Source organism: Narcine bancroftii, chromosome 11 (assembly GCF_036971445.1).
Source record: "Narcine bancroftii isolate sNarBan1 chromosome 11, sNarBan1.hap1, whole genome shotgun sequence".
Lineage (NCBI taxonomy): Eukaryota > Metazoa > Chordata > Chondrichthyes > Torpediniformes > Narcinidae > Narcine > Narcine bancroftii.
Genome location: NC_091479.1, coordinates 97,261,685 through 97,333,773, shown reverse-complemented (window position 1 = coordinate 97,333,773; position 72,089 = coordinate 97,261,685). Strand labels below are relative to the sequence as shown.

The following is a 72,089-nucleotide window of genomic DNA, read 5'->3' as shown; positions in this document are numbered from 1 at the left end:
TGTACCAAACTAGAATAATTTTTACTGAAATTGTAATTAGAATTCATGACAAAAGCCCGTTGGGGCAGAATTCTGATAAACCAATGAACAATTGGGACCAATGGACCAAATGACCACATTTTCTGCCTTGATGACTCTACCACTCCATAAAATGAATTAAAGTCCCTAATTGCTACCAAAACATTCAAGAGCAAGAATTAGGAAAGATAAGATCTCAAGGTTTCAAATGTTCCTTTTCTACCTTGAGCAGTCAGAGGCCAGAATCGGTGGTGAGGGGAGATATTACATTTCTTCACGAAATGAGCAAGTACATCCTTGATGTTTTTCCATGATCTTATTGGTAGTCTCTTCATATGACAGACTTTGGAATGGAGTGCTTATTTTCTGAGTCTGGTATTGGACCTGCGATCATTTAATCTATCCTTCGTAGCAAATGAGTGTAACTACTGTCCCAGTACTGGAGATGTTTATTTTGGGAATCTGGTATTGGACCCACGAACAATGTAACCCGTCCTTCATAACTAAACAAGTGTAAATGCTGTCACATACTGGAGGATTTGGCCTGGGAGTCAACACTTATTCGCCAGTAAATTTGAAGGACTTTGTAGAAAAAACAATATCATATTTTATTTTGTACCTTAAATTATGTGGTTCAGGTCGTCCAGATCTCAGGATATATACAAAGTCGGAGATTATTTTGATAAGTCTGATGCTTGATCTTCCTTAATCATCCAAAGACTGTGAATAGTGAATTTCATCTTGAACGTAGTTGTAAATGCCCTCCAAGATATGGAGAGTGATCTGGATTTACCAGAGCTTACTATGAGCATTGATTGACAGAGGGTAGTGTCATACAGCAAGGGCAGTTTGGCAGCAAACTTTTGCCTTAAGATGTTGAGTATAAGTCCCCTTATCTTCTGTCCTTCAGTGAATGCACTGGTAATAACTTGAAGTTGGGCCTCTGGGCATGTACAAATGCAGGGGTTTGTCTGCATACTGATTTGCGAGTCACCTTGCACGCAGTGAATTAATGCTTTTTGGAATCCAAAGAGCTGCCTGCCATTAGGATCAAACATTATTATTAAAAACTATTTGGATTTATATCTTTTTTAAATATGGAAACATCTTGGAAACTTTACTGCAGCGTAACTCAACAAGAATGCAAAAACAAAGATCTCATGAGTTTAAGAGAACCCTAGTAAAAGAAAGGGTACAGCACCATCAAAATTGCTGGGCTGAATAAATTACAGAAAAAGTGATCATTCAAGAAATTGATTGCAGATTATAGGTTGCTTCAAAGCTCACTTTTGTAGGCACAGTCCTTTGTGCTTGATAAGAACACTCAATAGGCACATAGTAATTGAAGACATTGCTTTAACTTCATTTGTAGTGTTCACTGTTGACTGAAATGTTTGCCAGTATTTTTATCAATCTCAAGTCATCCTGGTCAGTTCCTCCCTGAAGTATGACTTAGATTTTTCTCTCACATCTGGTGTCTTATTTGGGTTAAATTAAATGTTTTGTAGCATCAGTATTCTGTTGAAATCTGCCTTCAGTTTCAAATAGCAGATCTAGCCTGGTTCTAATGCTAATTATTTCCACATACCAACACTTCTAAATTCAAATTCACTTTAAATCTCATGATTTTCTTCATCAATCCCATACTTAAATTCTCAAACTATACTTCTGTACTTCCAAATTATGTGTAAACCTTGACTTTAATGCTACCAGAACTCTACTATGCACATCATAGTCTTCCCATTATTAATAAAATTGTTAACTCCATTTGTAAATCTGCCCTTGACCTCCAACAGTGTCCCTGATTGTGTTATATTCCAGTGATCACCATCTACTTTCTGATGTGCACACCTGTTCTTTCCACATTGTAGTACAATAATCAGCGATCATGCTCCTTCACTCCAAAATTCTCTTCCCAAGAGTACCCTAAACTATCTTGGCAAAATTGATATTTATGGGTTGTTGTGTGAAGAAGTGAAAATCACATCAACCTGATATTCTTTTCACAAATGTAACTAATTGATTGGCAAGGTAAAATGGATGTGGAAATCGTGAAATTCTAAAGCCATCTGATACGATACCTCATTAAAAATTGTTATGTAATAGTCCAAATAATATTAGCACAGAAAAAATGATTAGCTCAAACAATAAACAAAAAGTAGGAGAAAAATGCCTGCTTTTGGATGAACATTGTTACCCATTCAGATGTCACAGGGAGTAACATTGGCCCCCGGGTTTTCAGAATTAGTCGATAGTTTGCTCATTATACAAACTAAAGAAGAAAGTGAGATGTGGTACAGACATAAAGTGTCCACAAAGGAATATTGACATTAACCAAGAAGCACGTGGAATAAAATGTGGAGAAAATTAAAAGTTACACAATTTGATGCGTAAAATCGAAAAAAAAAAGAAATTGGAGTGATGGATGCCATTACTCTTTGATCTGAAATCACAGACATGCAGAATGGAAACAGGCTATTTGGCCCGCCAAATCGATGCCAATCAGTGGGGTCCCATCTGCTTTAAACTCATTTTCCAGCAATTCAAGTGCTCATCTGGATGCTTCTTAAATCAACTCTTCTCCCACCACTCTACAGCATCAGAATTTATTGTCATGAACAAGTCAGTGCAAACATTCATATTATGAACTATCTTACAACAATAATATAAAAATAGTAGTGCATGAAAAGTAATGCAGTGTCTTTTGTTCATTGATTATTCAGGAATCTGATAGCAACAGGGAAGAAGTTGACTTTGTGCCGCTGAGTGCTCGACTTCAGGCTCTTATACCTTTTTCTCGATGGTAGCAGAGTGAAGATGGTATGGCCTGGGTAGTGGGGTCTTTGAGGATAGAGACTGCTTTTTTATGACATCACCTCATGAGGATGTCCTCGATGGAATGGAGTTTGGTACCTACAATGTTGCAGGCTGAGTTAACAACCCTCTGGAGATTTTTCTTGTCCTGAGATTTGGCACCTTCATTCCAAACAGTGATGCAACCAGCCAGTATGCTCTCCACAGTACACCTGTCAAAGTTTTTGGGAGTCTTTGGTGGCCTACCGAATCTCCTCAAGCTCCTCACAAAGTCTAGCCACAAAGTACACTGATGCATTCCAGAGACTCATCTCTGAATGTTAAATATTCTCCTGTAGAACCCCTCTAAATCTCTTATCCCTTACCTAAATCTATGTCCATAGATTCTTCAACATTGAAATCTGGTAAGGGAAGCAAAAAGGATGGCGTTTCTAACCAAACATGGTGAACAAGTTAATTATTGCTGGGGCAGATGAAACAATTTAGCAGGAATCCTAACACTTGCGACTGTTATAAAAAAAATATTAACTGATTCAGTTTCTAAAAAAAAAGAAAATCAAGCACTTCATGTGTGATGTTCATGATTTTAATTCTTGGTTTCTCCATTATTCTAATGCAAGATATGCAGTCAACCTCACCTATGTTAATTCTGCCCCTAAACAACTTGTGCAGAAACAGACTTCCATCATATCAGGAACTACTTAAACATTTCTGTGTAGGTGCTAAGAATCCAGCCCAGGTACTGTAGATACCCTTGTGTTTTTTGCACAACACAAACTCTCTTGGCTAACTTTGACTTAAAACCGCCATCAATTTCCTTACAATCCCAGCTACCCTATCCCCCAACAACCAATCCCCCAACAACCAACCCACCAACCAGCTTCCAAACCTAGTTGTTGATTATAATTCCTTGTTGCACCAGAAACTTCATCTTATATGTTCTGACTTAAAGATAGAAGTTTCATCAAACAGAGCCAAAGGCAGCTCTGAAAAATAATAGCAGGAATGCAGTTAACACTTTGTTTTTAGTGAATTGATATAATTGCTAATCTACCATTAATCTCATAATCTTCACTGGTAACATAAACCGATGCAATATATTTCCAAGATTATTCCAGCACTGTTTTATTAGGTCATAACACAAGGTTTGTTAGAGTGAAACTGGGTGGTCTGAGTATGGAAAGTCATCAATAAACTTTTTTTAAAAACTCAGCCAGGTTCATGCACACAAATGGTAGACATCCAAATCTTTTGTTTGAATACTTTGCCACAAATCATGCAAGACAATGCCTGATGATGAGTGAAATCAGATCACAATAAATCTCATGAAAACTAAAATTGGTGTCAGGCCAATATCAAATTTCATTGCGTATGTACTTCTATCAGATCAATCCCTACAATTGGTTCAGTTTGTATTGACTGAGTTTGAAATGGTTTTGATGTTCTCAATCCAAGACAGAAAACCAATAGCAGGAGGGCATTTCTTTCATACCAAGCTCTTCCAGAATGGGTTAGGAAAAAGTGATGGAGGAAAGAGGTAATAATTAGTGTATAGAGAGAGAGAGAGAGAGAGAGAGAGAGAGAGAGAAGAGAGAGGTTGCTATTATCAAGTGGGAGGTTGAAGGAACCCTTATGGGGCCAAGCAATTGCTCCTTGACCCAAAAGGAATGTTGGAAAGGGTAAATAACATGGATATCTCTCTTCTCAGCCAGTTTTCCTGATCCCTGGAACATATAAGCAGCAGCTGCAAGTTTTAAATAGGATTCTAAATTACACCAGTGTTATTGATGGGCAACAGTTTTGTTTAAAAAAGCAAGTAATGTGATTTGAATGAGAACTTTTTTTTCATTCCATTAATCTAATATTGTTACTCTAATCATCCACACCACCTTCACTAAGCCAAAGGCAGATGTTTATCACATTTTTATTGACTACGTCCATTCAAGCAATACCTTTGCAATAAACACTCTCCATCACAGTCCATCATGGCTGTTGATTCTGTAATCATCTTCATCCTCAGATTACAAATGTTTTTTGGTGAAGACCAAAAGGGGAATACTGTAGTCTGAACATTTTTGTTTTAATTTCAAAATATATATTTTGAAATTTGGGTGAAATCAACAGAATTTAGCATTCTCTGTTCAAGGCAGGACATACAGTTAAAGTTCATGAATTTCTGCTGGTTCCAATTACAGGATTTAAATTAGGCCTAATTTAGACACCATGGTTTCAGTCTGGGATCACATAAAGCAAGCATAATTGTTACCAATGGGAGAACCATTACATGGTACCTTGGGACACACCAGTAAAGGATGAATTTAGTAGGAAATGTTTTAAGTAGTCTTTACTGTTTCCATCAAAGCCACATGGAAGCAGAATGAATGATAACAGAAAACTCTGAAAAGAGCATCATGTTTTAGGGATTTATTCAAAGTAAAACAATTTAATATACATTTTGATATGGTACATTTCAATAAAATGTCATATATCCCATGCAATTCTTCAGAGTGCAGGAATAAAATAAAGAATCTTGGATACTAGTTTCAGATAATATCTTCAGATATATTTTAAAAACAGACATTTAACCTGGGCTGTATTGACAAATCAATTTTTTGGTCTATTGAGGCTTTGCATGACTTTTTGCTCAATCAACGTGGAGAAACTAACTTGATGGATATGCTGTTCCAACCAATAATATAAACACAAAGATAATGAGTCCATATTCTGCCCAAACCAAGATAACTGACAAAAAAGAATCACTCCTTACTTTGAATGAAAAATCTGTGGAAATCATTCAACAATGATGAAGTATAGATGTTAAAGTGAATCAAAATCCAACAGAATTTATATTCCTTCCCCAACATTTTAATAGTATGTACCATTCATGGTTAAATATATGCTTTGAAAATTCCTTATCTCATTCAATTTCCAGCTTTTAAAGGGGTGGTTTTGGTATTGAATTTACCAGGTTCATTCAAGAATAACAGTATCACAGAATCTGACATAAATACAAGCCACCTTTGGATGAGGTCGATCATGAAAGCATTTGTTATTTTGCCGATGTAGGACCCACAAGCTGATAGCAAACAATTTTCCTGAAGTGCTGGTAATTAATTGCTTTACCATATCATCTTTCCAACAAAGAAAAATAAACTTGTAATAGCAGCACATTACAGTTACTCCCTGACTTCCAACCCATGTGACTTACATCCATCCACATATACAACCAAAAATGTAAATATATATATATAAAGAAAAAATATAAAATTTACATGGATTATGTTGTATTTGATAAACTATAACAGGGATATAGGTCTTGTAAGAGCCAAAATGTGCGTACTTACCTTGTTAGTCAGCATCCTGGGGATCGTAGGCTGGGCGCAGCCATCTTGATTCCTGTGGGGCATGTGTGGTGGGTTTGTATATTGGAGTTCGGTTGGCACATGCACGAGAGTTAAGGGCACGAGTTCAATATAATTAAGGTGCTTAACTCTTGTGCAAGCAGCAATGAAACTCCATTACACAAACCCACGCTCATGCGCCAACTGAAGACACGCATGTACACAGGAATCAAGATGACCACGCCCAGCCTATGGATCCTAGGATGCAGAATAACATGGTAAGCATAGACCATAATGTGAAAAGATTCGCTAAGGTTGATTGACAAATTCAGGAAGATTCAAAATAAAATATTCAAAACAAAAACAAATTCAGGAAGCTTTAAGTTGTCATTATCAATTCTACAATGATATAAAGTCTAGATTAAAAAGTTTGCATTAAGACTTCAGAACTCCACATGCAGAGAAAATTCCGACTTGCGTCCATTTTAAGATAAGACTGATCCTTCGGTCCCAATTACAGTCGAAAGTTGGGGAGTACTCGTAGTTTGGAAATAGTGTACCATTGTACATCTTTGGCCAAAGTGACACTGATTTGAGATTGGAGATGAAGAACAGGAAATGTTCAACACTTTGTCCACCTTCAGTCAGCAGAGCAGTTAGGAGGGATCGTGCATATGGTTATATTTTCTTAAAATCCAGGAGCTCTCACTCTTGACTGCAAAACAGTAATACCGGTACTATTCAAGGGCTGAGGGTTTAGTCAGTTTTAGCACTGATCCTTTCCTTTTTCAATGATCAGGAATGTATAATTAACATGAGAGCAAGACAGTGGTGACTACCCATAGTGTAAATGATGAAAGTCTTAACCAGCTGTATGAAAGAAAAAAGGAAGAAATTTGGAGAGGTACTTAAGAGGGTATTAAGAACATCAGTTCATTGAAAAGTTTCATTTCTGTATGGAAATTATCAAAACACCCTGTTTATCAAATTTTGTCCTTTAACTGGTATGTTATGAATCTAAACTTTGGCAGCTCAAAGTAATAATTTCCGTGTTTTCATGTGAATCCATGATCGAAATGAGTTTTGATGTCATCATATTCAATTATGATATCAACAAAGAGGTTAAGGGATGAAAGGCTAATTGAATAAAATCTAAATGCCAATATAGTAAAACTTCCATACTGTAATCACCTGTCAGTTTGCTCAGAATTTTGAATGTTTTTTGCATCTAGCCACCAGGCGATGTTTCCCACATTCTTTTTAAACTCACTGAACTTGTTCCCCTACTCCTTATAAACTCAGTAGGGTCGCATACTTGTACTGCTTGTAAACTCACTAGGACCTCATTCCGGTTTTCCTTACATACTCACTGGAACCCATATCCCTACTCTTTTTAAACTCACTGGGCCCCTGATATCATGTTCTTTTTAAATTCACTGAGTTTTATTTCCCATGTTCTTGTTAAACTCACCTGGTTCACTGAACAATTTAATGTACCACTGTGCTACATCTAAAAATAGTGTATTAAATGTGGGTTGTGCTATTGATGGGAGGAACATTAATAATGTGGCACCCTTGGGACTGTCAGGTTTTCTAAATTATTGAGAGTTTTACTGTTGTAGTTAACTAAAGTTATCACCTCAAAACATCTTCAAAATTCAATCAACAATAAACTAGTTTGTTAGCTCCTTCTCTTTGGGATTTATAAGATTCTTTCGAGTGCCAAAATGGTACTTTTGACATATGGGCATGTATGTGGGATAAAAGGTGTCATCATACTAGGAAGGACATACACAGTGAGTGTTTCCTGGAAGAATGCAGAGCATTGATCAAAATGCAAACTTGATTTTATACCATAACTGTCATTGAGTTCAGCTTTCCGTTATATCAGGAAATGTGCATTCAGCTATGAGAAAATAACCCCATTGGCACAGTTTAAAGGGATCATCTACTTCATATACGTTAGTTGCTGATTAATTTCTTTTGACTGGTGCTACGATTCAATGAGTCTTTCTATTGTTCTTTCAGGTTACAAAAGTCTACAGAGATGCAAGTGCTGTGTGACTTTTTCTGCCTTCAATGCAAACTCCATTTGCTCCTAAGCATGAGGAAACAGAGTGACTGGGAAAGTAAGCAGGGAGCTGGCAGATTGAGAAGAGCTGCTGTAAGAGGGAAAGAGAAATGGGGAAAAAAGCCGAGAGTAAATGAAGCGATTCTCCTCAGTGAACAACACACCAAAGGACATTGCGTAAAATGCCTGTGCTTCAATATTGGACATGAATGTTGTCAACTGCTTCAGATGCAACTCATCCTTACAGCAAGAACTATATTGACTGTAGCTGGAGATGCTCACATTGCAGATATCATCCATCACAGGGTTCTCTATTCAAAAATAAATAACTGGATTCAGGCCTAGGGGGAAGATAGAGAGTGTGCCTTTGCCAGGATCGCAAGCATCTACGAAAATGAGAGTACAGATGACCTTACTTATGGGCACTGCATATTAATTCTAAATTATAAAGTTACCAATCCCTCAAAGGCTTCCAAGTGTGAGTCCATAGGCAGTAAATTATCCATGAATCAGTTCACTATTCCTCATCACTTTTATGCATTCCCTTGTCTTCCATGTGTCATTGCCTGTCCGAATATTTCCAATGATTGCATGGGACCAGTGGAAGCTTGCTAACTCTCAAAGGGACTCCATTGCCCTTGAAGACAATCTCAAGCAATAGTGATAAGTGCAGTGTTTTAGAATGAACTAATGGGCTGGCAGGAAATTAAAAAAAAAAGAATACAAGCAGAATGACAGGCATAAACGGATAAATCCAATTAATCTTCAATAAAACAGTGGATCCCTGCTACATCAGTATCTGCCATTACACTAGGAAACACATTAGCAATCATCAGGAATTTTGAGCACAGATTGCTTATCTATACTGATATCCTCAAAGCCCCATTACACAATGATGAATCTGAGTTTTCACAGTAGCAAATTGACCCATGTATGACAGCAGTCTGAACTTCCATAAATGAGAATGTGGAGCATGTGCTGAATGAAATCCCCAACATCAGTCATCTGATGCTGCAGAATCCAAATGGAGTTGGCTAGCGCTTCCACTCTGAATGAAAAAACAACTCTGCAGTTTTGTGCTAACTAGATGCTTGACTGTGTTTTCTTTGACAACAAACAGTCTTCCAACTCACCGAGTAATTCAGAGTTAATGCTTATCCCATCACATGTGACAACTCGATCTCCAGTAAATTACATTCCGAATCCCTCCCATGTTGTGTACATCATAAATAGTGTCATTTCCTGAACTCCAGTATTGGTTCTTGCCATAATGTGCCTTCCCATTAGGAGAACCAGTTAGCTTTAACTGGAGCCAACCATAGTCATTCACTTTATTAGTGCATCCACCCATTAACCCCCATTATATTTTGCATAGCTAACCTATAAATGATTTTTAAAACATAATTCAATTTTTCCAGTTCTCTAATTTGGACTTCTTTGCCAGAAGCCACTATATTGTGCTTCTACGGACATTCCCAGGTCTTTTATTCATTTCATTTGTTTGAAATTGACTGTGGCCATAGAGTCATAAAGCATGGAGCAGTCCTTTGGCCCAATTGTTGGCATTATCCATTAATCCTATTTGCCAGCATTTCATCCTTATGCTACTAAATCTTTCCTGTCCACTTATCTGTCTTTTGAATATTGTAATTATACCTGTTTCTACAGTTTCCTCTGAGTACTCTTTCCAGATATGGACCACCCACCGAGTGAAAAAAGTTATCCCTCTTTAAATGTCTCACCTCTCACCTTAAACTCATGGCCTCTACTTCTTCCTAGGAAAAAGATTGAGTACTGCAGAACTTTTATTTTGTTGACTACCATTAGTTCCACGTAATGTACAATCTGATTCATGACTTATGTATATTCATCCACATGCATTTCTGGAAATTACTAGACTTGATTGTGAGCAGAAACTCATGTTGACGTTTCCCTCCCGAACCCCAGTGGCCAAAAATCACCTTGTACCTACGCTATTTATAATTAGTTGTATCAAACCAAGACTTAACCGCCATGATGTTTCAGCTACTTTGTGAATAAATTTATCAGGCATTTAAGGCAGCCTTAAAATGGTCTAATGAGATTTTATTTTACATACTTATTTTGTACTTTGACTTCATAGTTTCCATTGCATTGTTCTTGAGATTCAAAAGTACTAAATTGTAGAACAGCTTTCATTCCACAGGTGTAGGCAATAACCATGGAAAATATTTTCCATATTTCCACAGGCGATTGACACCAACAGCTGCACTGACAGAATCCACATTTTTATAAGCCCCTCAGTCCTACAAACTTCCTGTTCATATATTTAATTTTCCATAATTTCATTACAAATATTTTTGAATTTCAAATTCCTTGTCTGTTTAACCTTAAATCTTTTAAATAAGTAAAAATTCAGTGTCTTAACAATATAATTGGCATTTCATTAGCACAGAAAGAGTTAATTTATGCAGGATATAAATTGCTTATACACACAATGAACGATCACAGTGTGCAAAATTTAGATCAACAGCATTGGTATCAGAAGAAAACCTATCATTCTAAATTTGCATTTTTTTTGGAGAAGAATACAATGGAAAACAGAAATGGAATGAGAGTTTTTTTATAAATCATGTCGAAAACAAAGCATGCAATTTGCACTAAATTGCCTATGACAATCAATTGAATACTTTTGAAATCTTTTGTCATGAAACAGCCATTTTACACATTGCAAGGCTACAAATAGCAGAGATACATGATTAGTTCATTACATTTCGGTTGCGGATAAGAGTTGGCAGAATAGTGGGAAGAGTCCTCAGTTCTTCATTTGGATTATTGTACCAAGTTATAAAAGACGATTAAGTCCTCACTGTAATAACTCATTCAAAGAAGCAACCTCAATAGTGGATTATTTGCTCATACTGTCGTCAAGTAGTTAACCAGACCATACTGTTAAATTTGCCTAAAGAAATCTCTTGGCGCCTGCCACATTGACCACTGCCAGTGGGCTGATCTCGCCTCAAACCGTGCATCTTGGCGCCTCACAGTTCGGCGGGCAGCAACCTCCTTTGAAGAAGACCGCAGAGCCCACCTCACTGACAAAAGACAAAGGAGGAAAAACCCAACACCCAACCCCACCCACCAATTTTCCCCTGCAACCGTGTCTGCCTGTCCCGCATCGGACTTGTCAGCCACAAATGAGCCTGCAGCTGATGTGGACATTTACCCCTCCATAAATCTTCGTCCGCGAAGCCAAGCCAAAGAAACTGTTAAATTTCTAGAGCATGACTTTAACCAACAACCTACTGAGTATGATATCGTTGAGCCAAAATAGTGTTAACTGGAAGAAACTTGATAAAGGGTATTGACTGACCATTTCTAACCATGGTTACTGTTTGACCTGCTGAGTTCTTTCAGCAATTCTTTGTTTGCTCAAGATCTCAGCATTGCCAGCTTTTGTGTTCCTGACTCGCAACTAGATGTTCAGCCCTGAAATAATATAAATGGAATGAAGCCTGGAAGCTTCAATATTTTGGAAACTAATTTTGGCTAGCATACAAATTTTGATATATTTTGGCTTTAGATATTACAAGTCCACAAAGTTCTTCCCCAATATAGACTGATGGTTTAGAGTTTATCCAGCTGTGGAATAAAGTGCTGCCCAATATAAATGGAGGCGATTCTGCACACATGATGTTGTAAAATGAAGAAGTTTTCTGCAGAATTTTGCAACATTTCAACAAACCAAAGCTTATTTCCAATCTATCTGTACCGTAAGGTTCTAATGTTGTTATGTAAATTCATGTGAATCACAAAAAGCTATTCAAATTATCCTTCATGTTTTCACAGTTTAAAAAAAGTTGTTTCATGAAATCCACTCCTTTCAATCATCATCTGTAGTCATGTACAATTTTACTTTAAAAATGCCTGCTTCAATTATGCTTTCAGGCAGGAGATTTCAAATCATAATTTTAGCACACTCCAATACTTGGCATTTCAGTGGGAATACTTGAGCCAAAAGGATAGCACCGGGAGAGTGCCTAGGGCAATGCTGAGTTCCTGGGCTTCATTTGTGCTGATATATTTGATTAAATAGCACTCATCAAATCCATCTGCTTTTATTGAAAAACAATTTGTCTTCATTTCACCTTTGGTTTGGTCATCTATTTACATCTATGTCATCTGGTTACCATAAGAAACAAGAGTTGGACTAGGTCAAAATTGAACTCCCAACCCTGATCATATTTTGACCTTAACATCATTTTCCATTCTCCCAATATCCCTTTACTCCCTTGTACTTCAATTGTCTGACAATACTGCTTTGAATAGATGCATTGATTCCACCTATAGGGTAGAGAATACCAAAGATTCTCAAACTTCTGAGTGAAGAAATGTCTCCTCTCATCTGTCTGAAATGTGTGAGCCTCATTTTGAAACAATTTCACCTGGTTCTCAAAGCTTATTCTCACCATCCATCCTACCATTCTTGTTCAAAGTTCAGAATTATTGTCAGAGAACATACAGACATATAATATCACATAAAACTCTGAAAATTATCACTTATTGGTGGTAGTATAAAAAACTGTATTCAAGAAGCTACATACACATGTAAACAAATAAAGAAATGTTGATGCAATATAGAGAGAAAAAAAATTGCAAAATTAAGAGTCCTTAAATGAGTCTCTGAATGAGTTTGTTCTTGAAGAGTCTTATGGTGGAGGTGAGCAGATATTCTTGGTGGTGCATTCTTATAGCACCTATATCTCTCCTGATTGTAGCTGCTAGAACAGAGCGTGCATTGGATGGTGTGAATCTTTGATGATTGCTGCTGCTCTCCGACAGCAGTGTTCCCTGTAGATGTTCTTGATGGTTGGGAGGGTTTTGCCTGTGATATCCTGGGCTGTGTCCAGTACCTATTGCAGGGCTTTATGCTCAGGGATAATTGTGTCCCCATACCAGTCTGTGATGTAGCCGGTCAGCACACTTTCCACCACACATCTGTAGAAAATTGCCATGGCTTCCAGTGTCATACCAAATCTCCACAAACTCCTAATGAAGTAGAAGCACTGATGTGCTTTCTTCATGATGCCATTAGTGTGTTAGTCCAGGAAAGATCCACTGAGATAGTGACTTCCAAAACTTAAAATTGCTCATCCTCTCCACCTCCAATAATCACTGGATCATACACATCTGGATTTCCTTTCCTGAAGTCAATAATGAGCTCCTTGGTTTTTGTGGCATTGAATGTGAGGTTATTTTTGGTGCACCATTCAGCCAAGTTTTCAGTCATCCTCCTTATGCTGACTCATTGCCCCTTTTTATAAAATCCACTAGCGTGGTATCGTCAGCAAATTTGTTAATAGTGCTGTTGTCGTACCCAGCCAAACTGTCAAAGGTGTGTAGCGAGTAGATCAGGGGGCTAAGAACACAGCCCTGTGGTGCCCCAGTACTGATGGAGATGGTGGAGGAGATGTTCTAACCAATCCTCACTGATTGTAGAAGCTTAGGTTTCCATTAAATCAACAATTTCTTCTTGTTCCTGATGCAGAGTCTTAACCTGAAAGATCAGCCATTCCTTTGCTCTCATGAATGTGCTTGACACACTGAGTTCTTTTAGCAGCTTATTTTATACTAATCAGACTTGCTAGTAGAAACAGTGACTTATTTATTTTTTTTAGAACACATTATGTTTAAACATAATCATTTCTCAACCTTCTCTGTTCCAAGCTTCTCTTATATTTTATCATAATTTGACCCTCATTTATCCCCCTATTTAATTCTGCTAAGTTTGCAGGACTGTGGAGACTGGTGGAAGAGTGAGAATGTTCCTACATAGAATCAGAAGGTCTGTTGTGATCCTGTTTAGAGAGAGCATGCTAGAGCACTGAATGGTGTACACCTAGTTTTTATATACTGCCTTCACCAACTCAAGGAAGGCCCGTTCATGATTGCTCAATGTGTAAGCACTCACAATGGAGAAGAAATATGTGGGAAGGTGGTGAGAATAGTGTCCTTTTGTGTATAAAGTGGAGTTACATCAATGGAAGGATTGCCTCACTAATAACAAAATCTATGTATCCTGCACTGCCTGGCAGGAGGTGCCTATGCTCAGGACAAGAAAAAAAAGTTGTTAACTTGGCCTGCGCCATCACGGGCATCAGTTTTCACTCTATCAAGGACATCTACAAGAGGCAGTGCCTTAAGAAAGTTGCCTCTATTCTCCAGGACCCCCACCACCCAGGCAATCCCCCCTTTGTTCTGCTCCCATTGGGAGAAAGGTACAGGAGCCTGTAGATGAGCATTCAGCGGCACAGGGACAGTTTTTTTTCCCCCTTTGCCATAAGATTACTGAATGAACTATGAATCGTAAACATTGCCTTCCTTTGTCTTTTTCATGAATTATTTTATTTAGTTTGTAATTTATTCTGTGATGCTGCTGCAAAACAAGGAATTTTGTGATTAACCTGGAGGTGATGGGACTTGTAGAGCAGGGGTGGGGGGGTGGGGTGGGGGGGTGGGGTGGGGGGGAGGGGTGGGGGGGGGCGGTGGAAGGGGACTGAGGTGGAAACCAATGCGATGAGGACCTGGATTGTCATCAGCACTTCCCGGGCGGGAAAGAGTTTCATTACTTTAGCCTTGGAGTTCTTTTTTTTCCCACAACTTTATTTATTCATTCAACAAGGTTAGCCTTGGAGTTCTAATGTTAAATACAGAACCCCACAGAGGAAACTCAGCGGACCATGAACTCAGCTGGACATTTAGTTGCAATAACTTGTTTCCATTACCTACTGGCAGATGACAGGCAGGGATAAAATGCTTAAAACAATTAGAAATGTAACATCCCAGAGAGAAAAAAATGCAGCTTTTTCATAGTAATATCATTAAAAAAACTTTATTAATTATTCATGCATTGTAAGTAAAGCAGATCAGATCACATGCCTGCAAACCCACATGACAAAATAGGAATGCAATGTGAATCATTAACAATAATTTACAAGTTTCTGAATATAACTTTCATAAGATAGCAAATGTATGTGTTTGCTTTATTTCTCACATCCATCGCGAGGTGTAAATTGTTTGTGTTGATTGGCTTTTAATTTCTAACTTCCTTTTCTCCTGAAGGTGCTAAGTCTTAATGGGTAACAGTTTCACAACCAACTGCTGCATTTCAGCAGAAAAGATGAGAAGATAGGAAGATGAGATTTATTGTCAGAGCACATACATGATATCACGTACAACCCTGAGATGATTTTTTTTCCCTGCAGCCGAGGCAGAATGACCACTTATTGGTTGGTGTTGCAAAAAAACAATTCAAGTGTATTCGTGCAAACAAATAAAGACATGTTTGTCATTGAGAAGTCTGATGGTGGAAGGGTAGCAGCTGTTCCTGAAGCAAATCTTGAGGCACCTATCCCTCTTTCCTATTGGCGGCAGCAACAAGATTGTGGGCTAGGTGGTGGGGATCCTTGATCATTGCTGCTGCTCTCAGGTGGGTGGGGAGGGTTTTGCCTGTGATGTCCTGGTCTGTGTCCACTACCTTTTGCAGGGCTTTCGAAAAGAAAGCTCAAAAGTGCAAAGAGGCAAATAAAGTTCTGGTTAAAAAAAAATGAGTGGTGTTTTACTGGGGCAGGTCAACCCCATTTGACCAATATTCCCTCCACTGAACATTGCACCCTTCCTCACCACCACCATCAAACGTGTGCAGGGACCCGCGGTGGGGCCCGGGAAGTGTAGTTCTACCGGCCGTGGCTGGGAAACCACAAGTCCCAGAATCCGCCGGGTGGGACGCGGAGCCGCGATCACGTGGGGGAGCGGCACGGTCCAATGAGGGAGCAGGGCTCTGCGTGGGAGGAGACGAGAGCCGAGACGAACGTGCCTGTGTTTGGACCTGCGCTCATTCGAACGGAGACCTCGGATTTACCCAGAGTTCGGCACCTACCAGAACTTTCTGCTGCGTCGGAGGAGTCCGGACGGGAGAAGACGTCAGCTTTTCCAAGGGGTCGGGAGCGGAGGAAGGACAACAATAACAGAGAGAGCGGAGGATGCCCCGGCTCCGAAGGTGGCCGTCGAGCGCGGCGGCGGCGGCGACGCTGCTGCTGCTCCTCTGGGTCCGCGTCCCGGCCGCGGTTGCCCGGGAGCCGCCGCGCGCCTGCTCTTCTCCTCCACCTCCTGCCCCCCCCCGCTGCTCGTGCCTGGGCGAGCTGCTGGACTGCAGCCGCAGCAAGCTGAGCCGGACGCCTCGCCCGCTGCCCGGCTGGACGGTCCGCCTGTGAGTTCCCCCTTCCCAAAATTAATAAAACTGGGGGGGGGGGGGGGGGGGGGGGCTTGTTTTCTGCAAACCCAAACTTTGCATCTCTGGGACCGCGCGCGCGCAAAAAAAAATAATGAACCAAAAAAAAGTTTTGGGGTGGAAACTTTTGTAACTTTTGCGCCCTCGCAGCTCGTTGTCTGGGTGAGGCTTGAATTTGGGTCTCCGAGTGCATTTTGGTCTCTGCCGCCCGTGTGAATTGCTGCACTCATTTTGGGTGGGCTCGGCGAGTTTGTCGTCGGGGTGCAATGCCTGGAGGATGGGGTTTTGTGTGCGATCTCGAGCCTTCTGGTGGCTTATTAAGTGGTGCAATTTGGTGGAAAAGGGGAACACGACCCTGCTGCTTCTTGCTGCAGTCATCATCTGTGATTTTTTTTTGCCCCCCAAAAGTAAAAGGGTTGCAATTCCTAACTGAGCGCTCTCAGCCTGGCTTTGGACCTTCCAAGTGAGTGTTTGGGTCACCATCCAGTCTGCGTGGGGACCCACCAGTCTCAGCTTCAAGGTTTAATCAGCTTGTGCTCGGGATGCCTCGGTACTTGGTTTTTGTGGCAATGTAGATTTTTCCCCCCCGTAATTTAGAGTAACTAAAATGTGCTGCTGCTTGTGCCCAGAAAGCAAAGTTTTGCTCTCTGGTTTTGTGGCTCGTAGGATGAAGTCGAGTGCTTGTAACTGTGCCCTGAAGGGGCCAAGTGTCTGTGAAGAAAGTGTGGGGGGGGGGGGGGTAAGCCATTAATCGAAGCAGTATTTATTAGATGAATCAATTAATTTTGCCATGCACTATAAAACAAGTTTACAAGACAAGCGTTTGCAGCTCTGCATTCTCCTTGGACCATGTGCAGAGAAGGGTCCAAATGTTGAACAAAGCAGGAAGACTTGCAATTAGCTGTGGCTAATTCCCTTCAAATTAGCTCATCTGGGCAGTCATGCTGCCTTGCTCACGAAACATGAATAGTTCTTTCTTTTATTGTCTTCGAAACTTTTTCACTGCTCACAGACTCCCAACCTTCCCAGATTTGGGATAAAACTGAATTCTGTGATTTTTTTTTAAGATGTTTGATTTGTAGAAAACTGTTCCTTTTCCAAATCTAAAGAAAAAAACAACTTTAGGTTATTTTGTATTGGATTTTAACGTAAAGTCCACAAGGGATAAATTCATATTTTTTTTTGTGCAAAATACACCAGAAGGACAACATTGAGATGTTTTAGTGTTTAGATACACCAAACTTAAATGATCGCCCTTTTAAATTAAATGAACAAAACTTTATTTTTCCCCTTTTTCTTTGAAACAGCATATTCTTAATATGAAATCGATTTTTCACTCTTTTATTAGCGGTGATAAAATGGACGGAACTCAAATTTGTGGTTAGGATTCAGTTTTTGTAAAATGTCGATCAAAATCATTTGGCTTTGTTTTAAAATATTTTCTCAAATATATTTTGTTGGCAAAGCCGTTACAACAGCTGGAGTAATTTTTAGTATTTGATTTTTTTTTTGTTCTGTACATTTCAGTCACTTCAAAGATGTTGATTTGCACCCATATGTTCTTATTAGTAGAGAACTGTCTGAGAAGAGCAGCTGTAGATGGTTTCCAGTTGTGTAAACAAGCACTAGTAGCCCAGTTGGGGTATACAACTGTGATCACTCTTTGGAGAATTTTTCATTTACTCAAAAGAAAACATTTAGTGTCTCTCCTGTTTACACCAAACTTTGTGTTAATCGTAACTTCATAAATGCTTCACTGTTAGTCAAATAATTCCTGAGGAAAACCTGGATTGCAGAGCTGTTTTGTATACATCTTTGTCCAGGTGTAGCTACAGTTAAATTTGGCTAAGTTCGAGGCAATTTAGTCAACAGTTCCAAATCATCCATTCCTTGGTGTTATTCTGTGTACCAAACAAAAAAACCTTTCATTTAGTGCTTCAGGATATTCCAAAGTACCTCACAGCCAATTAATTTTGAAGTATGGACATTGCATTTTTATAGTGAACTACTGCAGCCAATTTACTTATAGTAAGGTCGCAGCCAATTTACTTATAGTAAGGTCCAACAGTCAAATTAAAACACTTTTTGAAAATCATGACCCTTAAATAAAAAAAAAATAACTTGTCACGTTTTAATTGTTTTCTGCTGCTCTGAAATCTTATGTCGAGATGTAGTTACACCTTCTTCAGAATATCCCTTGCATCCATTTCCAAATTTCCTGAGAGTGGGTTGCCTATAAATATAGGAATCAGGTTTTGAACTACCTGAGCCTCCTTTTCTTTCCAACTGTAGACTGAAATTGAACCCTTATGCTAAAGATACTTCCTTGCCAGTCGTACAAAACGTTGTCTTCTTCCATGCATTTATCAATAGCTGCATTAATAATGAATCTCAACATTGCCAACACTTTTGAACAATTCAATGAAGCATTGAACGTATCGTTGAGGTAGGTAGGTAGTTTACGTTGGTTGGGGAGACCAGCACAAGGGGACATAGCCTCAAGATTCAGGGTAGTAGATTTAGGAACGATGAAGAGGAACTGCTTTTTTCAGAGTGGTGAATCTGTAGAATTCACTGCCCATTCAAGCTGTGGTGGAGATCTCACTAAATGCATTTAAGATTATGTTGGAGACATTTCTACGTAGCAAGGGAATTGAGGGACATTTAGGAAAAGGCAGGTAGGTGGGGATGAACCTATCATCAGATCCTCCATGATCACAGTGAATGGTAGAGCAGGCTCAATGGGCCGGGTGGCCTACTCCTGCTCCTATTTGCCTGAGGATCTTTCTTGGACTAATGCTACTGTGATAATCAAGAAGGCACATCATCTCCAGTTCTGCAAATCCTTAGAATGATCAATTTACAGGAGAAGTTGCTGCTGTCCTTCTATCATTGCTCTATTGAAAGCATGCTGGCTTATTGCATTCTCGTGTGGTTTTCCAGCTGTGCAACAGCAGAAGAGAGGGATCTTCAGATGTTATCTATACGGCCCAGAAGATCATTGGGTTCTCCTTGCCCCTTTTGGAGGATTTATTTTGATCTCGCTGTATTGGGAAAGCAGCCAGTATCCTGAAGGACTCTACTCACCCAGGCCTTCATTTGTTTGACCCGTTGCTCTCGGGTAGATAATACAGGTGGTTCATTAAATCATGGAGCTGTCTGATGTGACAGTACTGTCAGATCTGTCTGTACTCGAGATCTAAGATCTATCCGAGAATTAAACTCCGCCAATTAGTGTATTTTTTTTATGGTTTTTTAAATGCTATTTTTTCTATTTTTATATGCTCTTGTATGTTGTATTTGTAAGTACTGTGGGTTGCATTTTTAATTTTTTTTGCAATGACAATAAAGTACTTGCTATTTGTCTTTCCTGTTGTCTTCCAGCCATTTGCATTCTTGTTGTTGGACTTGGATGATTTTACTGGTACTCCCTGACTTTTGACCGTAATTGAGACCAAAAGATCAGTCGTATTTTCAAATGGATGCAAGTCAGAATTTTGCCTGCAAGCGTGGAGTAGTCTTAAAGCAAACTTATTAACCACTTTTTTTTCATTGTAGATTTGACCATAACAACTTGAAGCCTGGTGAATTTGTCAATAAACCTTTGTGAATCTTTCCACATTGTGGTCCATGGTTATCTTGTTAGTCGGGGCCCTGGGGTCTGCAGATTGAGCATGGCCATCTTGATTCCGCATGTGAAAAGGAATCAAGGATTCCTACGGACCCCAGGATGCCGACTAATAAGGTAAGTAAGCACATTTTAGCTCTTGCGTGCTCTGTATCCCTGTTTATAGTTTGTCAAATACAACATGATTTGTGTAAATTTTTAATTTTTAAAAAAATTTCAGTCATATGTGCAGATGGACACAATTTGCTTAGGTCACAAGTTGGGGAGTACCTGTGCTCCAGGAGCATTTACCTTTGCTTAGCCTGCCTCGCTTCGAATGACTACTTGTGGGTTGGTACTGTTGGTCACAGTAGTTTGTCTAGTATCCTCCAGGGACATTGTTAATCACATCTGCATTTTTATTTGCCTGAAGTAAAATCGGAAGCCAGCTCCACACTCACACCTCCCCTGCGCCTTTCTATTTTTAGCAACACAATGCCAGCCTTGTACTTTTTAAAATTATAGGACTATTATTAGAGTTTCTGTTTCACGTAATATCTCATGGCATTGGAATTTGTTAGCTGGCTCTCAATGCTGGCCATTGAACATTATGAATAAAAACTAGGTACAGTTCAACAAGTGAACAGTTGGTTGCTGGCACACAATTGGCTAAAATGTATTCATCAATTTTAAACGTATTGAAAGTGCTCTCAAAATATTTTGCTTCAATTTTCATGTCGTTCTCACCTATGGATAGAATGTTTTTTCCCCCCATACCAGTTTGCATTTTAAAAGCCACAAGTTGCTTCCAAAGGTAGTTGAAAAGTGATGCATTTTGGTAAAGTCAGGAAATAACAAGTGCACACTCAAAAAAGTTCCATCCCTTCTTTTGTTCTTGTATATATATGAGATGACTTGTTTTATGTTTTCCTTAAATTTTTGGTTTTAAGGTTGCGGGCCAGGGCAAAAAAGTAGCAAGGCTTGAGGCAGGATGTTGGAGAATTTATCTTAAGGACTTTATCAACACTATTCCATGACCAATAAGCAGGAGACATAATTAGAATGTGAAATATTAAATATTGGGGAGCTAAATATTGGTTGGATTAAGAATATTTGTAATAAGGTGTCTCCATTTTCTCTGGAGCACAGGAGGCTGAGGGGAGATCAGATAAAAAAAAATTGAGTTGGTCTTTTTGCATTATGTAATAGGTAACTGAATCACATAGATGGGGGTAGGAGCATATATTAACGTGTAAGAGGCATATGAACCTGCAGAAAATGAATGGATGTAATTCATGTGCAGGCAGATGGGATTAGTTTGATTTGGTACCATGGGCAGCACAGACTCTGGGTCTGTTTTCGAGTTGTAGAATTCTGTAGTGCTGAACAAGGTTGTTCCCCATAATGCAAGAGGAAAGCGGTGGTAATATCAGCAAGCTGTCGTCAGCCCATGGAATAGATCATTGAGTGGGGGTGTGGGGGGGAGAGAGATACAACAATGAATATCAGAATTTTTGAATTGGGAGAGTGCTAAATTGCTTGATAGTGTTTTTGCGTTTTCATGTCAAGCCTGCTTCAGTTTAAGCTTTGCTCCACAACTAATAAAGCAGTAATTGTAGTTCTCAACTTGTCAGGTGATACAAGACCATTAGGTAGATTTGGACATGGAAATGTGATCTTCAACTGTTGGTTTGCAATCACCTCATTGCATTAGTGCAAAGGAAGAAGTATAAGTATTCTAAAATCCTGGTGTACATTACAATGCGATGAGGGGTGGATCTCTTTACGGGGATATTCTTTTTTTTTAAAAAAAAAGCAGAAACCAATTTTTCAGTTTTGTACATTGATGGTTTGTGGTAACTGTAGAGCCTTTAGGATGGCATAAGGTGGTGCAATAAAGGAAAGTCTGCTGAGGTTAAGAAATTCTCTTCAATTTTGTACCTTTTTTGCACTTCGGAGAAATAGGTTGCATAATTATGATTTTAAAATGCTGATCGAGGAAAGTTTGTTTATTCACGCGAGTTTACAAAGTGTAGAGTGGTTCTTTGGACTGTTGCCTTTTGCAAACATGGTTTTGACATTTTTGTAATGAATCTGCAGTTCAAGTTGACTAAAATTCACTGGGTATGTAAGGAAATAAATAATGAAACAAGACACAGTAAAGTAGTAATGCCCATTCATTTTGCTTTCTCATGGTTTATTCTTGATTTACACTCAATTGAATCAGTTTAAAAGCTGCTTTTCGATGGAAGTGAGAATAGATCTAAAAAAAAACAAATGCAGAGGACAACATGAAGCACAATGGTGTACAACACTGGTACATTAGTCCTGCCTTGAATTTGAAAGTTGAGGTTTTCTTAGAATATATTTGAGAAACATAGAAAATAGGAAGTGATGAATGTACTGTATTAAAATAACAATAAAGAAAAATAATTCTCAAATTCTATTGTATTTTCCCAAGGAGAAAGTAATCTTAATGACTTTTGTATTTACTGCAGTTGTCATGTTGAAAGTATCACTTCTTGGATTGCAGGTGATTATAAATAAAATCGTTGATTATATAGGAATGATTGAGAAAATTTATCACATTTAAATTGTAAATGAGAGGATTGCTTAAGATTGATAATTTCCAACCTTGAAAATTACCTGGTCTCAGTAATCCCTATTATTTGGAAGTTGTGGGAATGATGGGGAGGACCTTCAAATGTTTAGACTAGAGGAGTCCTTGCTTATTTAATAGCCTTTAACTTTTGCAATATATTTGCTTTGAATTTAGTTCTTCACTGATGAGCACCTTCCCTTTCCCAATATTAAATTATTTTGGAAATCACATTCTTTCCCATCAATATGAAATGGGGGGTTGGGGGGGGGGGGCGGTGGGGAAAGCTTGCAGAAACAAGGATCTTTTGAGTGAAAATGGGGAAATGATTAAGGTCCAAAGTAGAATTAAAAACTTGACTTTATTTTGGAAGTGAGGAAAATGCATGGCAATGAGCTGTTGTCCACAGCTGCTTTGCTATACAATCCAGACCGAGAAGCTTTCACACACTCTACTGATTTACGAGTCGCTCATTATTGGTGTCTTAAAGTAGTTAAAGCTTTGTGATTTTCCCCCCCCCCCCCTTCCATCATACTTGTTTTTCTGCTGAACTGGCTGATCTATCTGCTCTATGTTCTGCTTTTGATTAAAATTTGTCAGCCGAGAGATGAAGTGTTTTGCAATTCCAAAAGTTCTTGATAACAGTAATCAAATAGCAATCTGTTCTTAAATTTCTACTTAAATTTACAAAATTAGCTCTTTACCCCAGGTGAAATACATTGCTCTGTCACTACCTTTGTTCCTAATAGAAAAATGTAATCTTACTAAGTGTTAAGCTATTAATTTCGTACAAGCGACAGCTGTTTTGTCCTTTGTTGTTTAGGGTCGTTTCCTAACTTTCTTTGTTTACACCTTTCAATTGGGTTTTGAAAAGAGTTCCACAGGAAAAGATCGTTGATGTGAGAAACTATTGGCTTGTAAGTTTATTTTTCTTAAATTTACCAGGCTCTTAATTTTCACTAAGAAAGAGAAATGATTTTTAATCTTGAATACTAGATTTATGCATTCTGTGAAGATTGTTTGAAGGGCTAGTTTTGCATTAATTTTGATAGTCTGCACGTGCCAAACTAGATTAGTCGTTAATAGGGAGATGCAGAGTGTCTGCATACATTTAGTTTTTATCTCTCAAAATAGCATCAGAAATGGCTCTGGTTTGTGTAAATTGTGAAGTTTTGCAGATGGTGTAGCTCCTTGTCAGCATCCAATTACCCTTGTTCATTGTACTAACATCTGAATCTTGTCTACAAAATGTGTTTAATGTAGTTTCTTTATAAATTCTTAGTCACCAGGTATTCCAAAATGTTATTGTTGGATTATTGAGGTCATTGATAGGCGTTGTTTTCTGTGTGCACTGCTTGTTTGGGTTAAATACAAGTTACGATAAAAATCACTTATCCATGCTTGCAATCTATGATTTGTGTAATTCCATCTTCTTGGTTTGTAATTGTTCTCGATTAGCAGAAAGACTGCCAAGTGAATCCATTTTCTCAGTAATTATCTTTCTTTCCTTCCTTTCTCTTGTACAATGTCATGGGTAGGATAACACTGTTACCTCAATTATCATATTCATGAAAAACTATTGGCATACAAATACTCAAAAGAAGAACTTGGATAAGAATAATCCTGACCCTTCTAAATGCTCACCAGAGGTTGCTCGATATTCATCACTTGTGTGAAACCACACGAAATCAGTTTTCAAAACCAGAATCAAACCTTGATTTATAACGATCTGTATTTGCCATTAATATTGTAAAGGTATTTGAGTCGCATCAGTTTTTAATATCAGTGCCTTTGGAGCAATTTTTTTTAACTCCCCTTTCTTTCTTTTAAAAAGTTAAATATAGAAGCTTTATCAAATATGTAATCAGAAATCTGGTTACAAGATGAATGAAAAATATGCTAATAAAGATTCAAAATGATGTGTTTTGGAAAGGTTCAAACACAAGATTGGGCATTACACATATTCAGAAATCATATTTAACTTTAAAATCCCAAATAGTTCCTTTTTCAAGTCACCCTTAACACAAATGGGCATGTGAGCACCACCACACTTATGGACATTCTAGTTAGATACTGAATATGATTGTTACTTATTTCTGGTAATGCAGGTATACCCCTCTTTATGAAACTAGAACATTCTATGAAGACCCATTTTCATAAAAGCAAAAACCCATTCAAATCCTTTCATAAAACAAAACACTACTTTCTTCGTAAAGTAAATTTTGTAATTCAAATGCAAGTACTCCCCGACATATATTCGTATTCCATTCTGAATGACAGCCTTATCTCAGAATAGACATATCATGGAATCAGCATGCCTGTGATACTGAAGAGTAAAATGATCGATTTTCTTCCATTCTCTCTCTCTGAACCCTCCTTGTTCATTGCTGCGGACCATGAGCTCCTGCGGACTCTACTGGCCTCTAAAATCTGTCTGACCATCAGAATATTGAGCATCAAAATCAGAAAGACACAAGGAATTAAACTGCAATGAAATATCTCAACATGGCGGCCACCGAGGACGACTCTCGCAAGGGGGCGGCCTCCGAGGACGACTCTCGCAAGGGGGCGGCCTCCGAGGACGACTCTCGCAAGGGGGCGGCCTCCGAGGACGACTCTCGCAAGGGGGCGGCCTCCGAGGACGACTCTCGCAAGGGGGCGGCCTCCGAGGACGACTCTCGCAAGGGGGCGGCCTCCGAGGACGACTCTCGCAAGGGGGCGGCCTCCGAGGACGACTCTCGCAAGGGGGCGGCCTCCGAGGACGACTCTCGCAAGGGGGCGGCCTCCGAGGACGACTCTCGCAAGGGGGCGGCCTCCGAGGACGACTCTCGCAAGGGGGCGGCCTCCGAGGACGACTCTCGCAAGGGGGCGGCCTCCGAGGACGACTCTCGCAAGGGGGCGGCCTCCGAGGACGACTCTCGCAAGGGGGCGGCCTCCGAGGACGACTCTCGCAAGGGGGCGGCCTCCGAGGACGACTCTCGCAAGGGGGCGGCCTCCGAGGACGACTCTCGCAAGGGGGCGGCCTCCGAGGACGACTCTCGCAAGGGGGCGGCCTCCGAGGACGACTCTCGCAAGGGGGCGGCCTCCGAGGACGACTCTCGCAATTTTTGCCAAAATTGCTCAAGTTTTAGATTTTAAAGAAAATGTTTGGTCGTATGTGCGTATGGACGGAAGTTGCAAAAGTCGCAAGTTAGGGAGCACCTGTATTTGTAAAGTGGGGTATACCTGTATTTGCAGTAGAATAACATTTGTAAACAGAATGGATCAGGCATTCAGGTGTTGAATTATATTTCAGTGTGTCTATTACAGAATGCTAGATTTCACAAAAAAACATGAATCCTTGAATTACACAGTTTTATCAAAATATAACCAAAGAAAGCATAATTGTAAGGAGATGGTGCTACTGGACCAACAGTGAAAAAAAAATTGGATGAAGAAAAAACGAGGTTTGCAATGATTGTAACTGGTTTCTTTTGATATCATGGCAGTGTACTGGAAAAAAATTGCCATTTTTTCCCCCAAATTATCAGTGAATAAGGCGAATGATTCAGAAGGATGACTTTGTGACAGATGTTGCATTTTTTTTACACTACACAGAAAACTTTTAAAATTGAGGGAAGATGTGGAATTGGGTACCAAATGGAGCAGCAAATTAGTTTTGGAATGCTTCAACCAAATACTTTTGTGACTAAAGATTGCCAAATGGGGATGAGACTTACAGGGTTTCTTTTAAAAAAAAGTAATCTTCTATGTTGGGATCGCAACAATCAAATGTGGCAGCATGCCTGACAACTAAACCAGAAAAGGGGAAGGGTATCTGAAAATAGTTTCAATCTGTAGTAAGTCAGAAATGTATGATACATGCTCCCTTTCCTTTGCCTTCTGAAAACCAATGACAAAACATATCATTTGCGGAGTTGTTTTGAAGATGCAGACATTGTATAGTAATTTGTTTCACTATAAAAATCTGGGCACAATGAAGCAAGAATTCAAACTAATTGTTTCCTCCACCTCTTGTCACAATGATAGCAAAGATGGTTGTTTTGAATTCACTGCAGCTCTGAGAGAAGTTAACCAAATTTAGGTCATGAAAGCTATTTTGATCAAATTGCTTCATTTTCACTTCTACAGTGAAGTTACCGATGGAGCCACTCTTATCATTGAGTTTTAATTGTAAAGTAAATATATTAATTATTTTTTCCTTTTTGGTATTAACAACCATCTTAAAATATGAATATTAAATAAATTTTAATCTCATTTAATGATGAAATTCGTTAAACTAAATGGTGAGATCGATGACTCAGATGTTCAAAGTAGCTGTATCCAGAATATAATTCCATAAAATGGTAGCTGTCTTGAGTTTGAATTTTGTACGTGCCAAGAAATTTGTGTGAAGTGGGTCATTGCACTTTAAGGGCAAGTTGCCAAATGTAGAAATTCCTGAAATGAAAGTAATCCTTTACTAAAACAAGCTGTTCTTCTAGTAGAGACTTGCACCTCAATTCCACTACAAAAAAGTGATGAAAGATTGGTCTTTGAGGAAAAGTGTATTTTGACACCATCTATTTTTTGTAAGCCAGAATTCTAGAAATTTGGAATTCTAAAAGCAATCTTTTATATTTTATTGCTACTACGTATATAGTTGTAAGTGCTAACCTGCTTCCATAAATGTGATCAGTGGGTTAAGTCTGAATGTAGCTATAAGTTGAGCTGGAATAGGTTTACAGTGTTCTCAAACATCTGGCCATCTTTTATTATGAATGTCTGCAATATCTGCTTATCTTCTACACTTTGTAACCCTCTGCAGTAGGAAACTGGGTCAATTTAAAGGATTCGATACTGCTTTCATATTCACTGATAGACTACAGATGGCGCAGTGTTGAAATCCAAGTGGAAGTGTCTGGCTGGCTCCAGTGTGATCTTGCTCAGTGCTCTTGGTAACTGGAGGATTTTGTAGTTTGGAACCTTTTGTCAGCTCCGCGTATTACTGCTACAACAAAGCAGACCTTTTCGTGTCTGGTGGGTCTCTGCAAACATGCTTCGAATGTGTTGCATAGATTGCAGTTCAAAATCCACTAACTTTTTTTTACTCTACCTATTTAGTTCAGGAGGAGTTGTGCACAAACACTGGTTGAAATTAATTAGAGATTTTACACCAGAATAATTTTGTAAAATGTTTCCTTGAACAAAATATTAAGCCAAAAATCCATTTCTTGTGCACCACAAAGACTTGAGAAAAAAATTGCAGTCTTTGATATTTTTAAAAAACTCTTCAATGGGGGAAATTAGTTGATTTAAAATCCTTGTGGTTCAGTATTTCACATTGAGATGCTTGCTTGCATTCGTATATGGAGTTTTTTATTTTTTGGTGTTTTTCTCTGAAGAATAATTCTAGTGCTTATTGTTACATTGTTTAGGACAGAATTAGATCAACTAATAGAATGAGCATTTTTGAATTTTTGACCCTTTTTGGCTTAAAACTAATTTACATGTTTGCAAAGATGCCTTATTGAACCTATGCAATTCTACCTGGTAAGGTCCAATGGCTTAAAAAAAGTACTGACTTGTTCTGTCGACATCAGAGTCGTGACTCTTGTGCAATAATTATTCACAGTGAACCGAGATAGTTACTATTCAGCAGACAATTTTGCCCCAAATAATGAATTTCTACCTTGAGCATTTAGAAGCTAATAAAGAAGCACACTGGCTTGCTGTTCTAATGCATCAGAGCATACAGTTTCTTGCACAGATCATTAAGAAGCAGAGGATGAAAAATGACTAGCACCTAACAGCCTGAATATGCCTGAGATTGTCTGATCTCGGAAGTGAAGGTCCAAAGACCTCCTAGGAACACCAGGTGCTGTAGGCTTCTGTGAGGGGTGCTGGACAAAGTATCAGCTCTTTGCTGCCTTAAGGAAGAGAGAAGTTGAAGAATTTCATGTTGTTCCATTCTAAAAGTTGTACAATATTATGTGACAATATAATGGAACCGTTGCTTTTTAAATTGTCCCATGTCTAAACCAAAAGTCATAAAGTTGCATTTCTGCTCAATCTGAATCGTGTAGTTGGGGAATTGTAACTACTAATTGAATATGTGACCTGACTGGTTTGCTTTCTCAAGATTGGATCACAAAGTATGTTTCATCCAGCGTGTTATTGGGAAATTAACCTTTGAATATTCAAACAAAGGTTATTGCCAGTTTAGATGAAAACCCAATGCAGTGGTTTACAAATTTATGCTTAATTTCCAAATGACTCTCAACATGAGAAATGAAAGGAGGGGTTGTATCAAAATTGTGATAAATTGAATACTCTGAAATGAAATTTCACCTTATGTGTTGTATATTTTCCAGGGATTTGAGCCACAATCGACTTGCTTCTATCAATGGCAGCTTGTTTAACCATCTTCACAACTTGCAGGAAGTGTAAGTCACTTTTTTGTTAGAATTAACTTTTAAATTGTTGTTGGCTAATCAATTATCCATTTCTGATTTTACCTTTTTGACTTTCAGAAAAATAACTCATAATGAATTAACTGCAATACCAAGCTTTGGAATTATAGCTGTAAACATTACCCTTCTTTCACTGTAAGTAATAACTTTTTATTATTCAGGCCTTTGTAGTTTTTTGAAATGCTATCTAATAAAAGTATGTGCATTCTGTCAATAATCCCATTCATGTTTTATGATGATTTTCGGTGGCTGGTGAACAGTTCAGGAAAACTGGCTCAGAATGGTTACTCCAGCACACTGACATTGTAGTGTCTGAGTGAGAAGATTATGGAAGCTTGATCGATGCTATGTTAAATATCTCATTGTAGCAATATATCTGCAGACCTGAATGATATTGATGATGTCAGTCTTTGACTGGGATACACTTTCTGTATATGCAGGGTGCCATTTGCGTTTGCACAGCATTGATGCAAGGATAAGTAATTTGTAAATATTAGGATGTTCCTTGATTTGCATTCCCAGGCTGAAACCTAAATATGTCCATTTAGTGGCTTTTAAATTGCAGTGTTTGTGTGTATTAAGTGCTGTGACTAATGATGTGCAGTGGCTAAGCCACAGAGCTTGAATATGATCAAGATTGTTCCTCTGGCAGAAATTTCAACTTAGAATTTGCAATAGTGAACATAATAAGTAAAATAAAAAAAGATATTTTTTGTGAACCAGTTAAATCATTTTCTTTCTAGCCTGGATTAGGCTAGATTCCTATCCTTCAGAGCTCAAATCTTCTGAAGTTGGACTCTAGAGGTTTGAGCAATATCTTGTAGATAATTCCACCTGCTCATTTGCTCATCTGATACCTACAGAGACTAATTTCTCCAGTTTGGAAAATAATAGTATTGAAACCGAAGTTGTCCCAAAATCTAGCAAGAAGTTTAGTTTTTACTGTATTATTTTGCTAATATGATTAAACTTTACACTGTGAATGTCTGCTTTTGAAGAAGCATCACTCGAGTTAACCTGAAGATCCCTCATTTTAAAATAGATTTTTATCAATGTTCACAACATTTGTACTTTGCTACAAAATGTAGAACTTGATTACTAGTGCTGTTAAAAGCAATAGGTTCTCTCGTTTCCGTGCTGAACAAAGTCTTCAATTATACATAGAAGTGCTCAGTCGACCTGTGAAGTAAGATTTATCTATCCATTTTGTGCTATTTTTTCATTGGGAAAATAACCAAGATAGTGAAAACTCTTCATTAATATCATTTTTATTAAATAAGCTTTGCTCCCAATTAGCTAAAATGAGCTAGCGAGGTTTTTTATATAAACAAAAATCAGAAATAAGATGCATTCAGACCCAGCATTGCCATGAGAGGATAATGGTTGAAGGTTATTTATCCAATTTTGCATGTTGCTAATGGTTTCCAATAAGAATCAGAGCTGGGTCTTGTTTCCATAATGTGTATGAATGCCTTCAATTTGGGGTCATGATCAGATTGGCTGAGTCAATGGTGAAGGTCTTCGGCTGCAGGGATGTGGATGTCTTGGTAAAATGGGCTGGGAAAAATGAAATGGGTTTAATCCAGTGAGGTGGTGCAATTTGGGAGTCTTAACAAGGTTCAGACATATAACCTCAATGGTATGGACTTGCAGAGTATTGAAGTGGGACCTTGGAGTGAAAGTTCATAAATCTTTGAAGGTGGAAACATAGGTAACATGTAATAAGACGCATAGGATTCTAGCTGTAATATGTTGTGGCATTGAATACAGATCTATGAAAATTATTCTCCAACCTTGGCACAGATAGGGCAATGTTGTTATGGCACCAGCGATTAGGACTGGGGTTCAAATCTGCCACTGTCTGTTAGGAGTTGGTATGTTCTTCTCATGTCTGCATGGGTTTCCTCTGGGTGCTCTGGTTTCCTCTTACCCTTCAAAACGTACTGGTGTTGTAGGTCAGTTGGGTATAACTGGGCAGCACGGGCTCACGGGCAAAACGGGTCTGTTAATGTGCCGTTTATCTAAAATCCTGGATAGATCTTAGCTGGAGTATTGTGCATTTGTGGATGAGAGAGTGCTGGAGAGAAACCAAAGAAGATTCACCAGGAGGTTGTCTGGGATGGACCAGTACATTGGTACATTCCTTGCCTGTGCAAAGTCACTTGTGTTCCCATTTATCCATTTAAGTTCCAATTTAAAGCAATTTACATACTTCATTTAACAGGAATTCATTTCAGGAGGACATCTCAATCAGAATTTTTTCAAATTCTCCAACTATCTTCTCCATCTTGTTTGATGTTAGGGTAAAACAAGATGTAGCTGTGATAACTTTCTAGTTGGAGTGTAGGAGGTTAAGAGGAGATGTGGTTTGAGGGTTTTAAAAGTGAGTTGCATAGATGGGTACTCTGTGGGAATTTTTCCCCCATATCACAGGTAGATTAATCTAGGCATAGATTCAGGGCAAGGAGAGAGATTTAGAGGGGATATGAGAAGAACCACTTTTCCCCAGAGTATGGTAAGTGCCTGGAATGCTTTGCCTGAGGTGGTAGTTGAAGTTGGCTCTGACAGTGTGAGTCCTTGATTTGCTTAAGCATGGAACGTTATAGGCCAAATGCTGAGGGATGGGATTAATATTGAAGGGTGCCCACTGGTTGCTGTGGACAAGTTGGACTGCATGGCCTGCTTGGCTAAGTTTTTTTTCTTATTATGCTACACAGTATGCCATTTGAATTGTCACTTTTCTGCATGTTTCCTACTTCAATTTGTATATGGTGCCATACAAAAGAAAATTTGGTCAATATTTTTCAGCATAAAAAATGGAGTTTCTTTTTAAGATTTAATCAAAGTTCAACATTGTAAATGTGGCAGAAAATTTGCACACAGCATGGCAATGAGGTAATGACCTAAAATAGCATTCAGAATCCTACAACCTCATGAAAAGCAACTGAGGCAATAGTTTAATGTTTCGTGTGGGGGAGAAACTGTTCCTCTGTGCTATCAAAATGTCATAGCTGACATTGGTCGTCATGGACAGCAGGATTAAGTTGTTTGTATAACTCAATGATTCTATGATCGCCATATTTTGTATCGTTGTCTGTCAATTTTGGGTGAGCTTGTGTTTATTTTTAAGTAGAACTTTATTGATTTCCAAATATCAAATTACTGGTATATTTGAACTGTCCACGAAATCTAGTGCATCCTGTTTCTGTCCTGCTTATCATTCATGTGGAAGTGGAGGAGATTGTTTAAACTGAGGCAAAGCATCAAGACCTAGATCAGTCTGTCGTTTAGCCTCCAGAATTTTACAGTGAGCCACATTTGTGTCCCTGGAGTTCTGAAATTGACCCACTGTGCTTTTGCAGTGAATATGCATCTACATGAATATCCATTGATTCTGGATATTTCATACAGAAGAATGAGGTATTGAAAAGGTGAGAAGCAATGTGATGTGAGAGGCAAGTAGGCGAGAAGACCCCAGTTCACACAATGCTTGAATTAAATCAATGACAGGTGAAAGCAGTTTCACCTCATAAACATGTAATGGACCGTGAAACTAGTGGGTTTAGTCTACAACTGACATTTTGTTAATTTGTGTATTAAGCTAATTCTTTGCAGTTGATTATGGGGTGGGGGAGAATGTGGAGTGGGAGCTAAGGTAATCTGTTTTTGAATCCACGTTGACCAACTTCCCTCAACGTGGGTCTCTGCGCAAGTTTTGGAATAAATGGTAATTTTGAGAAAAAAATGGATGTTTCCACCTTGGAGCCATTAAATCGACTGGGTAGAATTTTGCTTGATATTAATGATACATCAGCTAAGTTTTCTAAACAAAGGAGTTTGCTTTTTATTTAGGACAAGGGACAGTAGCTTTTGTTGTGTATATTCCCACTGAAGGATCTTTTGAATCTATGCTTTGTGTAATTGCATCTTTATTTTCAACTCTGGCACATCCTACACTGCATGTGTGGCATTTCCTATTGGAGAAGGAACACACATTCGTAAACCATAAAATGAAATATTTTATTCCTTCAATCTTTAATGAAAAACATTCATTCTACACTTTGAAGACTCTAAGGCATAAGATGAAATGAAAATGTTTGAATTAATACTGAATGTTACCAGATAAACATAGGGTGCAAGCAAATCCAGTTTTCTGCAGGCAAAAGCTATACGGCCTCCATATGCTCATTTGTAGCATGATCCCCAAGTTCAACTGATCAAAATTTCTTTCATTCAAGTTTTGCACCAGTGTGCATTTAATATCAAAATGAGCTTTGGGGGTTAGGAAACAAAATTCCCTGTCAGCTATTCAATTAATTAATCTGATCACTGCTCAATTCCTTACATCTGGTGATTTATTGGGGTTTGTTTTTACTAGGCCTAGGTCAGTTAGTGTAGCCAGTGTGTCTGCAGTACAGCTTGAACACAAGTAAAGTGACATATGATATGAATCTGCGTTTTCCAATAATAAAGAAAAGCAGATGGTATTTGAGAAAAGTCACAACATTTGAATCACAGACTTGCTACTAATTTTTCTTGATGAAGTAAAACTTTCCTGATTATCTGTTTCCCATTGTAGGATTCTTGCAGCAAAGCATTCTGCTTTTTGTGTTTAAAATCGTAGATGAAATCTTTACAGACCCTGCTCCTGATTTGTGCATAGGGAACATCAACATTTTTGGGTTCTCATTGAGCAGACCTGGTACATTCACTTGATTGTTCCTCGTCATCAGAGTAGTGTGTGACTGTCTAAACAGGCTAAAATTATTTGTTTTACAATGGATTAAGGGAATTCAAGCATCATTTTCTGTTCAATTTTGTGATTTATAGTACGTCTTAAAATTATGAATGACAAAGTTAAATGTGTAGCTCAGTACCTTGAAATGCATGCAACTTTGAAATGTTTTAATATATCTGGGTCATAATCATGAAGCAATTTTCTTTAGATTGTAGATGAGTGAAGAAGGAAAGAATATTCAGATCGAACATCTCGAGATTGATGACTGTTTATTGATCTTTGACTTGCAAAATGAAATGAATGGGTGGAAGAAATGTAGTCAGGGTGCTTATTGTTTTTAACATTTTTGGAAGAAAGGCCTTTAAAGGACTTTTGATGATGACATGAGATTGACTAATGCTTACTTTGTGCCGTTCTCTCTAAAGTTTTTTTTGGGATATTGTGTCCATTCTATCCTTCAGTGTTACAGCAATTCGGAAAAGTGGTTTAAGCACAGGTGTCGTCATTATTATTTAGGTTAATGTATAGTGATGCCAGTAAAATATCAGTCACCTACAATATTCTGGTTGGGGATGTTGCATTGAAATTCAGCTTGGAGTGTTCCATCAGAATTAAAACAGCCATGAAGAATTTCATCATTGACGTGCACCAATAGAACAAGAAACATCGGATCGTCCTGTATGACGCACTCACATAAAAAGCCTCATTCATATGAGGAAGCTCGAAACGAAAACCTCGAATGATGAGAACCACTCCCGCAGCATCCTGGCATCTATCATCTGTGCGAAAGGAATTTAAGCTCAGATTGGTCTAATAGCCGTCTTCATGCACATTGCAATACTAAGGATTAGATGTCATATAGTCTTGCTCGTGAACAAATTGCAAACAATTTGAATTCTTTTGTGTTGCATCCTTGAAAGATAAATGAGCTAATGTTACTCAGCCTAGAAGTACCATGAACTATTGGAATTTAAATGGCCTTTTCTGTTTCTAGATAGCTTTAGAACAGTTGTGTGGGTAGGTTATTTTGGGCATTTTCTCTCCTGAGGTTTACTTTAAGTGATTAAAGAAAGGAAATGGTCTACAAAGACTATAGCAGGGCTATTTACAAGGTTGCACCATGGAAGGTTGGTACAGAACTGGTGTATCCTTAAATGTTGACCATTCTAATATTAGGATGCAGGTTAGGTCCCCAAAAATTAAAGTTCTAATGTCCTCAAATTCAAAGTAGTTTCCTTTAACAAATTAATCATTTAAAAAAAAAAAAAAATCTGCCTATTAGTGTAATTGGAACACTAGAGGTTATAACACAAAAGGGGTAAAAATGTTTTTTTGCTATTTGTTGTATCCCAGCACAGTGGAGAGTAGGCTTTAACAGTAAGAGTCTGGGACAGGCCATTATCAGGGTACCCTTTACACTTCAAATGTGAAATTCTGCAGAGTGGATTGAGACACAGCAAATATACAATATCAAGTATTTGGATTTCAGTTTTGGTGTTCAGTAGATCTTGTGCAAGATAAGTTGGAGCACTGCTTTCCCCAAAGGTAGACAAGCTACACTAATTACTTTCATACATGATCTCAGAAAAAAATTAGCTTGCTTGTACTAACCACTGGTTGATGGGTCAAAGAAACCTGATGAGAAAATGGACATGTTTGTTCATTTCAGTGTGAATTATGTGCTACTGAGAAAAGAAAGATAATTGGAACAAAAGCATCCTTTGGTTTTGAAATGCTGAACCCAGTGCTTTATTTCCAGAAATCCAATCCTATGCTGGAATTTTAATTTGAAAGAAACTGCTTGCTCATGGACTGGAGTATAGTAATCTAATTGTATTCCTCAATTTCTAGATCAGACAGAAGATTTTAAAGAAATGTGACATGAAATAAAATTTCATGTTTAGTGCCAGGTATTCCAGGTTGAGAGATTCATTGCAATAAAATCCCTTCACCCCTGCCAGGCAAATCTGCAAGTAGGAAGATTGTAAGCAGAAGTTCACAAAGTTATCTGAAGTAGACCTCCCAGAAGTGAGCTCCGAAGTGGTATTGTAGGAGTTCATATGGTGGTGACTTGGCGAACAAATTGGTTATAGAGGGCAGTGTAAGAAATTAAAAGTTGCATTTGAATTAGTATGCCTATGAACTCATTTTTATGTGGGTGTGGGGAAGAATATGAATTGGTTTTGGAAAGAATCTCTTTTCTCCTCTTCCACTTTTAAACTGATTTCCTTGCAAGGAATGATTAATCATGTAAGTAGGAGTTCAACTCCAGCATATTTGCTGTTTCATTTTCACTTGTTTTGAATGTGTGTCCATACATTTTGACTAGAAAGTTATCATAGCTACATCTTGTTGTACCCTAACTTCAAACAAGATGGAAAAGATGAGAATTTGAGAAATGAAAGAAAAATTCTGGTTGAGATATCCTCCTGAAATGAATTCTTAAGTGAAATATGTAAATTGCTTTAAATGGAACTTAAATGGATAATTGGGAACACAAGTGACTGCACAGGCAGGGAATGTAACCAAAACTACTGTAAATGTGCCCAATGCTATTGGTTGAATGTCGGGCCTCTTTCTTTCTGTAATATCAGGACTCTTTATCTAAATCTCCATAATCTCTCCAGTTATTGTTGCACTTTCTCTCTGAGTTGAACAAACCCTACATTATTTAATAAGTTAAATTTGGAACGTTGCAAATCCATGTAAACTTGGTTTTCCTGCCAAGTAAATGTTGATGCTCCCAGTTTGTCCAATTGTGCACAAGTTCTAAAGGCAATGAAAATGCTGAGTTTGATATGCAGGCAAGATTGGTGAAACTGGTTCATTTCAGCTGTTAATTGTCACAATTTGGAAAATTTGAATAGAATTTGGAGCCTTTGATACCTTGTTCCTAAATTAAATGAACCGGTGGTTTTCAGTACCATTGGCAGTATTTTGTAACTCTGGATCATATCAAAGCAGAAACCAGTATGATTTTAAATAAAGGTTTACAAAGGTACAAATCCAGCTAGGTGGTCTATTTTAAATTTGAAAATAGACTTTAGTCACAAAAATGTACAGTGCAGGGTCTTTCCAAATTCATTGTCCTATTTGTATTAACTTTGTTATTGTACATTGTAGCCTCAACCATTTATCTTTGGAGGGGTCACAAATGTGTCCTCCATCCAGGGATCCCCACCAACGTTACCCCCAAAATGTCCAGTAACAAATGGATCTTAGACTATTGTCTTTCTTCCCCACACCCACGACTTGCGTTGGCTGTGTCAAGCCATGGTGCATCTCTCAGGGTGTATTCGTGCCTAGAATATGCCAATCAGCAACATTTTCTCGTGTCGTGCTAGTTCTTCTTTAGATTGGCTTCGCGGACGAAGATTTATGGAGGGGTATGTCCACGTCTGTTGCAGGCTCGTTGGTGACTGACAAGTCCGATGCGGGCCAGCAGGTATGGTTGCAGCGGTTGCAAGGAGAAATTGGTTGGTTGGGGTTGGGTGTTGGGTTTTTCCTCTTTTGTTTTTTGTCAGTGAGGTGGGCTCTGCGGTCTTCTTCAAAGGAGGTTGCTGCCCGCCAAACTGAGGCGCCAAGATGCACGGTTTGAGGCGATATCAGCCCACTGGCGGTGGTCAATGTGGCAGGCACCAAGAGATTTCTTTAGGCAGTCCTTGAACCTCTTCTTTGGTGCACCTCTGTCTCGGTGGCCAGTGGAGAGCTCGCCATAGAACACGATCTTGGGAAGGCGATGGTCCTCCATTCTGGAGACATGACCCACCCAACGCAGTTGGGTCTTCAGCAGCGTGGATTCGATGCTTGCGGATTCTGCCAGCTCGAGTACTTCGATGTTGGTGATGAAGTCATTCCAGTGAATGTTGAGGATGGAGCGGAGACAGCACTGATGGAAGCGTTCTAGGAGCTGAAGGTGATGCCGGTAGCAGAGCGTCGTGCTAGCAATAGCTGGTAAAAGTACCAACTTTTCCTTCTGATTTTTGGACTCTTGAAGTCCAGAAATAACCTTGAGCCCTTCAGTTTTGATGTGAACATTGCAAGACTAATGGGTAAAACTATTTGAATGTTCAGACAGTTTATATAAATGGTCTTGAATCTTCAATAGTTGGTTTTATATTCAAATTGGATATTTAGATTTAATTCTTCAAAGGCCCCATTATAAGTGTATATGTAGGTTTCAGTTTACAATATGCATCTGTCTTTTAACAGATTCATTAATTACCATTTTGTTGCTAATTTCAATGTCAAATACAGTACTATATTGCTAATACAAAATGCAAGTAGAACACAGGTAAATAAAACCCTTAAACCTACCATTCAACGTGATAGCTGATCTTCCCCAGGCTTTGACTTGACTCTGTTTCCCATTGTCCTGAACTTAAAGTGCCCCCGTTATTTACACTCCACAACCTTGAAAGAACTCCAGAGCTTTGCGTCCCTCTGTGGGGAGAATCTCAGGCCTCCTTGGAATCTTGTACCATTCAATAAAATCACCCATCATTTTTTAAACTCCCAAGGATATTGATCCAACTTTATGAGCCACCCATGAAATGGCAGCACTCCATGCTCAGTTGTCAATATAACAAACCTTTTGGTCACATGCATTCGTCTTATGGGCCCAAGTAAAAATTAGTTCTGCTTGAACAAAAGTGCAAGTAGTTAACAGTTGCAATTGGCTCCATGATTTGTTCCACAATTTTTCCTCTTGCAAGCCATATAACCGTTTACAGCACGGAAACAGGCCATGTCGGCCCTTCAAGTCCATACCGGTTCACTTGAACAACTCCACTAGCTCCTCCGCAAACTCCTGAGGAAACAGAGGCTCTCTCAGGTCACTACATCCTGAGGTTTTCCAGGTCCTCATAGATTCTCTTTATAAGACCCCGTTTTCTTGGATACTTTACTCCGTTCCATTCAACATGACTCTCTAAAACTAATAAATCCGAAATGCGATTGCAGGACTTGCGTGCAATAAAATGACCTGCAGTAAAGCAAGTCTGTAAATCTATTTGTATTATTTAATCATGCTTTTTTTGGCAGATTATATAAACAAAACAAATAACAATTTGTATTGGGCAACTTTAAAAAAAAAAATTCAGTGGCTAATAAGGGGGGAGGTTAAAGGGCTTTAAAAATTGAAGACTTGAATGTTCGAGGAGATTTGAATGATTTGTGTTGTGGCAGTTGAGATAGTTTTGGGAAATTTCCATAAAGCAGAAATGCAGTGATTGGCTCTGAGATTGTTAGAGTTTCATTATTAGTGTCACTTCTGACATTTGTGTAATTGTGAAGATTCATTTTTAAAAGCAGTTTTGTAGAATTCCAAATCGTGCAAGTGAAGAATAATAGTGATGTAACATTTTGCTTCGAGCATTTGTTTTGCCCTTTAACGAGTTCACAGCTGATTTGTGAGTTTCTCAGAAATGTGAGAAATACAGTTGGTTGTTGACATTTCTGCTTCGATGTATTTGTTACTATGAAGTTTCTGAACTAAAGTGAAAGGTAAAATCTCCAACCCAAACTGCTAAGTGCTGTTTCTGTGAAGCAAATTAAACAGAGCAACTCCTACCATATCTTTAAAGGTACAGGTTCCTAACCTTTTATCTGGGACGGGTCTGGATTTTGGATTCATTTTAAAATGGTGGTCCATTTAAGCCTGCCCAGGTTGCACTGCCACCTCTCTACCCCCTTGCCCACCTGGGTTGCCCTGCTGCCTTTATATCCTCACTTGATATGCGTAGGAATTTCTTCAGCCATAACATGGTAAATCTGGGGCATTTGTTGCGACAAGTTGAGGAGGCCAGATTATTGCTTATAGCAGCAGTGGGACTACGGCCACAGTCCACAGGAGCTGGCGTTCGCTCGGATGCGACACTCCTTCAGCTCACACGTTCAGGTGACAGAAAGGCATCTTCTCCGCGGCCACCTGAACGTACCAGCTGCACTCCCCTAGCCGCGTCAGCCGGTGCATTATCTGCGCCCGTGCACCTGAAAGCAGCTTTTGTTGTGAGCAAACTTGCTCATGAGACTACAGACAATCTCAACCAAGTATATGCATGACAGAACACCCAATCGCTGTGCTGCACTGCTGGTTAGACATTCAATTATAAAATCTTACTGTCATCCTCCTGTCAAGCCATTTTTAGATCCAGCTTGTAACCTCGTCTTGGGTCTCAAGTGCACTTTCTGTACCAACCTTCCATGGTGCAACCTTGTAAATAGCCCTGCTATAGTCTTTGTAGACCATTGCCTTTCTTTTATCAGTTTAATAATCACCAAAAAAAAACTCGCGTATGTGAGTCACCAAAACTGGTGATTCTCCTTAATCTGAGCCTGCCTTTGTAAATCTCATATCTTGAGATATTTTCCAGTACTTTCTCTACCACTGACATAGATTTAAGGTTCCTTTTATTGTCGCATGTAAATACATTTTTAAAAAAGTAATATGTGATGTACATTAACTTTTGTCTGGCATAAGGCAAAGAAAGAAAGAATCGCCTTGAGCTTTGGCTATCACCCCTAACAATAGGAGAAACAGAAGCAAGAGTCTCTTCAGAGTCACCGAATGCCCATAGATTGTACACAGCGAAGATTGGTAAGAACTTCTCCACAATCTCCGTCAGTCTTGAAGCACCACAGGGCTGAGTTCTTAGCCACTGCTCTACTCACTTCTACAACTGCGTGGCTCGGTATGACAATAACACCATCTACAAATTTGCCAACGATACCACGATAGTGGGTTGTATAAAGGAAGGGGATGAGTCAGCGTATAGGATGGAGATTGAAAATTTGGCCGAATGGTGCACCAACAACCACCTTGCACTCAATGTCACCAAAAACAAGGAGCTGATTGTTGACTTCAGGAAAGGAAAGCCAGAGGTGTGCAATCCGGTGATCATTGGGGAATCAGCGGTGGAGAGGATGAGCAAATTTCAGTTCATGGGAGGCACTATGTTGGAGGATCTTTCCTGGACACAGCGCACCAATGGCATTGTGAAGAAACCACGTCAGTACCTCTACTTTCTCAGGAGTTTGCAGAGGTTTGGTATGACATCAGAAAGTCTGGCAAATTTCTAGAGGTGAGGTGGAAAGGGTGCTGACTGGCTGGATCACGGTCTGCTATGGAAAGATCAATACCCCGATCATAAAGCCTTCCAATGTAGTCCAGTGGCACAGGCTGATTGGTCTACACTTTCCAGTCCACAATGCATGTCTCCAGATGCTTGCAGAAGAGTTGGGTTTTATGAAGGGTGCAACATTCAGTGGAGGATTAAAAACGCCCCTAACATTGGTAAAAATGGGGTTGACTTACAATTTAAAACACCACTCATTTTTACTAGAACTTTGTATCTTTGCCTCCTTGCACTTTTGAGTTTTCTAAAGCCCTGAAAAAGATAGTGGACACAGCCCAGGACTTCACAGGCAAAACCCTCCACATGCTCTGTTCTTGCTACTGCCATCAGGAAAGAGATAGAGGTGCCAAAAGACATGTACCACCAGATTCAGGAACAGCTGCTACCTCTCTACCATCAGACACCTCAATGACAAACTAAGACTTATTTAAGGACTCTTGTGCACTTGTTGATTTTCTTTTTGTTCTCTTTATATTGCACAGTCAGTTTGTTTACATTTGTTACCTGTTTACAATTCTTTGTTCATATGTTTTATGCTGTGTACAGTTTTTTTTTAAACCAATTAATGGTAATCCTGCAGGAAAAAGGAATCTCAGGGCTGTATGTGATGTTATGTATGTAGTCTGACAATAAATCTGAGATCCAACTTCAGCACTCCCCCAGCCTCTGCAGCCGTATCAAACTCCTGTTTGATCCATTGGCAACCTGAACTCCAGATCCAAACCTTTGACAAAATCAAAAAGCCTTCAGTGCCTGAGACTCCTTCAAGAGTCCTTCTTGCCCACTGCACGCCGTCGAATCCTGGCACTGATATCTGGATCACAAGAGCCTGTGTCCATTGGCCACTTTACCTCTCACTGATCCACTGCCTTGGTCAACATAGGGTTGTCTCCTCTGTTTCTTGTTCCCTACCTCCCTTGAATATGGGAGCAACATTAGCTATCCTTGAGTCTTCTGGTATCACTCATGACTATGGATGTTGCAAAAATCTGTCAGAGCCCATCAATCTCCACCCTTCCCATAACATCCTGGGATGAATTTCATCCGTTAGCTTGTTTCTCAAAGGATAATTTGTGTGGCCACGTGTGAACTCTTGTTATGATGCTGGGTGGAAAATAGAAGCTATTCTATCATAAAGCAAAGCCCCTCTATCCACAATGATATTTGTTTTGGGGTCTCTGGCAAGGGACCAAGATATTGGAGCAGTACATTGTTCCTCATCCAAGCTCACCAGTAAATCAAACTGAGCTTGGATGATTGAATGAGTAGACTAGGGGCTGGGCTTCAAAATACACTCTTCTGTACCAATCGAATGTGGAATCTGTTTCTTGATGACGGTAGTTATTGCCTGAAGCATATATTTTGGGACTTGATTGTAATTTTTATTATAACATTGTAGAAGTTGAGACTTGAGGATACAAATTTGGAGCCTCTCATTTATTTGCACTGATTGGGTTGAAGGAGTTTGGTGTCCTATAAGGAAGGGATTGAGGGATATCAGATATTTGGAACCATGAATATAGTCAATCTATCAAAAATTTCATTTTGAATAAAATTAATTTTCCCAAAAATTTTTTGGAGCAATTCTGGGTTGAATTTTAGCTTATTAGCATTGTAGAATCTTAATGATCTTTAATGCAGCTATCAGTATGTTCCGTGTATAATAGTGCATCATGGAAATGGCAAGTTAATGAAGCTTGTTTTCCAGAAAAGATGAATAGATATGGATATATATCCAAATTGTAATCCATAGCTTACTGAATATATTGTCATTTCTTGTGTTGATTACCATAAATATCCCATTAATATCCCTTTGCTTTCTCTGCTGCAATAGTAAAGATCTCCCAGTGGCCATCTATTTCAATTCCACACACTATTCCCACACTGACATGTTTGTCCATGGCTTCATGCTCTGCTAAATCAAGGCGACCCATAATTTGAAAGCACAACACTTTGTCTCTGCACTCACCAACCAGATGACATTAACATCAGATCCTCTCATTTCTGTTCAACTCAGCCCCTGAGTCTCTCTCTTTCCTGCTCCCTCTGACATTTTCCCTCCATCTCCTTTCCCCATTCCCTCATTAATCAGCTACCCACCCCATCACTTCTCAGCCTCTTTCTCTTCTTCCTTCGTACCTGTATCAACCTATTATTGGCCCATACTCCTCCCCTTCCCCCTACCACCTCCTCTTTCCCATCTTTTTATTCAGGTGCCTATCTTTTTTTGTTCATACCTTGAAGGGTTCAGGCCTGAAATGTTGGATACCCTTCTCAGATGTTGGGTAACCAGAATTTCTCCAGCACATTTGTGTATTGCACTCAACCCTAGGGTCTGTAGACTTTAATATATCATAGATTCCTAAGTAAACACTCATAAACTGCAAATTTGAGAAATTTTGATGTAGATAATGTGGCTTAGTTGGTAATACAGTCAAGCTTTTAATGAAGCCAATTAATATTTTTCTCTGTCCCTTCAAAAGACCAATTTAGATGAATGACCATTTAAATCTATTGAGATCTTTATGTACAAAATTAGACTTCTATTAATCCACTTGTATGTTTTACTTTCAATCAGTGGAAATAACTTTTCCTAGGGTTGCCCAATACTGTTCCAAAGCCCAGTTTTAATTCTAGCTCTAGTAGATTTGGTTAAAATCACAGTGCATCCAATTGGACTCCTTTGCATGATCCATGCTTGTTTGTATTGGGGTCTTCTCAGATAATGCTCTCCGTTATCAGAATCCACAGGAACCTCATCATGAGGTACAGTAAAACCCCTGGAATCTGGCACCTCTGGAAATTGATAGATGCCGGATAAATGCATATCGGTTGCTTGAGATGGCATATTGCTTGATTGGTGAGCTGACCACTGGGGGTACCAATTTTAAATGCCTCTACTTTAAAAAAAATAAATTTTTTTTTGCACAATTCTTTTGCCTGTTGCTTGAATTCTGGATAATGCAGATTTTACTGTAAATAGTGTCACTGGATACCTTGAAATGTAATATTTCAAAGGAACAGCTGGATGAGTTGTGTACAAAGGCGAAGAGGTCTCAGTCATTGTCAGAAATAAATTGGTAACTACACTGTACACCTGTTGAAGGAATGTAGTTTATCTGCTGCACAATAGTGGAGGGGAGTTATGTTAAAGGAGAACAGATAATAAAAACTAGATTCTCTCAAGATAGCCAGTTATCAATGGCTTGGATCTAACACTAGCAGTAAGGCTCGTGTATTCTTCGAATTACATTACTGTAAATGTCGAAATGGTGTGTGTTTGGCGGTTGGAGGATGTGGGGTTGGTGATGGTTAATTTTCTAGTGTACCTATGGAACAAAAGCGCCTTATTTCTGCTTTCATTTCAAATGGTTTCAAATTAGAATTTTAAACAAGTTAATTTGGACTATTGCTTGTGCTACATTTCAAAGATTAACCATTCACCTTTTGTCGACATGTTCTTAGGCATTCCACATCTTAACACTGCTTATACTGGTGATGTTAAGAATTTGTTTCTATTTGAATCATGTGTATTGTAAGCATATTTTATTTCCTTGGGGTGCTATTACATTAGTCTATTTTTTAAAATTAGATTAAAATACCTCAAGCGGTTTTTCTGTTTCTAATTTGAATAAGTGTGCTGATCTTGATGTATTTTGATATTTCATGCATGCTCATTAATGATAAGAATGGTTCTTCACTTTATTTCACAAGTTCCATTCCCATGAGGGGTTTCCCCAATTCTTTTTATTTTCTTTGTAGATCCAGTAACAAAATTGCTGAAGTGCAATCTGAACAGTTGATACCGTTTCAATCCTTGGAAACGCTTGATCTTAGTAACAATCAGATTTTTGAACTGACAAAATTTCCTCCTCTGCAACTTCGATATCTGTAAGTATATTGGGGTTCCTTGAAATGCATGTTCCTATGGTTTACTGCAGGAACTGAATTTAGGCACAAATGTGACTCTATAAGCAGAAAAATCTTTTGTATAATGGGAGTCTGTGTTCACATTGTCATGCCTTTCTTGGCTGGCTTTTCAGCTTGCAAGGCTATTTGTTTCCCCAAACGTCCCAAGGTTCTTCCAGCATGGTGCCAGTAATGACAGGTAGCAATCTCAATGGCAACTTGGACTTAATTTTGTCTGCTGTGTAGTTAACATAGGAGTAACTTCCTGAGTTTCTTCCTGAAGGTTATTGAAAACAGTCAAAAGATCAGATTAGGTGGGGTAGGTTTTGAGAAATATTGATGGCAGAGGTGCAACGATTGACAGAATTTTAAGGGTTAAGAGTACATTTGGAAGAAATTTAAGCAGGAGAGGGGTGGGGGTGCAAAATTATAGTTTATGGTTTGTGATGACCATCTCTTGACATTGAGAAATTTCCTTGAAAGCAATTTTATGATGAGGAGGTTACTAAATCATCATTTTAATTTTAATAATTATGAAAGTTTTAGCTATAGGACCTGTTGCAATGATCAATGTGATCTACCTCTGTATTTGTTGCACAAATAGAATTCATGTATCCTAAATCCTCATCGATCTCTGTTCAAGTTTTATTTATTTCCTGATATTTGTAATCCTATGTCATTGAGAAGGTGTGACACGTTGCATGATTTAACAATATGGATAATACAAAGTTTCCACAGATCAAGTTAATTTTTGTACAGTAAAATTGTTGACCAAGTTAATGTACAATTAACCCAAAGCTTGCATTACCCAACAAAAGATTTTTGATTAAAAGTTGAGTTCAAGTTGATCTGTGAAAGTTCCATTTTTTTTTACAATATCCTCGGTCCATTGTTTCATACTAAATGTCAATATTACTGAAGAACAGAAGAAAAGCATTATAATGTAATTGTGGTGTTTCCATGCATCTTCTGGAATGTTTCCTGTAAAGCTGTACTTTTAATATTAAAAAGCTATACTGATAAAGTAGTTATATACTGGGATGGCCAAATTTGCCTTACGTTGGAGCCACGTGCGATAAACTTCAGATGTTTGAGAGCCACAAGACATGAACACATATTACATACACGTTTTCACTCTTGCATGCATATTTGGTAACAAAAATCTACTGTATTTGGTGGCATGTAGGACCCCCAGGTTGTATATGTGGTGACATGTTGGGAGAGCATGGTATTGCTACTTGCCCCCAGTATCAGGAAGGGAGGGAGGGAATTCCCACTGTCTCCCCAGTATTTGTCAGGGCCCAGTACTAGGGAGGGATCCCCAGGATGTCACTCGAAGGCCCCTGAGTGCCACCACATGTAGCTCTAACCCCGCCACTGCCCCTGACCCTCCTCCTCCAATCACTTCTACTGCTGCTCCTATCCTGGACATAGAAGGTATACTTATCTGTTCATCCTAGCGTTCGCCCTCAATGAAGCAATGCCAAATAATACATGGCAAGACCTGGGGTACCCGTAAATACATTAAAACATGGACGTGCTTACCTGTAAATACACTAAAACATATACACTAAAAAAAAAATAATTTTTTTTAACATTCCCTGCTGAAATGGGGGGGGGGGTTGTATGCTGTCAAATATGGTAATATAAATTTTAAGTAACATGTGTAAATAGTATTCATGTAGTTTTTAAACTGCTAATTTAAATTAGTTTTAATAATCAAAAAGTACACCTACATATCAAATTTTTTCAAAAACTTTCACTGATTTTTCTGTGGAAATCTCTGCACGAGGAAGTAGATATTTAAGATGCAGTAAGATTTTTGTATTGTAGGGGAATTGGGTTATGGAGGAATGGCGGAACTGGGTCCATGGCCAGATCAGCTATGATCTCACTGATTGTGGGAGCAGGCTTGATGGTCTGGACGAACAACTCCTGTTGTGCTCTCTTTGGGAACACTGCTGCCAATGGTCTCTGCAGATTCCTGCACCATTGCAGCGTCCACAGTCGAGTGCATGATGCAGGAAGCAACCTGATGCAAAGCTGCCTCCTGTGGCAGAGCGCGGCCAGGGGCTCACAGCTCTACTCCTTTTGGCCCCACTCTCCACTCCCCTCTTCCCAGTCACCAGGAGGATGTGGGGGGTGGGGAATAGGAGAACTACTGCTGGGAGTAGAGGCTGAGGTATGCATTACATGTCAAAGAGCCACAAGTGACTCCCAAACAATGGTATGGCCATACCTGTTGTCATCAGTATAACCCTGTTTGTAACATTAAATATGCTTCCTCATCTATTAAGCAGAATGCAGTCTTGTATTTGAGTATTAAGCTGATTGATTGCCTCTGTCTTGCCCAAAAGGCTGTTCTTTGTTTTCGAGAATGGATAGGGCAAGAGGCATTGACTAAATTCAGAAATTGGATGAGATTTGTTCAATAAACAATTCTCTAAATGCCTTTTGGAATACTTTTACAAATGTGATATTTTGTAGGTACATCAATAATAACAAAATAACTTCTCTGGATCCTGGTTGCTTTGACAATCTTTCGCAAACACTTCAAGTCTTGAAGCTAAACAGGAACAAAATTTCAGCAATTCCTTCCAAGATGTTTAAGCTGCCACGTCTCCAGCACTTGTAAGTTAATTTTCTACCAAAATAACAGAAGATACTAAATTTGAAATGTTTGGTCCCTTTCCTGCCCACTCCCTCCCTCCTCTGCCTCCACCTAAGTTGACCAATTTTGTCCCAAGAAATAGGTGTTACTCTCTAAGATCAATTTTTCTTTATTTCGCTGCAGGGAACTTAGCCGTAACAAAATTAAAAAAGTGGAGGGCCTTGCATTTCAAGGACTTAGTGCTTTGAAATCTCTAAGATTACAAAGAAATGGCATTAGTCAACTCATGGATGGAGCTTTCTGGGGACTGAGCAACATCGAGATCTTGTGAGACTGTTTTTAATTATTAATTATTTGTATGTGAATAATTACCAAAGATAGATTTGTAAATCTTTATAGATAGTGAAGGATTTTGTTCAGAGGTTCACTAGCTGCAATTTTAACTGATTTTTGTTTTAAACAAAGAAGCATTTGGTTCAGCAAAGTATGTAAAGACTTGTTTGTAAAATGAGCTGCTTTACTACCTTTTTGGCCTCGCAGCTTTGGCATTTGACTCTTGTTACTTCAAATCCAGCCTCATGGCTTCAATGTTTAAATTGCTTTTTAACTGCATGGCAAATGGGTGAAAGACTAATAAAACCCCATTTTTGGGCTAATGGAAGCTGTTTTTTTCTCCCCAGACAACTGGATTTTAACAATTTGACTGAAGTAACGAAAGGGTGGTTGTATGGCTTACTGCTGTTGCAACAACTTAACCTTAGCCAGAATGCCATCAGTAAGATCAACCCAGATGCCTGGGAATTCTGCCAAAAACTCAGCGAGCTGTGAGTATCTTTTATTCCATTCCAGTTTCTGTGTGGACAGCATGCCAAAATGTTAGCTCTGTGATTGGGATTTCTTTCATATGAAGATGACCAAAGCAGGGGTTCTAATGAGATGTGAGATGCAAGATTTCTTTTTCAAACCACAAACAACTTGTTGGTTCTGTGGTGGGTGATATTTGATGTTTTTTTTTGTTTTGGAGCGGTCTTATCAAATGAGATTATTTTGGTAATTTGATACCATGTGATTTGGAAAACCTCTTGGAATCTAGCTTAAAAACCAGACAAATTGTGCATTGATTTATACCTGCATTAAGAGGAACCGAAATTTTCCCAATTTCATGGTCAACAATCATCCATCAACCAACACCATTAAAAACAAATTTGTCTCATTTACTTTTTATGGGACTGCTCTGTACAGATTGCATTTGGCTGTAATGCACCTCGAGGGATTTAGGTGATGTATTGTGGTTTAAAGGGAGAATTTGTTTATTTTTAATAGCATTGCTTAACTCATGGCATCTGGTAAGAAGTATCAAGCAGATGCATATTCTTTGCATTAATTGCAATGGCAAATGCCTACACTAGATAGAAACTTTGCCCAAAGGTTTGAGAACAAATGCTCTTGTTGATTGACATTTGTTTCAAAATGTGTTAAGATTTTTTGGAGCTTTTCAGAACAGAAGAGGAAAATCCATAGAATGCTTGCAGACTTTTGTAGGCATGATGTGACTAGTTGCCAACAAAACATTCTACTTGATGCTTCCATTCACCAGAACCACTATGAATAATACGCTTAGCCATTTAGCCCAGACCTCTGGGTTGACGTGACGGGAGGGATGCCTCACTCATTGACTTTTAAGATTTTTCAAATCAGACAAGATTCGAGTGTGGTAACTATTACCAAACAATACATTCTTTTGTAGTTGTCTCTGTGTCTATTCATGAAAATGATGATATTTATTACTTGCTTTAAATGGTGCAATGATCTCTGTGATACTTCAAGTCGAAAAAAACATTGGTTCATCTTCCCTTCCTATCACCCACTTCACTAATTGCATAATTTTCCCACTGTTCCTGGAATTGAACTGTCACCTTAATATATGCATTTTAATTTGGATTCCAGGCATTGGTAAAACTGGGTCTACAAGTTTGTGACTTTTCTATATAAAACTGATTCAATTGTGTAATAATAAAGATGAATAGATCTAAATTAGTCCAGAAAATAAAAGTTTGACTGAGTAGGAACAAATTAAACTTGCAGGTCTCTCAAGTGGCAGTGCAGAACACATGCCAGCAATAGACTTGAAGCAAAAGTTTGGCTCTAGTCTACTTCTATTACAATACAAAACCAATCAATTTCGTCAATCAGATACGGTTGGGTCTTGAAGAAATTCTGCAATTTGATGTTGCTTTGTGTGACAGTGGATGATAAGAACATGAAGGTTATTTGAAGATTGGTCAGCAAGGAGGAAAGTCTCCCCACAAGTGTGAAACACCCACACCTGGAGTCCTGACATTGTCCTCGCCTTATTCTTGTTCATTAAGTATTAATTGATTGTGACCTTGCCCATGCTCGAACCCGGCTACAGTGAAATGCAACTGTTCTGATATGCTGAATGAGTCCTTTTGAACCAGAGCAGGGATGTTCATTCCTAGGATTTGGAATGGAACTGGTCCCCAGATGGACTTAATGGACTGAGAAAAATAGAAATTAAAATTACTTAAATATGCTGGGTATAAATTTTTCAGTAGCTATTTTGCTTTCTGTATGAAATGCTAAACTTAATTTCTAATTGACAGAGATGTCTCATTTAATGAGCTAACGCGACTAGAGGATTCCAGCTTTGTTGGTCTGAGCCTCCTTGGTCAGTTGTATATAGGAAATAACCAAGTGAGTTATATAGCTGACGGTGCCTTTGGAGGACTATCCAGTTTACACAATCTGTAAGTTTTCATGGCTTTAATGATGTGCTTTGAGTAGCTTTTGCTAGTTGGACAATTTATGCATTTTCTTTGGGGTTATTTTCATGCAGGATGAAAGTTAGTGGCATCTTTGTCAACATTGTGTGTGTGTGTGTTGTCCTTTGCTGGTGAATCTTTTGTGCGTGCAAGCCCTGCATCTACGTGCAAGTGAATCGGGTCCCTCCATGTACTGGTCTGATGTGCTTGAGGATCCAGAAGCATGTTAAAGCATTGTTACAACAGCGTTTCAGTGCCATATTATCATCTTCTGGTATCATTTACCCAGTTGAGCAGCCCAGGCAGCATTTATGTGAAATGCTTATTGGCAGCCTTCCAGAATGCAAAATAATTCCTTTCAACTGTTATGTTCCTGTAGTGGGGAAAGATCCAGTACCCAGGTTAGACCTATTGTGCAGGGCACCAGTATTATGTACAAGGTTCATTTCTGTAGCTGATTTTAACGAGTCTGATGTATTATAACTAATCTATGGAAACCCAAATAATTGATATGATAGACTTGTGAATAATATTACCTGTAGCTAAGTGAAAGCTTGGTGCAGTTTGAAAGCTTGAAACCATGTAATGGATAAGGGGTTGAAATTCATGGAATATAAAGCATTTGTAAGGCCTATGTAGCTGGAACTGACCTAGAAGTAATTGCAAGTTTTACATAGCCAGTCCTAACAGTCATTGGTAGATTTTATAGGAGTTAATAACAGTAGTCGAGCTGTTTTTTGAATTCTGGATATTAACCCTTGGGACTCTGTGTTCTGGACTACTAACTATCGACTCAGTGTCCCTGTTTTCTGGGACTGGTTTTGTATCCAACCAGCCAGTTCGTGCTAGTGTTCATACTATAGTTTACCCATGGACCCAATTTGGAGTATATATTATGAAAGGTTAAAAATGGCCAAAGTCCAACAGTTAACTGCCAGATTTGGATCATAAGGACTTTTTAAAAAGTCTTCCGGGCAACAAAATATTTTTTTGTTTAAAAGGCAATTATTGTGAATATTGGCCTTGATTATTTGTTATTGGAATTGCAGATTAAGCTTGATCAGACTTTTGGAAATCTGGTATCAATTTTTGTGCCATATTTAGTAATGTAAAATTATACATTTTGTTGAAATGAGTAAATTTCAACATCTTTTTTGGTCAAAGTTCATTGGTATGAAAATTAAAAATTAGTATGTTAGAGAATGCTTACCTATTCTCTCTTCCTCTTCTCCACCTCTTCCTCATTACCCCTCCCAAATGCTCGTCAGAGACCTGAAAAATAATGAAATTTCATGGACTATTGAAGATATGAATGGGGCTTTCTCTGAATTAAGCAAACTCAGGAAATTGTAAGTGATCTTAGTTTTTGCCCCGTCTAAATATTCAGATGTTCTATGTTGTGGTATTTTGTGCATTTGTATATATAGTTGGATCAGAAGTGACTTCAGAATATTGAAGATTTTTCAGACTTTAAGACTTTTGATGTGGAAAATGAGAATTCAATACCTTTGTGGGATAGGGAAGAATGCTTGAAGGTACACTTAGAGCAGGACAGCCTAATAGGGTTTCAAATGATTTTGAAAACCAAGTTCATGGTCAAGATCATACTGGAATAATAAAAATCATGCCAAGGTTTCCAAATATGACTTTTTGCAGAGAAAATAAAACCAGCAATAAAGTTCGGTTGCTTGATTAAATCCTAGGCGTTAGTTAACTTGGCTTCAAAATTGACTTAATATAATAATGCTTTAGTGATTATTTTAAAAAGGGTTCACCCTCTTGTTGAAAGGAGTATGTTGGAATATAGAGGGAGATGTATGGTGAAGAAAGAATACTGCTGTTTATTCCTCATGTTCAAATATGCATATTTTGATTTCTATGTTAAATGCTTATTCACCAGGGGACTACAAGGAAACAGAATTCGATCAATCACAAGAAAAGCATTTTCTGGTCTGGATGCACTTGAACATCTGTAAGTATTCTGGAATTCTAGCACTGCATGGCAAGCATGTCTTTGGGACTACTTTCTAGAGTTCCAGTTACTGCATTGTAGATTGGCAAAATAGATTCCCGGAATATGGGGGATGGAAGATTGCCCTCTGAAGACCTGGAGAATTCTGGGCTTTAGTCAAAAATTTAAATTTGCGAAGTGGCCTTAATATGCAAGTCTAGGAATGATTCTGTGATGGATTATATCATTTTATATTGTATATAGATATGTTTTTGAAGGAGATAGATTGTGGGAGTAGTAGAGGTCGCACACAAACACTTCACAAAACGGATTTCATTTAAAATGAAAGAGCTCTGGCCCCAGTTCCTTTGTAAAGACAATGGAAACTGCTTTTCTGAAGGTTTTCACAAGGATCTGCAAACAGAAGAACCTGAGCTCGAGAAACTTCAAAGGCAGGTATAAATGGATTCTTTGGCTTGGCTTCACGGACGAAGATTTATGGAGGGGGTAAAAAGTCCACGTCAGCTGCAGGCTCGTTTGTGGCTGACAAGTCCGATGCGGGACAGGCAGACACGATTGCAGCGGTTGCAGGGGAAAATTGGTTGGTTGGGGTTGGGTGTTGGGTTTTTCCTCCTTTGCCTTTTGTCAGTGAGGTGGGCTCTGCGGTCTTCTTCAAAGGAGGTTGCTGCCCGCCAAACTGTGAGGCGCCAAGATGCACGGTTTGAGGCGTTATCAGCCCATTGGCGGTGGTCAATGTGGCAGGCACCAAGAGATTTCTTTAGGCAGTCCTTGTACCTTTTCTTTGGTGCACCTCTGTCACGGTGGCCAGTGGAGAGCTCGCCATATAACACGATCTTGGGAAGGCGATGGTCCTCCATTCTGGAGACGTGACCCATCCAGCGCAGCTGGATCTTCAGCAGCGTGGACTCGATGCTGTCGACCTCTGCCATCTCGAGTACTTCGACGTTAGGGATGTAAGCGCTCCAATGGATGTTGAGGATGGAGCGGAGACAACGCTGGTGGAAGCGTTCTAGGAGCCGTAGGTGGTGCCGGTAGAGGACCCATGATTCGGAGCCGAACAGGAGTGTGGGTATGAAAACGGCTCTGTATACGCTTATCTTTGTGAGGTTTTTCAGTTGGTTGTTTTTCCAGACTCTTTTGTGTAGTCTTCCAAAGGCGCTATTTGCCTTGGCGAGTCTGTTGTCTATCTTATTGTCGATCCTTGCATCTGATGAAATGGTGCAGCCGAGATAGGTAAACTGGTTGACCGTTTTGAGTTTTGTGTGCCCGATGGAGATGTGGGGGGGCTGGTAATCATGGTGGGGAGCTGGCTGATGGAGGACCTCAGTTTTCTTCAGGCTGACTTCCAGGCCAAACATTTTGGCAGTTTCCGCAAAGCAGGACGTCAAGCGGTGAAGAGCTGGCTCTGAATGGGCAACTAAAGCGGCATCGTCTGCAAAGAGTAGTTCACGGACAAGTTTCTCTTGTGTCTTGGTGTGAGCTTGCAGGCGCCTCAGATTGAAGAGACTGCCATCCGTGCGGTACCGGATGTAAACAGCGTCTTCATTGTTGGGGTCTTTCATGGCTTGGTTCAGCATCATGCTGAAGAAGATTGAAAAGAGGGTTGGTGCGAGAACACAGCCTTGCTTCACGCCATTGTTAATGGAGAAGGGTTCAGAGAGCTCATCAAATGGATTATTGTTTTTGAAAACAACAGTTGAACGGACTCAGAAGATTGGGTCTAGCGCTGCAATCTGTCTGAATGCAGTTTGCTATTCTAAGATCATGTGGTTTTGCAAGCGCAGAGAGAAAACTGGTTTCTGCAGCATGGCAAGCTGGCAGCTGGTTTAAAACCACATTTTGAAGACTGGCTGAGAGTTCTGAGTTTAGCCTGTTGAAACAACCTTTGTGGTCCATACCAAAGGAAATGGCTGGCTAGAGTGCTTCACCTGAAATAAGGCAAACAAAAAGGAATTTTGTGGTGACCTGCAAAAGAGAGGTTATCATCAGGGTTTTCCAAGCTTCGGAAAGACACTGAAGTGGCTGATCGGAGGGAATCAGTTTTTGTGTGTCTAACGAGCAACAAATCTCTCTCCGAGCCCAACAAGAATCTTCCTGAGTGGTAACCAATTACTTTTAAACACCAGGGCTTAGTGAAAATTCATAAATGTTAAATTCCGTGCACAGTATAAGAATTGCCTGATACTGGTGAACTTGGAGGAGTGAGAAGTGAAATTGGACTGTGAATCAAAGAACTTTTCTGAATTACACATGCGCTTGGAATTAGAAGGGGGTTAAGTTAATATCTCCGCTCCATCCTCAACATTCATTGGAGCGACTTCATCTCCAACATCGAAGTACTCGAGATGGCAGAGGCGGACAGCATTGAATCCACGCTGCTGAAGATCAAACTGCGCTGAGTAGGTCATGTCTCCAGAATGAAGGACCATCGCCTTCCCAAGATCGTGTTATATGGCGAGCTCTCCACTGGCCACCGAGACAGAGGTGCACCAAAGAAGAGGTACAAGGACTGCCTAAAGAAATCTCTTGGTGCCTGCCCCATTGACCACCGCCAGTGTCTGATATCGTCTCAAACTGTGCATCTTGGCGCCTCACAGCAACCTCCTTTGAGGAAGACCGCACTGACAAAAGACAAAGGAGGAAAAACCCAACACCCAACCCCAACCAACCAATTTTCCCTTGCAACCGCTGCAACCGTGTCTGCCTGTCCCGCATCGGACTTGTCAGCCACAAACGAGCCTGCAGCTGACGTGGACATTACCCCTCCATAAATCTTTGTTCGCGAAGCCAAGCCAAAGAAGAAGAAGAAAGAAAGTTAATAGTAAGTTAAAGTTTGATCCTGTTTTTATGTTTAAAGAAAATTTAAATTAACTTTTGTTTAACCATTTGTCTTGGTGAATTTCAATTGCTGCTGGGTTTTGGGGTCCTCTGGACCTGTAACAATTTCTTTTTTGTGGGATGCTTAGTTTCAAGGCATAGATAGGCTGTTTAGGGCTGATATGATGAAATTCACTTGTCTGGATGCTTGTAAACATTAGAATCCTCTTCATAGGAGGCCTCTGGGTCATGAGTTGAATATGAATCAATAAAAATAGAATTTCTCAATAGAAAGATCCTTTTCAGATGCAGTAAGTCACTATTTCAGTGCATTATGTAAATTGTACATTGTATATGCCAATAAACTCATTATCATTATCAATCTATTTTTGCCCATTTAATGGTTTGGAGATAAGGACTTGAAATGCAAGATCTGCTATAATCTTGTTTTCTGATTAATTAAAAAACAAGTTGTGATTTTTATCATTGGGTCGATTGAAAAGAGATGAAATCATAAATACCCATTGCTTGATTTAAGTTTTGATTATTACACAAGAAACTTGATTGTTCAGGGTTTTTTGGCAATGAAGAACTATTGACCAGGACATTTCTGAATTGGGCAAAATTATAAAGGCAATTGAATTAACATTGACGAAAAATTTACAAATGCAGATATTTTAAAGTTAATGGGGATGATACTTTTAATTGGTGAATCTGTTTTTATTTTATTTTTCAGTGATCTGAGCAATAATGCAATTATGTCTGTCCAGAGCAACACCTTTTCTCAGATGAAGAAACTTCATGAATTGTGAGTGAGATGATTGCAGACATTATTTAACATGAAATGGAAGTCACCTTGTAGTCTTTTGTCGTTTAACTTAACATTTAAAGTTGTGGTTGCGCAGTTTAGATGCAGACAATATTTTCTTTTGGTTTTTATTCCAATTGGATAATGATGACTTGTTCCTCAGATACTTGAACACTTCAAGCCTGCTTTGTGATTGTCAGCTGAAATGGCTGCACCAGTGGGCAATCGATCATGGATTTCAACCTTTCATTAATGCAAGTTGTGCTCATCCCCAGTGGCTGAAAGGAAAAAGTATATTTGCTACTAAACCAGAAGATTTTGTCTGTGGTGAGTTGTTTTGTTTAAAGACCGCAGATTAAATCTTAAACCATGAGAGCAAAGTGATAAATGCATGATCCATATGAACAATCCTTGTGAGGAAGGGTTCTGGCCTGAAACTTCAACCATTCTTTTTCTCCCACTGATGCTGCCTGGCCCGCTGAGCTCCTCCAGCAGATTGTTCCAGATTCCAGCATTGGTAGTTTCTTGTGTCTTCTGAATAATTTTGTTTTGATCGTTTTTCTTTTTTCAAACTTCTTGTTAACATTTCATAATATATACAGCATTTTTTTCTTTGGCTTGGCTTCGCGGACGAAGATTTATGGAGGGGGTAAAAAGTCCACGTCAGCTGCAGGCTCGTTTGTGGCTGACAAGTCCGATGCGGGACAGGCAGACACGATTGCAGCGGTTGCAGGGGAAAATTGGTTGGTTGGGGTTGGGTGTTGGGTTTTTCCTCCTTTGCCTTTTGTCAGTGAGGTGGGCTCTGCGGTCTTCTTCAAAGGAGGTTGCTGCCCGCCAAACTGTGAGGCGCCAAGATGCACGGTTTGAGGCGTTATCAGCCCACTGGCGGTGGTCAATGTGGCAGGCACCAAGAGATTTCTTTAGGCAGTCCTTGTACCTTTTCTTTGGTGCACCTCTGTCACGGTGGCCAGTGGAGAGCTCGCCATAGAACACGATCTTGGGAAGGCGATGGTCCTCCATTCTGGAGACGTGACCCATCCAGCGCAGCTGGATCTTCAGCAGCGTGGACTCGATGCTGTCGACCTCTGCCATCTCGAGTACTTCAGATTAAGGAGAATAGAAATAACAAAATTAAAATGGGATGTACAAGTCTACATAGTACAAGTATATAAATTCCAAGAATGAAATGTGACATAATTCTCCTAACAAAGAAAACTGAGATAAAGAAATAATATGTATTTAAAAATCAACTACCATAAATATGCATGTACAATGCAAAAAATTTTGTACCAAAATTCGAGCTCAAAGTAGGGGGTTGCATTATACACGCATATTGACGGCAGGGCATGGAGGGGGGAGAGAGACGGTAGCCCGAATCGGGTGGGCGAGGGGGGAGAGAGACGGCAGCGCGAATCGGGCGGGCGAGGGGGGAGAGAGATGGCAGCGCGAATCAGGCGGGCGAGGGGGGAGAGAGACAGCAGCGCGAATCGGGCGGGCGAGGGGGAGAGACGGCAGCGCGAATCGGGCGGGCGAGGGGGAGAGAGGTGGCAGTGCGAATCGGGCGGGCGAGGGGGGGAGACGGCTGGGTGAATTGGGCGAGTGAGGGGTTTGTATTATACACAGGGGTAAAATTTTTCTCCCTTTCCCCCCTCAAAACGCATTGTACATGCATATTTATGGTAATCTTAAAAAGAACCTGAGTGGCCTGTCCCAAAGATCTGTTCAATAATTTAAAACATAGCTCCGGTCCACACCTACAGATAACAAAAACAGCAAGAATTATTTTAATTTTAATATATGATCTTCAATTAACATTGTTTCCTGAAACATCAGGAAGAATTACTAGACTATTTCATACTTCACTTTGTGCATGTCATTCTTTAATACAGTTTAAAATAGATCATTGAGTTTGTATGTTTAAAGATAAACTAGCTTGCATCTTTCCTAATACGAGCTCTACTTGTGCTAGATGCAATACTGATATGGCTTCATCGACTCGTATGATAAAACGACTAAATTTGAAGAAACATGGAAACCATTTATTGATGACTTTCATGGGATATAACTGGCATTATTCTATGAATTAACTCCTCTTTTCCAGATATAATACTTTTTTTGTTAATCTGAAGTTTTCAAAAACAAAAGTTTTCTGTCAACATGGCCTGTTTCTACTCCGTAAATGGTTATATGGTTATAATGTTATTTCTCCTGTACAAGTATTATTTCTGCTGAACTTAAAAAAAAATTCCCACAGATGACTTTCCCAAACCGGAGATAATTGAACAGCCTGAAACACAAGCAGCTGTAAAGGATTCAAATGTAACCTTCATCTGCTCAGCGGCCAGTAGTAGTGACTCCCCTATGACATTTGCCTGGAAGAAAGATAATGAAGTGCTTCATGATGCTGAGATTGAAAACTATGCACACCTTCGATCTGAAGGTGGTGAAGTAATGGAGTATACTACCATCTTGTGTCTTCGACATGTAAACTTCAGTAGTGAAGGAAAATACCAATGTGTGATTTCCAACCACTTTGGTTCATCCTACTCGAACAAAGCCAAGCTGACTGTGAATAGTATGTATTGAGCTCTAAGTCAATTTTTGCATTTTGATTTGCAGAAGGTTTTAAATCAGGGATGACATTTGAAGGGGCATGTACAGTGGTAAAGGATGAACTCGATCTCTTTAGAAGGGATAACTGATGAGCTGGCTGGAATAGACACTTGGATGTATTTTTAAAGATGTGAGAGATGACTAGAATAAATGCATAGATGTGTTAAAGATAATAAAAGAATGAACACCAATAATTCAAGTTGAACATTCAGAATAAATGCCTTTACCACAATGCTGAGAATGTCACTAGCTCCCTTTTTAAAATGTCATTACCTGCCATTACATGTGTTTTCAAGCTCATTCATTAGACTTTGTTGTTGAGAAGTAAATGATTATGTATAGAATTAAGCTGGGCAATCAGGCACTCTATTCAGTGTTTGGTTTTAATTGTTTTGCAGTGTTACCATCATTTACAAAGTCACCAACTGACCTCACTGTTAGAGCAGGAGCTATGGCCCGTTTGGAGTGTGCTGCTATTGGGCATCCTACCCCACAGATAGCCTGGCAGAAGGATGGCGGCACTGACTTCCCAGCTGCACGAGAGCGAAGGATGCATGTGATGCCAGAAGACGATGTATTTTTTATTGTCGATGTGAAAATCGAAGATGTTGGAATTTATAGTTGCACAGCTCAAAATAGTGCTGGAGCTGTTTCGGTCAATGCAACACTAACTGTATTAGGTGAGTCCAAATATCACATTGCCATTTATCTGAGTGGAACAAAAATTTTAAAGATCATTCCCCCCCCCTCATTTTAAGCAGCAGCAAATATTCAGTGTAGCATTAGTGCAACGCTTTTTAGAGCGCCTGAGACCTGTGTTCGAATCTGCCGCAGTCTGTAAGGAACTTGTACGTTCTCCTTCCGTCTGTGGCTTCTTTCTTCTCTGTGCTCCCGTTTCCTCCCACCTTTTTTAAAAAGAATGTATGGGGTTCATAGGTTGGTCAATTGGTTTATTTGGTGTGAGGGGGGGCCTTGTAGGCCAGTCCAGCACGTTACTGTGCTCTGTCTAAATTTAAATTTGTATTTTTAATTATTGAGCTGGTCAAATTTAAAAAAAAAAAAAAAATTTTTTTTGCAGTGCATTTTTAGTTTTTAATATTAAAAATGAAATGATGCGTCCAGATATAAATATTAATTTCTTTGAATCCAGAAACTCCTTCATTTGTACGCCCTCTTGTTGATAAAACTGTGGCAAAAGGTGAAACTGCAGTTCTACAGTGCATTGCAGCTGGGAGTCCTCCTCCAAAACTGAACTGGACCAAAGATGATAATCCTTTGTTGGTAACTGAAAGGCACTTCTTTGCTGCTGGAAACCAGTTGCTTATTATTGTCGACAGCAATGTGGATGATGCTGGGAAGTATACCTGTGAAATGTCGAATACCCTTGGGACTGAGCGGGGACACATTCGTCTGAATGTCATTCCTACACCGAACTGCGATTCGACGCAAAGTGCTGCACCATTTGAAGAGGATGGGTGGTCTACCATTGGAATTGTGATCATAGCGGTGGTCTGCTGTGTGGTTGGCACTTCTCTGGTTTGGGTTGTTATTATTTACCATACGAGGAGGAGGAGTGAGGACTGCAGCGTGACAAACACAGGTGTGAACTTGAGACATTTAAAAAAAATCAACTCCATTCTTTTACCCTTGGTTTAAGTGAGCGTTAGAAATAAGAATAATGCAATATATCCAATTTCAAATGAAAACGTTGCTGTTTTTCTGCCTTTTCATCTTGCACCTCTCCGCCTGGCTCTGTTGGGTACAATTACACAAACATAAAAGGCAAAGTGGTTGTCACTTGTTACTGGACCCTGATGTTTAACTATTGTCATGTTGCTTAACTGCAAGAAGTATTACAGTCGAATTTAGTTGTCTTAATTTCGTATAGGCACATGAATATTTGATGCGGCCCCTCGTTAACATTTGGGAAAGTGAATCCTGACTGATCGGTTTCTTTCCCTCCCCCCATCCCTTGCTTAAGTATCCAGGGACTTAGTTATTATTCTTACTGAAATCATTAAAGTCGACATGGAACAGTGATCTCACTAAGGTTTTGACACGTGCAGTTTACCTCTTTGCTGGATTAAATTGGTGTACCATCAAGGGAACTGGTAATTTTTTCCTATGAATATTTTGTATGATTTTTGTTAGCCTAGTCTCCCATGTACTCATGATATATAAAACTGATCCCGGGGTAATTAATTCATCACTTGCACCTGTATTCCCATTTTTATGACTCACTACAACATTTTAAAAATAAAGGCAAAATTTTCTGCATCATTCCCAACTTTAGATGTTGTCATCCAATCCATCTTTATGTAGGATCGTCTCTTTAAAGCACAGTTAATTTCTTGTAAAGTAAATTTGCAAGAAATGGTGGGGGGGAGGGGGTGTCCCACAACTAGAAAAGACAGCCACCCCTTTGCCTCCACAGATACTTCTTCACCCGCCAAAATGCTTGCTCACCACCACCACATGAGTGATTAAGATCAGTGCACTGAAGGCAATTATTTTGCCCATATCATTCTCTTCATTCAGTTTGATTAAACTAAGACTGGTGCTAGTACTTTGCTCTCCACTGCTTGGTACTGGAATGTTAACCAGTTGTGCACTGAACTTTTAAATGTTAATAGATTGTATGCTTAATTGTATCATATGCCAATCCTACTGATGAAAATGCTTTTCCATGTTAATTGTTTAGTTAGTGTATAAAAAAAAAACCCAGAAATTTGTGTATGATTAAAAAGCAGATATGTATTAGAATTGGGTGTTTAAAAAAAGAGGTAACCTCAAGCACTACTTCCATTACTTTATTCAACAACTGGCATATTTATGTCTTTAGAGGAACTAATAAGAACTCGTGTTTGAGATGGTTTTTTAATATACGATTTTAATTGTTTCAAAACAATTGTACAAATGTTGAAACTATTGTATTGTTGGTTGGCAGATGAGACAAACTTGCCTGCAGATATCCCAAGCTACTTGTCGTCCCAGGGAACGTTGTCAGATAATCAGGAAGGGTATGGACGGTCAGAAGCTGGAAGTCACCATCAGCTGATGACTGGTTCTATGAATGGATATTTACTTCAACACAGAGGAAGTGATGGTGAGCTTGGCAAAAATAATTTGTCCTCCTAAAAATTCCCTCAGTTGCAAGAAAAACCATGCACACTTTCTGATTCTTTAACTTGTAAGCATACCAGTCTGGTTGCCAACCAAACCATTAAGTCAAAATTGTATTCTGTTTATATTCTTAATAATTTGCAAACCCACTCAAAAGGAATTATTTGGCAGTGTGATGGATTAAAAATGATCTTGTGTCTACAAGGAGTAATTGAAACAAATGCACAACTTTGGCACCAAACAATCAACTTTGCAGCATCCTTCTTCTAAGTATGTATAGGCTGGTGCCTAACGTGGGAGAGCTCTTCCATAACCAAATTGAGCAATATCCTTGCAAATCATAACTTGCAGACAATGTGTCACATTCTTCGATCACAATCTCTGGGTATGACTTGCTCTCCTTGGCAGAACCCACTCAACTGAAGGGACACCAGCAAGAGGGAGTAGCCCTGGAAGTCTTTAATGTAGAGTCGAGATCTCATGATTTCTCGCAGCTTCCAAGTTAAACATGAAGGAAAACGCTTTCTACTTACCATTTAGGCTGCCTGCTCATTTGATGAATTGCACTATACGTTGAGCAATGCGGAGCGATTACTTCAAAGTAGTATGAATGTCTACCACCAAGTGGCTTAATGGCCAGGTCACTTGGGTGATGTGGAGTCCTGGCTCCCAAGTAACTTCTGTGACAGTTAGGAGTGAACTAACGGCAGAGCAACCTGTTTAAACCTGCATCGAAGTTCCTGACCTGGATGTTGACTTCATTTCTCTCCATGGATGCTGCCTGATGTGCCGAGTCCCTCCATCTTCTCATCAGTTTTCTCAGGTTAAACAACTGCATCATTAATCTTGCTGTACTGGGTACATTTGCCCATGGTCAAATTGATAGGGGTTGATGTATGGATGAAGTGCTGCCTTCATAGTGAGCAAACTGTCTCACTCTTGAACCTTGGACCTCTATCCCACTACTTGTCTAGTCCCACATTAATTGGGAGAGATCTGGCAGCTCACCACTGGGCATCTGAGATGCAGCAGAAATGTATGTCTGGATATAGTCCTCATTCTACTGTTGGTATCAATAAGCATGCAGAAGGTAGACTAGTAATATGAGCTCATAGGGCATTTCACATGTGTGCAAAAAGCAGACAAAAAGTACTGTTAAGGCAATAGACAGTTGAGCAATGAGTCAAATGAAATTCAGCAGCCTTGCCATATTTCGTCAACAGAACTCCAATAACAATACCTAGCACGAAAGTGAAGATGATTGTGAAGCATTTGCAATTATAGTCAGTCAAAATTCTATCTCTGCTCCCTGAAATCCTCACATCATAGAAGGCAGTCTGATTACTTTGATTCACTCCCCTGTGGTAGCAAGAAACTGCGGGGGACACTGGCTACACTGAAAGCTTTGAGCCCTCGAGACAAAATCCCAGCCACAGTATTAAGTACTACTAGATATATTTGTTCAGTACATTTACAACACAAGCCTCTAACTGTCCATATGGAAAATTGCCCTTGCATGTCCCACTAAAAATAAATCCAATCTGATAATTAGTTTACTTTCGTCAGCTTGCTGATCAAAGTTGGTATTGCCCATCATAGCAATGGCCTTGATGTCCATTTGGTTGGTTTCCTGCATCCCTTGGCCCCAGACCTCTCTGCAGAATTGGCCCAGACGGAGTGAAGAGCTGGTAAAGCAAGAATGATTGAAACACTTGGTTAAGTGCTGCCAAGGAGCTCTGTAAGGTTGGAATCATTATCAAGGGGAAAACACTCCAATGGTTGTATTCATACTTCAAGTAATGTTACTTGTTGGTGTAAGATAATCTCCTCTGTCCAGGAGCTGCTGAAGGAACAACTCTTGAAGGGTCTGCAGGGTTCATCCATCTTCAGCTGTTTTGCAGTGGGGTCAGACATGGTGATTGAATCCTGTTCAATTCTATTCACCACCCAGTAGGCAAATAGGATGCCAGAACTTGGTTGGCATGGGCAAGTTAGGCATAAGGGCCTGTGCTGTGCTGTATAACTGAAGACAGCAGGTGCTCATTAGTACCACAGAAATGCCTGGCAGTAACCATCTCCAACAAAAGAATCTAACCACTTAAGCTTGATATTTTAGATTTCAAATTGTCAGTGTACATACATGACATCACATACAACCCTGAGATTCTTCTGCAGGTGAGGCAGAATTTATACTTGTTGGTAGTACAAAAATAATACAGTAAACATTATAGTACACATATAAGCAAACTGAGCAATATAGAGAGGAAGAATAAGTGCAAAAGTCCTCAAATAAGTCACTGAATTTATTGTCAAGGAGTCTGATGGGGGAAGGGTAGCAGTTGTCCCTGTACCTGGTGATGTGAGTCTTGTGGCACAGAAACTGCTTTTCAGATGGTAGCAGCAAGAACGGAGCTTAAGCTTGATGTGGATCCTTGATGATTGATGCTGCTGCTCCGATAGTTGTGTTCCCTGTCGATGTTCTTGGTGGGGAGGGTTTTGCCTGTGATATCCTGGGCTGTGACCACTAACTTTGGCAGGGCTTTATGCTCAGTAGTATTGATGTCCTCGTACATCTGTGTCTACCACACATCTGTAGAAATTTATCAGAATGTAGAAATAGACATTCAGTGATATTATCTTGCCATCAACATCCCTTTGGGGAAGGGGTGGGATGTCATTGACCAAATTCTCAATTATTGTGGGGAAACAAAAAACTGGCCAGAGTTTCAGGTGACCTAACTCCTAACATGTTCAATGGCAAGCAATTGGGGGCTTGCCATTGAAAGATTGATTTAAATTTATGGAACAATAGCCAAAAATAGTAGCACTGGCATTCTTGAACCTTTATTTGTAATATGATGGAATTATCTCCAACTTGGGAACCAACAAGGACAAAGCAGCCCACTTAACTGGTTGCCCATTCGTCACCTATGCCCATTACTGCAGTATCTGCAACATGCTATTCTAACAGCACTTCTAAACCTGTGATGTCTATCAGCAAGAAATGCAAGGACTTGAAGCACATGGGGACATTGGCATATTCCTCCAAGCTGTGCCTTGTGCTGTGGTACTAAATCCTGGAATTTTCTTCCCATCACAATTGTAAGGATATCTTCAATTCAACATTGGTATGCCATCTTCTGAAGGTCAAATTAGGATGAGCAATAAATCCTTGTGCTATCAGTGGTTAACTTTAACTACATGAATAAAAGACACCTAATAATTTGAATACAATATCAGTGCAAATTCTTTAGGTTTATGATGTACTGAGAAAGAAAAGGAGTTTTAGCAATTGAAATGTATTTGTCTGGGCCAGTTTAATTAAAAAGTGTATTTTTCTCTTCCTCAAGATCTTTGTCACATTGACAATGGAAGTGACACAGATGTAGAAGGCATATCTGATCCACTAGTTTTTCACAGTTCTGAGCATGCATCAATGTATGTTGGAGGAATTGTGTATGATATTGAAACACTGGATAGAATCAGCCAACAAGGTAAGAGCAACTTATTTTGATTGTTTTTTTGTTTGCTGAGGTTCTACAATAGTATTATCTCTCTTTGGCTTGGCTTCGCGAACGAAGATTTATGGAGGGGGTAAATGTCCACGTCAGCTGCAGGCTCGTTTGTGGCTGACAAGTCCGATGCGGGACAGGCAGACGCGGTTGCAAGGGAAAATTGGTGGGTTGGGGTTGGGTTTTTTGTCAGTGAGGTGGTCTCTGCGGTCTTCTTCAAAGGAGGTTGCTGCCTGCCAAACTGTGAGGCGCCAAGATACACGGTTTGAGGTGTGATCAGCCCACTGGCGGTGGTCAATGGGGCAGGCACCAAGAGATTTCTTTAGGCAGTCCTTGTACCTTTTCTTTGGTGCACCTCTGTCACGGTGGCCAGTGGAGAGCTCGCCATATAACACGATCTTGGGAAGGCGATGGTCCTCCATTCTGGAGACGTGACCCATCCAGCGTACAATAGTATTATAGAGTTGCATTAAATGGTAGGTTATACGCACTCTGCATCTTGGTTGTAACTGACATGGTAGGTTCAGCAGGTATAGTCCAGGTGCACCACGTGTTGATGGTGAATCCATGCTCTTAGACTTGTTCAAACAATTTCAGCGGAGGAATTTGAAAACAGTTCATTTTGAATTTGTTATGTGAATTTGTATTGTATTACATGGAAATTTGACTGTTTCCAGTAAGATTTTGGCAGTTATAGAAGTAGTTGCAGAATTCAATAGTTATTTCCCAAAGTCGTTTACACACTTCCCACAGTATTGTTTTCATCAAAGGGTATTTGCTAAGACATAACTAAACCCAAATAATTGAAATGGTAGAATGGCATACCTTGTAAGATCTGAAAAGATTTGTTGGTTTAGGAAATTTTTTCCCCTCTTCTTTACCTGCAAATACTTCACCCCTTTGTCTCAGGTGAAAAATATTAATGGTGGCTGACCAGACACCAACATCTTGATCAGGCTTTTTTTTTTGGCTTCAAGGCCTAACTCCTTACCCACCTCTTCCAGAACGAGACATTTCAATGCCTTTGAAAAGATTTCTGATGCTTACTTAGGATAAAACATTATTTGGTAAATAACATGTTAGCATCCTGTATGATGGTGATGACCGATAAACTGCTTTATCATAACCTTTACCCTTTGTTACATGATCCCTCTACAACTTGACCTTGTTGTCCAACTGGACAGAGCACCACTTAAACTGTCTATTTTTGTCTACCCTGGTAGTGCCAGAAAATCCTCTAATGGCATCTTGCTGAGATGCTTCCGTTTCACATCCATATGTTATACTGTGACAACGTCACCCAAAAGAGCAGTGCAATTTTTCTTGAGTGAACTGTCAGCCTTGGTTAACCCATCCAATTCTTGAACTGCTTGTCCATTACTAATACTGGATAAGCAGAAACTTTGGTCCTCCCCTCAAGTCATTCTCTTGATTTCTGTCAATTCCATCCCTCTGGGCAACTAAAGTCTGAACCAGATTTTGCAAATTTGTCACATTGAACCCCACAAGGAGGAGGTCCCTTAAAGCAGAGGGTATTGGAATAGAGTGGATATTTTTCTCCTGTGAGGTTGCAGTGGGGAAGGCACTGTTTGGGAAGATGATGGAAGTACATATTCGCAACATTTCTTTGTATGAGCATTTGAATGGCCAAGCTGTGGATCAAATAGTACAGAAGTATTTTACTGGTTGGCATGAATATTGTGAACAGGAAGAGCCTGTTTGCCCTGACAATACAAATTCCAAATGACTATCATGGTACTATCACAAGGGCCACATATCTCTACCTCTATAGAATTGTATATCTCATCCTCTTCTCCACTCATCTTCTAAGGCCTTTGTCTGTGACTATTCTCTCTGGACATGATTATTCTTAGCTAATCTCCTTTGTTCCACACTGCATAAATATCTGATGTTTTGAATTTGTTTATTGTCACACAATAAACAATTGGGGGTAAGGAAGAAAATCTGCAGACACTGGGGTCTAATGCGGGAGTGGGGCTTACGCCCGAAACATTGACTGCCTTTTAACTTCTCTGTGACCCACTGAGTTTCTCCAGCATTTCTGGTACTTTTGAGATTCTGTGAAAGGCATAGCTCTTTCTGGGTAAGTCAGTTCATACTTGAGGAGTGAGAGGTCCATTTAAGAGTCCAGTAACAGCAGGAAAGAAATCTTACTTTAATCTGGAGATTAGTGTTTTCGGGATGATTTATTTTCTGCCCAGTGAAGGAGGGGAAGAGAGTGAGTGAGTGACTGGAGCAGAATGAATCTTCTCCGGAGACACAGAGGTATAGACTGAGTCAGTCGGGTGCGATTGGTTTGCATGATGGCTCAACCTGCGATCAAATATCTGAAAATTATTGAGAATTCTACTGTCTGCGTTCTTTCTCCATTCATATATTGCCAGTGCTACTATTTTTGGCTATTGTTCCATAAATTTAAATCAATCTTTCAATGGCAAGCCCCCAATTGCTTGCCATTGAACATGTTTGGATTCCATTGGTTTGTTGACCATTACAGAATCAGCATTTGACTGTAATATTTGCTCATTCAAAACAGACGAAGGAACTGACCAGGTGGCAGCTCGTGCAGATGGCTACAATAATTCTAACATGTATTCAAAGAAGAATGGGTTCTCTCAGTTCGCTCAAGTGCCTGCAGAAGAACTTTTTGACCAAGCAACTTCCAAGAAAGTGATTCAGCTCCCAAATTCAAACTTCTTCAATTCTGTTCAAACGCTACACAAAATTGACATACCAGTTTCAAATGGCAATCCAGAAAAATTAACAGCAGGTCACAATGTGTATGGTGGTAGGTAGATTTTTTTTCTTTCCCCAAATTTAGTGATATCATTGTTAATGGTTCACAAGTTATTTGAACAATTTGGAAAATTCTATCAAACATGTGCTCCTTTTCTAGTCTTCAGTTTTGTCAAGTAGAATGTTCTATTCCAGACCATAATATAATTGAGCTTCTAGCTCATTTTTGAATACCTTCAGTTGCTTTGATAGTTGAGGTAGCTTTTTTCTCCCCCACAAATTTTTGAACAGTGTTGTCTTTTGTGTTCGAAATTGCATGCATAACAATGAAGTCTGGGTAGTTTGTTAAAATTTCCTTTCAAAGCCTGAAGAGATTGTCCCTAATGTTATGTCCATAACTGATTCACTAAAAACATCACAAGCTGTAGCCTTTGAAGGCTGGTTACTCAAATGATCAGACATCAGGAGAGCTTAAGCACATTTCAAATGTACTTTCGAGAATTGTGATAGGAATTCCTCAATTAAACACCGACACCTTAAATTGAACTATATGATGCTTTATAATGGAATCTCATCACAATTCTGTTTGTGCAGGTTTCTTGTTAGCTGTTTCTTTCCTGTGGGAAGAGATGGTGTTGGAAATGGAGCAGATTTGTGTAAATTTTAGTGTTAATTTGAGGAATGCTCAAATAGCATTGACTTTCGTGGTTCAGCAAATCTTCCTGATTGTACTTTTGTTTATGTTAACATTTACTGAACCTTTCTACTTAACTATATACATATATATTTAAATTTATCCCTTCATATATCTTGTGGTTCCATCTTTTGCTGCACATTAAAAGTTTGGGTTGTTAACTTGTTAATAGCTCTAAAGTCACTCCATAAGTTACTCTTTTGAAAACCAACATGGAAGTAGTGACTCATCTACATATAGAAAAGGTACACTATCACAAAATTGAACAGTTACATTATTTTTAAGATTCATTTTATTGTTCAGGGACATCCCTTTGAGTATTCCACTTGTCAAATAATACTTAAGCTGTAAAGTTTGTTTTAACATATAAACAATTTTCAAAGCAAGCCTATAAAATGTAATCTTAAATTTGAATCCTCACAAATTTCTATCCTGTTTTTAATTTGTGGAGAGTACACAATCACTATATTCTGTTTCTATCTCGAGTCTTGCTCACCTTCATCTATTGCAAAAATAGAGTTTGGTTATTTTTTTTTACTGAAAGCACATCTGATATCCAGAATTCTGTAAAGTTAAACTGCATTATGCAGAATGGTAGTTTGAAATTCTTACAGTAGAAAAAAGTATAATCTTGTGCTTCTTTCTAATGTTCTCTTTAATGTCTGCAATTCTTTATTGCCAGGGACATTCGGAAAACCCTTGTGGAGAAACCACCAAGATCATTATTCCGATTATATTCAGCCAGTTGCATCGCGGTCTTCAACTCTTCATCATAATCCTCAAGGCTCAGTGGACAGTGATTCAGATGTTCAAGCAGAGTCAGAAAGTCCTTCAGTTTCTGTCACAGGGAAACACATCAGTACTTATGAACATATTGCTGATAAATGTAGGACTCCAACTTTTCAGCCCCACAGAGTTAATACATAGATGCCATCAACATGAACTATGCTACTCAAATTTGTTATACCAAAGAAAGACTTGAACTACCTCAGAACTGTTGCTTCAGTTTTTCAGAAGTGAATTTTTTTCTAAAAGTTAATTGCATCTCAAAGATGGTAGATTGCTCTAAACTGGTGATTAATGGACCAAGAGGAAGCATTGTTTATGCTTTTATTTTGAGAGCACTATCTTCTGAAGTATGATGAATCTGCTATATTTTTTATTATTTTATACTTTTTACTGAATATTTTAAAATGTTCACCTGTAAATGATGTAAATAACAAGTACCGGTATTTTACCTATGTTTGTATAATAGGAAATACTTTGAATCATTGTTACGCTAGAAATTTATAATTGGTACAGCATGTTAGTTATGTGGTGCTAAGTCTAACTATAGGTTAGCATTTTGGTGCCTTATTTGCACATTTACGTTGACAATAAAATAGCATTTTGCTTTCAGCTAATTAAGGTGCAAATTGTTTTCTTGTCACGACTGGAATTTGTGTATTGCATTTTTCTAACTTCTAGTTCTTGCTGCATCACAGCTGCTACGAGAGATTTCTGAGGAAACGACAAAAGATCAGCATTTACTGATGTTACTGATACTGATGGTGTTGAATTGAAAAATAAAGGTGGGCTTCAATCATGTGACGTGATGGTCTACAATCAAAGGAAAATTACTGCCCTCTATTTACATCTGCTTATCTTGGACCTCGCCATGTGCAGGATGAAAGGTGAAAGTGTAAGGTGATCTGGAGGTCAGATGCTGTTGTCACCAATTGCTCCACACCCCGACTCACTGGGGTCTATGGACTCGACACAAGAGTGTGTGGTTGCTTTTGTGTCCAGTCCTTTTATATTAGAAGCTGGGACTGCTTTGCAATGCACTTCGAAAGTCAAGGACAATGCACATTAAATTGAGCAGAATTCAAAACCAGATTCCAGAGTCATCTGGTTGTTGTTCTTCAGTCAATCTTTTTAAATTTAATCCAGTTTGAACATTTTGGGCACTTTTTGTCACTAACTTCCAGTAACTAATTCCAGGGACAATAACAAGCGGAGTTGTTGGGAAATATTGTGCAAGTATTTTTAAAAATTGTGCACTAATCTTGCTGGTCAAGTTGAGATTATTTGCACCACTCGACACTTGTGCAAAAAGGATCAAATATAAACCTAAAAGGACTTTAAAAGTGAGGGTTGTGACCCTTGGGAGTTGGATCTTGAGGATCACCATCTTCCAATGCGCAGATCAGATGACGCATTTTTGGGTTCTGGAGATGTAAGGTTAGTGGGTTGCATGAAAACCACTGGTCTAAACAATGATCATTGTTGATGTTGCATCTATGTACTATTTTAATTAAAATTTTTAATGTATTTGATGTGTACCTCTCCTGCAATGATCACTGTTCTCTCAGGCATTGATCTCATTCCAAATTGTTGCACATAACTCAGCAGGGCTTGGGATTTCAATTTTGGATTTTCAGTTAGTCCAGAATCATTGGGTTGAGTCATTTACTTTGTGTGAGGAGAAATAGACCCTAATTTCTCCCTTAATGACATGGATCTCTGTAAGATGGGTCTCCTAAATATCATTGATCACAAACCCTTTTTTGTAATTCCTCAAACTTTCATAAATCCAATCTTTTGTCATTTAATACTTTCAAGGTGTTAAACTGGGTGGGATCTGCTGAACCGTTGAAGAAATAGATTTGCATATTCAATAAAATCATTTAAAAATGTTTCACTCTTTTGAGAATTTTAACTTTTCCCAGAAAAAGCTTATGGGGTGTAATTGGGGGAAGGCGTAGAATTGTAATTGTGTAAATTCGTGTGGGTAACTTTACTAAATAATTAACACCATTGGTATTGCATTGGACAAATGGATTTGTTTATTGCTCTCAAACCTTTGAGTTACTTCACTTAGCTAGCTTCTTTCCAATCATTAATCCCCTACCTTGTGTCCTTGATCCTACTTTGTATAACCACCAAAGTTTCAGAAGGTTGACTTCTCTGTGTGGTGACGGATGAGAAATGGTTTTTCACTTTCAGGGCAAATGATAATTGCTCCAGTCAGGTATCCATGGAACTGGAAAATGTGCTACAATAGAAGGAAAAAACATTCCATTTATGTCAATTGTAGTTGAGGTGAAAACTATGCCATAGCTTTGTTTAATTCTTTGTATTATCTTGATTGCTAATGTGGATGGAGTGGAACAAGGCAGTGCAGGAAAACAGTAAGCGGCAGAATCTGAATTTATTGCCGTGAAAACGTCAAGAAATTTGGTGTTTTGTGGCCACATCATAGAGCAAACGTACATATGAATCATCTTACAACATTACTATTAAAAAAAATGAAAATAATAGTGGATGAAAAGTAAGACAATGTCTTTATTTCATTGATTATTCAGGAATTTGATGGCGGGGGAAGAAGCTGTCCTTGTGCTCGAATTTAGGCTTCTGTACCTTTTTCCCGATGATAGCAGAGTGAAGAGGGCATGGCCTGGGT

At 39.2% G+C, this 72,089-nt stretch overlaps 1 protein-coding gene across 2 annotated transcripts; it reads left to right on the top strand.

Moving 5' to 3' along the window:
• Window positions 1-16,079: 16,079 nt before the first annotated feature.
• On the top strand, window positions 16,080-70,047 carry lrig3 (leucine-rich repeats and immunoglobulin-like domains 3). 2 transcript variants are annotated; one of them, XM_069904160.1, is made up of 19 exons: window positions 16,080-16,492; window positions 29,073-29,144; window positions 29,232-29,306; window positions 44,808-44,936; window positions 47,442-47,585; window positions 47,749-47,892; window positions 48,246-48,389; window positions 50,190-50,333; window positions 51,617-51,697; window positions 52,249-52,320; window positions 55,874-55,945; window positions 56,109-56,272; window positions 58,200-58,520; window positions 58,957-59,238; window positions 59,709-60,158; window positions 61,506-61,664; window positions 65,032-65,175; window positions 67,751-68,002; window positions 69,327-70,047. In XM_069904160.1, the coding sequence occupies exons 1-19, from the start codon at window positions 16,266-16,268 to the stop codon at window positions 69,569-69,571; spliced, it is 3,321 nt and encodes a 1,106-aa protein (XP_069760261.1). In that variant the 5' UTR covers window positions 16,080-16,265; the 3' UTR covers window positions 69,572-70,047. The 2 variants fall into 2 exon arrangements, with proteins under 2 accessions (XP_069760261.1, XP_069760263.1); XM_069904162.1 differs by lacking the exon at window positions 58,200-58,520.
• Window positions 70,048-72,089: the final 2,042 nt, after the last annotated feature.

Bases quoted from the DNA above. Each gene is read 5' to 3' on its own strand.
- lrig3 (XM_069904160.1), top strand. From the start codon at position 16,266: ATGCCCCGGCTCCGAAGGTGGCCGTCGAGCGCGGCGGCGGCGGCGACG. The intron at 61,665-65,031 runs GTGAGCTTGGCA...CTCTTCCTCAAG, and splicing joins TCAACACAGAGGAAGTGATG to ATCTTTGTCACATTGACAAT. The intron at 68,003-69,326 runs GTAGGTAGATTT...CTTTATTGCCAG, and splicing joins AGGTCACAATGTGTATGGTG to GGACATTCGGAAAACCCTTG.